This window comes from Thamnophis elegans, chromosome 4 (assembly GCF_009769535.1).
Source record: "Thamnophis elegans isolate rThaEle1 chromosome 4, rThaEle1.pri, whole genome shotgun sequence".
Taxonomy (NCBI): domain Eukaryota; kingdom Metazoa; phylum Chordata; class Lepidosauria; order Squamata; family Colubridae; genus Thamnophis; species Thamnophis elegans.
In genome coordinates, this window is record NC_045544.1 from 40,503,223 (window position 1) to 40,564,170 (window position 60,948).

Sequence of the window (60,948 nt, forward strand, 5' to 3'; positions counted from 1 at the left end):
TAGATAGATGATAGATAGATATAGAGACACATACGCATATTACATATATACATATACATATACATATACATATACATATACATATACAAGAGGGCAAGTTCGTTTTCTTCTTTTAAACATATTGACCTGTATTATTCAAGTGTAACATAAAGAGGGTGAGATATAAAGAAAAAAAGCAAATAAGATCTAAAATAATAATAATTTTGAAAAGATAAAAACAAAGATAGCATCAGAGTCATCCTCAACTAATGGCCAGGGACCAGAAAATTTATTGTTAAGTGGTATTAAGTGGTTAAAATCTCACTTGTTAATCTAAATGTCAGAACTTTGCAAATATGTTAACCCCCCCCCTCCCCCCCCAAAAAAACCAAGAGGAAATTGTGTTCTTTCTGATGGCTCTCCAGCAACATTTTATCCCTAACATCCTCCTTTCCCATTATTCACCTGAGCCACACCCCAATCTCAGCACTGCTATTTCCCCAAGATACTAGTATTTCTGCTGTTTATTTTATTTTTTTTCAGCTCTTTGAGTGATTGTGGGGTTTATCCGTTACTGAGAAAAACATCTTTCAAGCCAGCTGGATTTCAACTTCATTGTTGAATGATTATGATTACATGGCTTTACATTACAGGGACAGAACAGAGTACAGGTTGAAAAAACAGCACCCCCCTCTGAATGAAATTGTGCCTGAGGGGAAATAAAAAATTAAAACACCAAAAATACTGATTGGTAATCATTGCTAGCAAAATAAAATTTGTAAATAGTAAGATTCCTTCCTTCCTTCCTTCTTTCCTTCCTTCTTTCCTTCCTTCCTCCTTCCCTCCCTCCCTTCCATTCTTCCTTCCTTTCTCCATTTCTCCTTCCCCCTTCCTCTCTCTCTCTTTCCTTCCTCTCCCTCCCTCCCTCTTTCTTTCTCTCTCTCTCTCTCTCTCTCTCTCTCTCTCTCTCTCTCTCTCTTTTTCTTTCTTTCTCTTGATTGGATGAACAGAGCAAAATCATTATTTTAAAAGCTTATTAATGAGCACAATCATAGACAAATATTATGTTTGTAAACATTATGGGACCAACCCACGATCTTTCTATCACTTTCCACTTTTCACAGAAATGTGACACTTTAATGTGTGTTTCACCCTCACATATTAAACTCAGCAGAGTTTGCCCAGCCAGCAGGAACTGCATTGCTGAAAAATGCCATCTCTGCAATGCCTCATACAGAAGAGGCTCTAGTGTAAAGATCATCTGGGATAAAGAGTAAGTGGGACAATTACATATTGTCTGCTGAGGGCCTATTTGCCAGCTGTCACTCACATCAAATGCAGATATGCTCTCCTTTTTTAATTTCTGAGAGGCAAAGGAACAATAACATGACTTGTTGTTGTTTCATTTTTTAAAGGTTTTTATGGAAATTCTATGTAAAATTGCAGAATACATAATGGTTCATTTATAACATGAGAAAAATACGAATGGTTAAAAAAAAGAATAAAATGTGATTTCTCTAGGTCTGAGCAAGGGCCCTCATGGATACAGGAGCGTTCAGAAAATGGCTGCCATTTGAATGTCCTAAATATCCATTTCCCAAAAGGCAAATTGGTATGATTGTTCACCGGTCTCCCCAGGATGCTTCCTATCATATCAGTTTACATTTGTTTTTGATGTCAAACAAAACACTGCTGCAGCTTAGCATTATTTCTATTTTTAAAACATGATCTTGGAGCCATTTGGGATCTAGCTTCATCTCCTGATATAATAAAATGATGGTTGGAGTTGACAATTTGTTTTGTGGCATATTAACTTCTCTCTTTAAACAAATCAATCTCAAGGGGGAGAAAACAGAAAAGAGAGGGAAAGGAAATATTAGCGAGTTCACTGGTGCATATGGGTATCATGTTGGGTCAAGGACCAGTTGTTCTCCAGGCTAGTGCCTCAAATGTTTCAGGACTATAATTCCTCAAATTTCTAGGTAACCAGGCTTTTCTCCAATGTCTTCTGAATCCACTTATTCAAAGGTATCCACAGAAGAGAGTGTGTTAAAAACAAATCAAGATGGGGCACGTTGTTGCACATTTAAAGAAGAGGCAGGACGCTGATCACATAGTTATGGCCTTTACCTTGATTTTTTTGACCTTTCCCTTGTGGATATCCCTCTTCTTATAATAGCTAGATCGTGTATGAAGCATATATGAAGTTTCAACTTACAGAAGGTAAATAAGTCACCAGTGTGAAACCAGTCAGAAATCACTACTACTATTTCATTCATTAAAGCAACATACCTATCCATTCAAATGATTTACTAACAATGAAAGAAAGGACACATTAACCATAGAACCATTTCATTTAGATGGGTTCAATGTATGCACCCCTATAAGCAAAGTTTCTCTTCTTATCTGTCAAAAAATATAATAATAATAATGGGTATGTCTGCCACTGTTTTGTTATAAAATCCCAGAATCAAAGAATCGGAAAGTAGCTTAAAGGATATTTAGCCCAACCCAATGGTCATATAAAATCTACTACAATATAGCATTTTTGATAGATAACCATACAGCTTTTGTATGAAGGCCTTTGTAAAATAGAACATTATGAATTCCAGTTGTAACATCTTATGTCAACTGTGACTCTTAAAACCAAAGCAGATATAATATAAATATATATCAAGAAGCTATATCCATAGTTTGCTCCAGTTAATAAAGGGAACATAGTAAAATGTGAGGGAAGAGATAATAAATTAACTCTTCTTAGGAATGCCTCACACAGCAAAAAGAAACATATGTATCTCCATTGCATTAACTAAATCCTTTTACAGTCACCCCTTTGAGATTAAAACACAGACAAAAAAATAACATTTCTGATAAGAATTCCTGCTCCCTTTCACTTGTGAAGTAATTAAAATATAATCACACATGTAGCTAACTACTACATATTTATAAAGCATCTAGCCCTTAGTCATTACTAAACCAATTTAGACTCATAGCTTTTTACCATATCTATTACAAGCACCACTTAAATTAAATCCACAATTTAAATAAGGTAACTTAATTTGAGCCAAAGCCCTGCTGAAAAAAAAACAAAACCTAAACAACACATGGTTAGTATCACTTGAGTCCGCAACACTTTGTCAAACGGGGACAGTCCCAGAGTTAAGTATGCTTAATTTGCAAAAGTACTGCAACCAATAGCCATAAATCCAGATTCAAAGGATATTGTGCTATAATACAGCAATGAATACACTGTGCATGAAATCTCTTACATAAATGCCTGGAGGAAAAGACACAAGCTCTAATCAAGCCAGACTTTTCCATAAAGGCCTATATATACTGCGTTAACAAACTGTGTTTTTTTAACATATTCATTTTAGTGTCTTCAGTTCCTTCTTTGTAATCCTTTCCATGCCTTGCTAAATAATATATCAATTTCAGATGGCCCATTAAATTTGTTATGTGGAAATTATTGGTGCTTTTTAGAATTAGAATTATAAACACACATATATTCCTCAATGGGTAATGTGACAAGAAAAATTGAGAATGCTGTTGATTTCACTTTACATACCCCATTAATAACACCCAGCATCTTTGACGGTAATATATGGTAAGATTACTTCTTCCAAACTGGGCTCACTTCCTTGGGCACAAAGACAAATGGCCAGTTTAGATAATGCTGTTTATATTCCCAGCAACACAAACTGGACTTGGGGAGTGACTGAGATTGGAATATGTGCATACCAATGTTTTAATCTGATGATTTAAGATCCCAACAAAGTCATGCAAAAGAGCCCCAAAAATCTAAGCCACAATAGGCTAGTCATGGGAATTATTTTAGGTATATTTTTTATACTCTTTCATCAGTCCCCAGGAAGATTAAGACCACTTCACAAGCTCACCAGGGAGGCTTCATTCACTTCATGACCCCTAAGAATTTTAAGAATTGGCACATTCCAACAATCCTCTGCTTACTCACTTAAGGAATTTATTCAGATTCCTCCTAACCAAACTTTCTCAAACTGAAGAAGTTACTTGGATAAGCAGTGAAATGTTTCAAACTAACAAGAAAATAAGTCCAGTTGCAATAACTCAACTTTGAGATAATTCTACCTGGATGAACTGAGAATCTTCATCAACATACTTAAATCCAGGACCTGATTTTAACTTCACTTTGCAAAAATAGATTACTCTTTAAAATAAACCTTGCAAAGGATTATGATAATCCTAGCAATCTGTCTCCCTTGTTTTTTAATCTCCCCTGCCCTTGCTGGAAGAAATGTTCATCCGGGTTCAGTTCCAAGTGGGAAAAAAGACATTGGATTCATGGAAGTTGCTTGGAAAGAAAGTTTATTAATGAACAGTATCACATGCCTTGAAGATCTTGGGCGAAGAAAAAGGGAAGATATGCTGAGAGTGCCTGGTTTGATGCCCTCTCTGGGCTTTTGAATTTGAGCTTATATTCTGATTGGTTGCCAGACTCCCATGGGATCATGCAGGTCTAACTTTGTAGGTTGTGTTTTGAGTCCCAAACTTGGTTGAGCCTTGCTGGGGGATGCAATCTTCTCAAGTGCCATGTGCTGAATTCTGTTGTTAGATGGGTAAAGGGCTAATCCTACTTTTATTGGATCTTGGGTGAGGGTATTTGCCTATGAATAGACCTACCTATCTCTTTATCTCTTAAATGCGGACATCTTCTGTGGGCTATTGAGGAGGATAGGGGCTATTAAGAGTAAGTCTGCTTTCTGCAAAAAACATGTTTCTCCATTTTTCATCCAGGGAAATATAATATTCTGTCTTTTTAATATTTCCTAGAATATTTCATTTTTTAAGGAGGGGGTGGGTGCTAACTTCCTACACCCTAAATGCTACCATCTGATGAGCTCCAAGCTACCCACAAAACTCGCAGCTCTGTCTCACTTGGCTCATTTTCCAAGGTATTGGTGGTGGTAGAGAAGAAGAAGTGCCAGTGCTTTGCCAAGAAATTTTTCAAAGTAAATAAAAGCTAGTGGTTTTCTCCCACTCCCATACACAATCTGTTTGCTGTAAATTCAACAGAAGGCCTTAAACCTAGAGCAATCTGGCTGCTGGGAGTCCGGAGAGAGGGCATGGACTTTGGAATTTATGTTTTACAACTAAGCTTTAAAGGAGCGAAGTTATGGTGAAGAGCAGCAAGAATCCTCTTTTAGAAAATCACTATGCCATCCAGACTGCTAAATTAGTGCTTTGGAGAATAGAAATGAAAGCGAGAGCTTGCAATGAGTTGGAGAAAATCTGGTAGTTTAGGAAGAGCATCAGTTTACTAGAACTGGACTGTGCAAGAGAGAAGCAAACGTATGAATTGGTTCCTGAAAAAACCCGGGTACAGAAAAGAAATTTAGTGATGTCTTAATTACAGGTTATGGCATGGTTTAGAGCAGGGATATCAAACTCAATTTCATTGAAGGCCACATCAGGATTGTGTTTGACCTCAGGGGGCTAGGGTGGGTGTGGCCAGGGTGGGTGTGGCCAGCTTGACGTCACTTGTGTCAGGGACGCCTGTGGTGAGCTGACTGCTCTGCCAATGAAAACAGGCTCCAAATCGCTGTTTTTGGCTGGAACAGCCTCCTGCAACCCTCTGCCAGCGAAAACGGAGCTAGGGAGAGCTGCATGTCAGGATAGCTGATTGGGTGACTTTGGGCTAATTGCCAGGAGACTGTGAATTCGTATCCCGTCTTAGACATGAAAGCCAATTGGATGACTTTGGGCCAATCACCCCTAAGACAGAGAATTATAGTTCCATTTTAGTCATGACATCTGGTTAGGTGATTTTGGGCCAATGACCCTGGGACAGAGAATTCTAGTCCCACCTTAGTCATGAAAGCCAACTGGATGACTTTGGGCCAATCACAAGGAGACTGAGTTCTAGTCCCACCTTAGAGCTCTGTTTTTGCTGGTAGAGGATTGCAGGAGGCTGTCCCAGCAAAAAAACAGAGCTTGTGAACCCGTTTTCACTGGCAGAGGCACTATAGGCCGATCCTTTGCTCTTTTCAGGGTGATTACCCGGGCCGGATCTAAGCACCCCAGAGGCCAGATCTGGCCTTGAGTTTGACACCCCTGGTTTAGAGTTTTATAATGTGACTGGCATGCAAATTTATAGTTAATCAAGTACATTCTGCTGCAATGCTCTTAAGTTGGAAAGGTTCTCGACAGGGGTGAGTTCCTGCCAGTTCCAACCTCTTCTATAGAAGAGGTTCCACAAATCTACAGTGCCGTTTAAAATCAGTTCCAGCTCCCTCCCCCCGCATGTCCACACATCATCAAGATGAAGAGCGAGAGGAGGAATTCTGGGAGTTGAAGTCCACAAGTCTTAAAGCTGTCAAGTTTGAACACCCCTGGGTTTTTTTTCTAAAGGGTTAGGGGGTACAAGGGTCTTGTAACTTGACATCTTTAAGACTTGTGTGCTTCAAATGCCAACATTTGACCCAACATTTTGGTTGCTAAGCAAGAGCGTTGTTAAGTGAGTTGCACCACATTTTACAAGTTAGCCATGCCCACCCAGTCACATGGCTACTAAGCCACTCCCATCCAGTCACATGGCCGGCAAGCCACTCCCACAAAGCAGGGCACACCTACAGAAGAAGTTCTAAAAAATTTGAAACCCACCACTGGTTCTCAGTCACAGAGCATTCCAAGTTTCTGAAAACAAATGTTTTCACAATTAGTTTGACATAACTTTGCTCCTACAATTTAGCATCTTTTTTTCACAATCATCTCTATTCAGAAGGGAAAATAGTTTTTTCCTCCTCCTGTAAGCAGAGCATTATGTGAAACCTTTTGTTTCTCGCATGGTATTGATTTTATTTTACATTCATGGAATTGCAAGGCTGGAAATAAAAATTATTACAGAAACCATCAGTCTCTTTTTTAAGTGATATTGACTGTATACTATGGTCAAATAATCAGACTACCATCCTGCAATCATGATTTTGTGGCATAACAAAAAGATTACACAGCTGTTTTTTTCATATAATGTATCTTTTATTCTTCTCTTTTTACAGAACCAGTTAAGCATTTTCCTAAAAAAATGCAATTCCTTTGTAGTATTCAAACATATGTAACTTCAATCTTCATACTTCCCTTCTGCATTTCTGGTAGGTTGATGTCTTTTATTTAAAAAATACCCCACAATGATGGTCTTTTATATCTAGTTTTTAAAGAAAAATTAATTGTATATACAGCTAGACCTGGCTTAACGACAGCCAGAACAGGAATTCCCATTACTAAGTAATGTGGTCATAAAAGTGAAAAATCACACCATCACAACACTTAGCAATAGCAATCGTCCTCCAATCCTCATTGCCATCATTAAATGACCATAATCGGTCATTAAGTGAGGACCACATGTGACTACAGGGAATGACATCCTGTCGGCTTCCAACACACACACACACACACACACACACACACACACACACACACACCTGTGGTTTAGTGAATTTATTAATGTTCCCCAGCAATTCCCTTCACCAAGACTCAGAACTGTTCCAATTAAGACCAGCCACAAGCAGGCTAAGAGTAGCCCACAAAGTAATTGAAAGTTGCTCACACAAATAACTCCACCAAACAAACTTAAATACATTCACAAGAGAGCTCATGAAACAAGAAAATTCCAGAATCTGCAAGGCAAGAATTAATTCCAAACACCATGTCCATCCAGAGTGAAGCGGGAAAAATGACCAACAAAAACCCACAGGTAGAAAACAAACATTGTTCCCAACAACACCTCCCTCTGTCTGTTGCAAGAGGTTGGACAAAATGACCCGCAAGAACCCTTCCAACTCTGTTAATCTGTTATCTGTAATCAATTGCCAGCTTTCCAGAGCAGGGCCTTCTCCTCTCAAGTAGTCTGGCTGACCTCTGTTGCCCCTGCCTTTTCTCTGCCCTATGGTTTTGCAGATCAGATACAGAAGGCAATTCTTCCTCCTCTTCACTGTCAGTCTGCCACTGCAAGGTTTCCCCAGACAAAGCTTCCTCCATTAATCAACTCAGTTCCTGACATGGCAGGAATCTGCTCATCCTCCCCTAAGTAACCTCTGAGGAGGAGGAATCCAGGGAGTCATTCAAGGAAAACATCGCACCTGTTTACTTGATGTTTATAACATTTGATATTATTATTAATAGATTATAGATAAAACTGAACAGAGGGCAGTTTTCTAAACAAATAAAGCAAAACCCTCAACAAGATAAGTGAAGATGAAGATGAACAGGTATTGAGAATAATAGTCACAACTATTGTGTGTATAAGATTCATTGTCTGTATTCAACAGACTATAAAGATTGTACCCAGACAGTATTATGTTATACAATATAGAAATTGTATAAATAACCAAGAAAACTGTACAATAAATAATAATAATAACACACAAAAAAAGAAAGTTGAGATATTGAAAATGGGGTGGAACACACTTGACATCTATAATATCAAAATGTTAAGAGTTAATAAGTATATAAAAGACTATAGTACAATTATAATGAGCACATTAAGGCTTGAAGTTAAAAGATAAAAATTTTGTATATGTAATTATATTATTACTGTGAACACTGTGTAGAAAATATGTTAATCCAGACATTACACTGTCAACAAAAAATGTTGGTTATTAAAGAAAAACTGCAAATAAAACTTATACAACAAAAAGGGGAAGATATCACACCATCAATCAATACCCATAGTCTTGAATTCCCGGTCTGTGGACTATCTCAATCTTGCAAGTCTGAAAATGCTTCTGCCTCTATGCCTTTACCTTTCAGAGAACTAGGAAAAGTCCATTCAAATTACATTACCTGCATTGGGCTCAGATTTCTCTTATCCAACCATTACATCTTCCTCATCTCTGGCTCTCCCTCATCTCTATCTTGGTTATTCCCATTACAAAAAGAAACCCATAGTATACTGTGGAATTCTCTGCCATTAGGTGTGGTAAATGGTTTATCATCAATGTCTAATCTTAATCTTAATGTGTTGCAGTGACGTGCGGTGAGGTTTATGGCTGGTGAGGCAAGCGGACAAAAGCCGCCCTATATCGGACACAGCGGCAGGGCGTTCGGACGCCCTGGTGCTGTGTCCGCCATCCCGCTCTATGTATAAATGATCATAAAGATAGACTAAATGACACACATGGTTCTCTCACCTCCTCCTGCAGAGGGCACTCTTTTAAGAGGCTCTTTTAAACAGTTAAGCACTAAGCAGAGTCATCCACTGTGACTCTGGCAGCAACTACCTCAGCCTTTTTCCTTTTTTTTTCTTTTCATGATGACAGTGGTGAGGGCCTGCCTCCCCTGCCTCCCCTGACTGCATGTCACTGATGTGTTGCTATTAATTTTTTAAATCTCAGAAGAATCCTAAAGGATTCAATGTTATTGAACCCAACTGGAAGAGGAGATCAGTCTCTTGTTAGTGCTGGTAAGTATCTAATTAGCCAAATCTACAGTATGCTGGACTAGATTCAATCTTACATTCTCATAATAGGAACCTATGTAAGGAATGTAACGCTACAGCATCTTCTGAGAATAAAATGATTCAGCAACTTTGCTGAAGAACTGGGCCCTTGAAAGAAAGAAAGACTGAATGGCTTCTTTAGCTGGTTCTTTTGAGTCTTAACATAATTATCATGCTCATGGGACAGCAAATAAGATGTGTCATTTGCAGCGGTATTAAATAACCCAAGCCATTTTGGAATTAAAGACAAAAAGTATATGACAAGTAATGCCATGATGGATGAAAAATCTTGATTAAAAAAATAACAGTATGTTTGCTGTTATATTCCCTTGAATACAGTCACTTCTACCAATTCTAATTGTTCTATTAAGTAACCAAGTATGTTGAGTTGCCTTGTGAATGTGTGGCTATGTACATTTAATAATACATGCATTTATAAAGTTGGATTTTTTAAAAAAAAGAATCTGTTGTAGTACAAAAGTGGTGACTTGACAGCCAGTTACCCAGAACAGGAATATATTCCTGAGAGAAATATGACTTAACCAATGACAGGAGTGTTTGTGAAGTTTTTAAATAAATGTAATTTAGCAAAGGCAGGACAGACTATATTAAATGGGATGCCAGCATGAGAGACTTGCCTGTATAAAATCAAAGAGATATTTCCTTTAGGGAATTAAGAACAGATGTAAAAAGATCTGATAATAAAATGAATGTGACTGAAACTGGCTTAAATGAACATTCAGATAAAGTTAACTGATATAGCTATAGGCCTCAAGACATTTGACAAATGAGAGTTAGCTTGCATTGTAAAATTAAAAAGATGCCCGGAAGGGATACAGAAAAGTATTATTGGTAAAAACATAAAAAAAGAAGAGAAGAAAGCTTTTTTTGAAAAAGAAGCTGTGTATTTCTATATAGCAATTAAGCAATAGTTGATGCTTATCTATAACCAGGTATAGAATTTTGCTTCAGGGAGGCCCAGCTATGTTAATATAAAGATTTAAAAGAGGGAAAGAGAGAGATTACATTATTATTTTTACAAATAAAGAACAGAATACAACTAATAAATTTTTATGAGGACATGCTTAGGTTTATCAAACACATTCCTTATTTTTATCTTATTTCAGGTACACATAACAGTAAAATTATTATTACATTACTGAGCATTTTATTACTGTATACACCTCACTAACCAGGAAGCTGCCACCCATCACAAACAGAAGGGCTGACAAAAACTGAAGGGAGTCCAAAGCTGCTAAGGTAAGGTGACCAGACATCCCGCTTTTGCACAATATGTCCTGCGTCCCGCGGCGTTCTTAAAAAGTCCCGATTTTTTTAAAAAAAATTTATCATTACCAATGTAAAGAGGCTGCAAGGCCATGGAAGATACAGGCCACCAGCGGGTCTTACTGATTTTCTAGGATAGATACAAGTTGCCCACTATGTCCTCCATATTCGGGGAGAGACACTCGCTCCCACGCAGCATGATCACACTGCAGGTTTTCAAAGCCACACTCTTGATTGGCTCGCAAACGGCCAGACGGTATTTTGTCCCTTCTGTCTTCCCGTTGCTCAGAAAAACAACTTCGGGAAGGTCCTTTGCTAGCAGGCAGGTTCTAGGACGCCTCCCGCCACCAAAGGACTTTCCCGGAGTTGCTTTTCTGAGCAACGGGGAGACAGAAGGGACAAAGTACCATCCGTTTTCCCCATGCCACGAGGGCAGCAGGAAGACTAGGACAGGGATCTCCTCTCAGATCCAGCCTGGGAGAGAAGCAGCAGAGAAAGGTAAACCAGCATTTTATATTTTATTTGCTTTATTTGCTTTCGGCCCGAGCGGGGCAGGGAAGACACCTTGCCAGAGGCTGCTGGAGAACTCTTTCCAAAGAGACGGTTTGGGAACTGGGCGGGCGAGATTGGAGCAGGCAGGCAGGGAACGCACTTGCTCCCCTTTCCCATGGCCTGCTTTTCCCCATGGAGACTGTGGACGTGGCTGCTGGCTGTGCAGGTGGCCTGGAGAGAAGCCCCGAAACTCATGGCGTGGACCTGGCGTTGGAGATCCGCGTTTCCAAAGCGTAGCATTATTTCACTCCTCTTCCGTTTTCTGGGGGGGGGAGCTACGAGAAGCAGGTGGTGACCACTTGGAGATCTGCTCTTCCCTGCCCCTTACCTCTGAAGGGGAAGCCAGGCGTGGGAGAGAGTGCTAATGATAATGACCGATGGTTTCTGTAATAATTTTTATTTCCCTGTTTCTGCGGGTTTGGGGGGGGGGGAGAGAAGGTAATTGCAGAACCTGGACTGAAGTTAGGAGGCTGACTCGCTACCATAAGTGGTGACCATTATTTGGAGGAAGAAAAGGCGTAGCCATGTGACGGAGATTTGCTCTTTCAAAACCTGCATCATCTTTTTTTCCCAAATTAAAAAAAAGCCTTTTAAACATTCTTATTCCTAAAGGCAAAAAAACCCCATGAGGCTTGTTGGAGAATGGAGCGGAGGTGACGTGCGAGGGGGAGGTGGTGTGCCGTGGTGGGGGGAGATGTTGCTGAAATAATTCGATCTGTCAGGAACTCGAAGGTGGGGTGGGGAGGTCAGTGGGAAGCCTGGCCCGATGCCAGCCGTAGTTCTGAAGTTGCTTTCCTTTCTACTGAAGCAACAGATGTTTCCCTTGCTTAACATCTCGGCGTTTTTCGCATCGGGGCGGGCTGCAAGAGGGAGTGAGTGAAGACCTTTTCTGGATTGCTGGTGGTGGAGGTGTTGGCCCGTCACCCCCGCTCAGCAAAGCAAGTCCGGGGAAGTCCTTTGCGCCAGCTAGAAAAGGTCTTCACTCACTCCCTCTTGCAGCACGCCCCGATGCAAAAAATGCCGATATTGGTGCACTTGGGGCTGCTGCTGTTGCGATGTCCAGGGAGGCTCCGCTGGTCTGGAACCCATCTGTGGGAGGAGGGATCCCCCTCATGTTACTCGTCTTCCCGGATGGGCTGGTAAGGGGATAGAAAAGGTTTTTCTCCAGTCCCAGGTGTCAGCTTCTTGGCTTCAGTATCTCTTTCCAGCTTCTTTTGTTGAGCCTGTAATTAAGGTTCTTTTTTATGTCTTAGGAAAGATCACCTGGTTAAAAAGAAGGAAGAGGCTCCGCTGGTCCGGAGCCCATCTGCAGGTTGGGAGGGAGGGAGAGACAGACAGAAAGATAGACAGACAGAGGGAGGGAGAGACACACACACACAGAGTGAGTGATTAAGTGAGTGAGTGAGTGAGAGACAGACAGACACACACACACACACATACACACAGAGTTACAGAGAGAGAGGAAGGGAGGGGAAAGAGATAGAGAGAGGGAGGGAGACACACAGAGAGAGACACACAGAGAGTGAGTGATTAAGTGAGTGAGTGAGTGAGAGACAGACAGACACACACACACACACATACACACAGAGTGACAGAGAGAGAGGAAGGGAGGGGAGAGAGATAGAGAGGGAGGGAGGGAGAGAGCTTTCAATTTGTAGGGATGTAACCTGGCTGTTTTTGCCTGCTCTCAGAAAGATGAGCAGGGTTGAACCTGGCTTATAATTGGAGGGGAACCCACCTGGGAATCTCAGTACTGTATATTTAATAGGAAAATATTAAAAATTGTCCAAAAGCGACAATGACAATTTCCATTCTACTGCTAAGAAAATTATGACACATCAATAAAATTATAGGAGCTGAATTTAACTCAAGAGAAGCTTTTCTAAAGGTGGACAGTTATATAACAATTCCACAATTCTGAAAGAACAAGCTTGTTCTATATGAAATTTAATGCTACAGCACTTCAACACTGAAGATAAGTGCAGGTAGTCCTTAATGCACGACCACAATTGAGCCCAAAATTTATGTTGTTAAGTGAGAAATTTATTGAGTTTTGCCCCATTTTACAATTTTTCTTGTCACATTTGTTAAGTGAATTATTGCAGTTAAATTAGTAACATGGTTGTTGAGTGAATCTGCTTTCCCCATTCTTTGCTTTTCAGAGGGTCGCGAAAGGGAATCACATGACTCCAGAAAACTGCAACTGTCATAAATCTGTGTCAGTTGCCAAGCATCCGAATGTAAATCTTGTGACCATGGGGATGCTGGAATGGTCATAAGTGTGAAAAACAGTAGAAGTCCTTTTTCTGTGCCGTTGTAACTTTGAACTGTCACTAAATGAACTGTTGTATATTGAGGACTGCCTACATTACATTAAATTTTTTAAAAATAGCCAATAATTTATATCCTTGAATAAGACTGCATTTAATTAATATAATTATATTTTATGACTATTTACATAGAGATAAATCTTACTAATTATTATGCTTATAAACCAAGGCAGAGGAACTTGTACTATACTCCCTTTCACAGCAACATTCCCTTGGAAGTATATTAACTTGGGACCTAATGAGGTAAAGGCATCTGGAGTGAGTTGGTAGTTAAATGACTACATTTTATTTCTTCATAGCTTCACTATCATGGCAAACAGGTCAGGCAGGAGGGTGGGAAAGGTGATAATTCTGAGGGAAAAAATGCCTGGGTCAGCATTAATTTGAGAAGCAGCTATGATCCTGCCATGAGATGCTAGTACAGCATTTCTTTGGTGTTTTACACAATCCATGTTCAGCTGACACATGTCATTTGCCTGTTTGCCCACTTTGAGCCATCCACTAACACACTGGTAAACTCCACACAACACTGATCCAAGATTGCATAGTGTGAGAACAGAGCGCACTGCTATTTATACAAAGCAGGTTCACTGGTTTAGTGCACATATAACACCCATATGGATGTTTATATGCCTACAAGCAGTGTTTAATACAGCATCACTCTATTTCAAGTGTTTGAAAAGCAATTTTTTAAATTATCAGCCCCACTCCAAGCTGCTGTTCAGTTATATATAGAATTGTCAGTCACATGCTTCCGTTTGAAGGAGACATCTTCATCCTCCTCTTCCTCAGTCAGCACCTCTAGTCTAAGGTGACCAGACATCCCGCTTTTGGCAGGACAGTCCCGATTTTGAACAATTTGTCCCGCGTCCCGCGGCATTTTAAAAAAGTCTGATTTTTTTAAAAAAAATTTAATCAAATGCCCCCTCCCCGGTCAATGGTGTCCCTCTTTACTAATGTTAAAATCTGGTCACCTTATGCTAAGGGCCTGTTGATAGGAAATTACCAGTGTTATGGCATCTAAAACAAAAATAAATATAGACTATACTATTCTTCATTTTACGATGTCCTTTTCAGGACTTGATATGTAATAGAATAGTCAAGTTTAAACAGTTTTCCAAAAGGCCAATTGGGTTGAGGCTACTGTAATCTTATGTGGTATGCCCCAGAGGACAGAAAATGTGCCAAATAAAATGCACACTTCCTGAGTCCCACAGGATTATCTAATAGATGGAACCTGGAGCTTGTGGTTCCAGCCAGATCTGATAGGTCAACTCCACAGGACCTCCAAGAAAGCTAAAATCCAAGGTGAATTGAATCCAGGTGATTTTATCATCCAAATGCCTAGAATTCCTCATAGAAACATTGTAAATGAGTCTCTGCCCCATCTCTACTTCCCGAGAAGAGGCCTGGCACAAAAAATCAGGAAGATGATACTGAGAAAATAGGCAAGAACTATAAGCAAAGAGGACTGAACTATTCCTTAAGTCATTGTATAAGATACAAGATAAAGGAATCCTACCTGATTCATAAGGATAGCTGTGTGTGTGTGTGTGTGTGTGTGTGTGTGTGTGTGTTGGTAGTGGGGGAACATAAAGCACAATCAGTTTTGGAAGATTTTTTTTTCAGTAGAGTCCTATTTTTCCTGTGAAGTCAGTTTCCTAATCTGGTCTGTATACAAGATGATACTGTTTACTCAAAACTGGTCTGATGGACAACTATTTGGCCATGCAATAAGAATGGAGAAGTAATGCCATTTTACAGGCACAAGGTATTAATAGCAACTCTACCTCATGCTTGATCAGTTTCATTCCTCCAATGGTGCTCTAGAAATCTCTTCTCTTGTTTCATCGTCCTAAGCATCTTCATAAACTGAATGAGCTCCAGAATCAGTGGTGAAATTCATTTTTTTTACTACTGGTTCTGTGGGTGTGGCTTGGTGGGCATGGCAGGGGAAGGATACTGCAAAATCTCCATTCCCACCCCACTCTGGGGCCAGCCAGACGTGGTATTTGCCAGTTCTCCGAACTATTCAAAATTTCCTCTACCGGTTCTCCAGAACCTGTTGAATTTCACCCCTGCCCAGAATGCATTTGTGTGAGAGTCTCTCAGCCTCCTTCCCTCTCTCCCTCCCCCCCTCTCTCTGTGTTTGTGTGTATGTGTGTGTGTGTGTGTGTGTGTGTGAGAGAGAGAGAGAGAGAGAGAGAGAGAGCGCAAGCGAGAGAGTGACCTATATAGGCTCAATCTGATATAAAGCCCTAGCCACCCTTTGTTTCAAATGTACTACAAGTATTATACACATGGTTCTGTTCAATTAAACAATACCATCTAAATCTTGAAAATAAATAAAAACAAAGAAATAAATTATTCTTTTTCTCACGCTAAAGTTTAATAGATATAAAAAGTGGAAGTTTGAGTCCCTTGCTTGTTTTCTTTCTGACTACATACTTACCGGATATACTAAAAATAGCTCCTGTTATCTACCTGTATTGAGAATCTAATAATAAAGATTGTTGAATATGTATAGACATTCAATAATACTTGTAAAGAAACTCTGGAGCCTTTTTCAAAATCATGAATAGGCCAGACTAAATTTTGTTATTTCTACTCAATGAAATCAGCTTTCATTTGCCTTTAAAAACACTTGAAACTTCCTCACTTTCGCAGTGCTGTTTTTATGCAGATGCCAAGATACCAAGACCAGTTCCAGTGACTCTAATATGGACTTGCCAACAAGGTCCATATTCACAAGCTGTACTGAATGTCTATAGCTTAGGGGAACTAGGATCCTTGCCCACACATAAACTTATTCAGATTAATTGGATATCTCATGGTATGTTTTAATTGGATATCTCATGGAATTATTGAGTCTGTCATCTGCATCTCTATAAGTGTCTGGTTTGGCTCTGAAACCAAACAAGACAGACACAGACTTCAACAGATAATTAGAACTGCAGAAAAAACAATTGCTACTAACTTGTCTTCCATTGAGAACCTGTATACTGCATGAGTCAAAAAGAGGAAAATATCTACCGTACTGACCCCCTTATATCTACTGAGGGCGTTTTTTTAGAGGCTTTTTTAAACAGTTAAGCAGAGTCATCCATTGGGGACTCTGGCAGCAGCTAACCCAGCCTGACCTCAGCAGAAAAAGGCTCTTGCCTTTTTCCTTTTACATTTTTACATTTTCATCACGGCAGACAAGAGGAGAGTTGAAATCCTCTGTGAAACAGCTGGAAAAGGTATGTGGGTCAGAGGGAGGGAGAGGAATTCAAAATTAATGTAATTTGTAAGTAATTGTATTATTGTAAGTAATTTGTGTGTGTGTGTGTGTGTGTGCCTGTGTGTGTTATCCGCCTCTGCTGGCCCGCGGGCTGGCACTTTTTTTTATGTCGGACATAGCGGCAGGGCTTTTGTATATAGCAGCAGGGCTTTTGTACATAGCGGCAGGGCTTTTGGACGCCCCGGCGCTGTGTCCGCCATAGAGATGGGACGCCTCTAAGTCGGACATAGTGGCAGGGCGGCTTTTGCCTCTAGCGCCAGGGCAGCTGGGCGGCTTTTGCTACATGCGTCCGAAAGCCCTGCCACTGTGTCCGATATAGAGGTGTCCCACCTCTATGGCGGAAACAGCGCCGGGGCGTCCAAAACCCTGCTGCTGTGTCCGACATAGGGTGGCTTTTGCCCGCTTGCCTCACCAGCCATAAACCTCACCACACGTCACTGACTATATCCATGTTACTTGTATCTTTAAAAGTTATACTGTTGTATTTGTTTCCTAGTATATTTGATTGCTTATTAGTAACTTATGACTATCACTAAATGTTGTATCTTATGATTCTTGATGAATGCATTCTATTTTATTTATCTTTATGTACACTGAGAGCATATGGACCAAAGACAAATTCCTTGTATGTCAAATAACACTTAGCCAATAAAGAATTTTATTCTAAAAAGAATAAGGGGTTTCCTGTTTTTAGACATCAGTGACAGTGAATCCAAGGGATAGGGGAGAAACTAATAGCAAGGAAAGACATAAGATGTCTGACTTAATTGGAGGCTTGAGATCAAACATTTAACTTTTGGCAATTTATGTTAATTCAGATGTATCTTCCATTTAATGTCACCTGTTTCATTTGAAAAGTTGCTTGTGACAGTAAGTTCTTTCTTTAATGATGAGAGAAGAGAAGCTAAAGAATAAAATGTAAAATTAAAATTGATTAAGAATGAAACTCAGAAATCTGTGGCTGAAAGTAAACTAACAATTAATGTTGAAATGGTTTTGTAATCTGGAGTCACAAATAATAAATCTTATTCATCATGGATTCAACACTGCATCCTGTTAATTTATAAACTTTCTTGTCAATCCAAACACTCATTATAATTGGATCAGTCTTCTGAGATAGGAGTTTCATTGATTGTATAGACTCAAGAATGTCAGCCTTTGAAAAGAAAAATGTCAGCCTGTATGGAAAGATTGCATTATATACTTAAATATATTTCTTGAAAGACACTGTACCCTTTTCCCAGATGTAATTGATTGCTTGCACATTCCCAATTAAAACTGTTAATATTGAACGATTCATAACAAAGGAATAAAGCATTAAAAAGGAGCATTAAAAATATTCCAGCTTTCTTGAGTTCAGGTATATTTGATTGCGTTACATATTGATTCCATGTCCCTGATTTAAAGTTTTAAAGCATCTATTATTGGATGATACATAATGGATGCCTCCAATTTTGCTACATTTAAAAAAGAGGACTATAGCTGTGTCTCTGGTACAGTAGCCTTCCTGAACCTTTCCTGCTCATAATTATTGGATCACAAGTGCTAGCATCCCCAGGCTTTTATTATGAAAGTAACTCCTAAAAGTTGCAGAAAAATAACATTTATTTTTGATAGTGCTTCATTCAGATTCAAGACGAAGGAGCCTGTGCATTAAAAAAGAATCAGCTCTAGTATACTTTAAGACTAACAAATATATGACACCAGAAGATTTCATGAGCACAGTACAGCTATCTGAGCAAAAGCTCTCCTCAGAATGAAACTACCCTGTTTTTCCAAAAATAAGATCTCCCTGGATAATAAGCCCAATCGGGATTTTGAGTGCAAGCCCTCCCCCCAAAATAAGCCCTCCCCTAAAATATTTAAACACATGTGCAGCTGATCCCCGCCATTTCCTGGGGGGAAGGGGGAGAACATGCCCCACGCATCCCACATGTACCTGCCATCCACACAGAACGGCCTTGCGGAAGCCACTCCAGGAAACCTTAGCTACCGCCCTGCTGCTCTCAGTTGTGGCCACAAAAGAAGCAGGCCGAGTTAAGGGGCCTCTTGCACTTCAAAAATAATAAGATCTCCCCGAAAATAAGGCCAAATGCTTATTTCGGGGGTCAAAAGAGACCATGTCTTATTTTCAGGGAAACATGGGATGCACCAGATGTAGTAGGAAAAAAGTCATAATGGTGCTTTCTTTCACCCACAGAAGCAGCCATGCAGAGATTTTTGCTTTGTAACAGCACATATTGAAAAATGTGTAGCAGCCATTGTCAGCAAGCTAGATGAGTGCCATCAAGTTTCATCAAGAGGGAATGATGCACCTCTATGGAGATATCAGTCATCCAGGATATGGTGGTCCCAAAGGTGCTGCTTCAAGCAGCAACTGGACTGTCTGGTTTTTTTGGAAGACGTTTAGCTTCTCATCCAAGAAGCTTCTTTAGTTCTGATGGCATGGTGTGAATGGAAGCATTTATACTCCTTGCAGACGGCTGGTCATTTGCATTCTTTTAGAGAGTTGATGAGGCTACCTGGAGGTTTATCTGTGTCATCAGGGACACCTGAGTAGTGCAAATGGGTGTGACGCCTTCTTGGACCTATAAATTCCCTTCCCATTCCCAATCTGGCAGCACATTTTCAAAATAATACATTTTATTAAAAGGCTTCAGAAAGTTGCCCACCTGCCTCCTGACTGAGGTCCATGCAACTCTTGCTACTGTGTTTCCCTGAAAATAAGACCAGGTCTTATATTGTTTTTTGCTCCAAAAGATGCATTAGGGCTTGTTTTGGGGAAAATAAGAAACTGAAATGTGTCTTTCTGGCTGACAATCTTAACTGGGGCTTAACTGGGATAGGGCTTATATTATAAGCATTCTGAAAAATCATGCTAAGGCTTATTTTTTGGTTGTGTCTTATTTTCAGGGAAACACGGTATTTAATAAATTTATTTCTTGTTTCTTCTTTGACAGAAAGGCTCACTGGTGACTTGCTATGAATTACTAAAGAGGAACAAGACTAGAGAAAAACAAGGTAGTGTGTGAATCAAGGGAACAATGCACATCTATACAAAAAAGGCCACAAGTATTTGTGGCCCTTGTTGTGGTATTGTTTTAGCTAAATCAAAGACATGCAAATTGTGCATACCTCAAGGGAATGGCATAAGAGTAAGGGGCTTTAACAGTTTGTCTTGGCCTGAGGAAGAAGACTCCTAAAGTATAGAAATTAGATAAAGGGTAAAGATTATAAAGATAAAAGAGTAAAGATAAATTGAGGGAAACTGAAATCTAAGAAGGGAAACTTAATGCTCTACAGTACATAATAGGCTTATAGAAGCTGTGCATATAATGCAACTGTTGAATAATGATCTGTGTTGTTAAATAATGATGAGTATTCTGTAGTGCTATAAAAAACCTATTTTTCTGCATCTCCTCCTGTAAAGCTTAGTCTAGGAAGAGCACCTCTTGTACAAGTCTTCAAAATGAGATTATTCCATTACATCTGGTTCATTGATGTATACAGCTAGGAACAAATTCCTTCTGCAAGTAGAGATTTCCACAATAATTTTAATGTGACTTCCAACCAATTTGTCCTTCAGGTTTCTCCACCCATTACTTAAAACCATAGGAATAGTCCTACGGCTCATAGAAAAAAAAATGACTGAAATACTGGAAACTATATAATAGGAATTTAATTATCAGATCAATTATGCTGATCTCTCGCAGCTTCTGTAGATGATTAGTCAGAACAACTGAAATTCAGAAAGTTTTCTTTGTAAGAGTGTTGCAGTTTGAAAATAAACACAAAGTGTTCTGTGTAACATAACACTGGACAATAGGAAAATAAATGAAGAATGTATGATCAAATCCAAACATTTGTTGATTTATTTGTTAAATGTATATAACATATTTTCATTTAAGAACTCAAAGTGGCATATGTAGATGTTCCCCTTCTTCATTTTACCCATAAGAACAACTCCCAAAGGTGCTTTTTCAAAAGGCAACTGGACTTTCTTTGTTCTTGAAGATGCTTTGCTTCTCATCCAAGTTGTGTTGGATGAGTTAGATAAGAAGCAAAATGTTTTTAAGAAACAAAGAAATTCTAGTTGCCTTTTGAAAAAGTACCTATGGTACAACCAAGATCTGGATGACTGAGATTCTCCATAGACATAAGAACACCTCTATCAGGTGGGTTGAGGCCCAAGGTCAGTCAAGGAGTTCCATGGCTGAGGATGAATTTCCCATTCTTACTGACACCTTAAGCCAGGAGTGTCAAACTCGATCTCATTGAGTGGATTGTATTTTACCTTGGGGAGCTGGGGTGGGTGTGGCCAGGATGGGTGTCACTCGTGTTGGGTCACCCTGTGGTGGCCCGAGCACTCTGCCATCAAAAACGGGCTTGTGAGCTCCATTTTTGGCTGCAACAGCCTCCTGCAACACTCCGCCAGTGAAAATGGAGTTGGGAGTGTCGCCTGCAGCCCTCGTGAGCTCCATTTTTTGCTGCGATGGCCTCCTGCAACCCTTTGCCAGCGAAAATTGAGCTCAGGAGGGCCACATACAGCCCTCCGAAGCTTCATTTTCTCTGGCAGAGGTACTGCAGGCCGCTTCTTCGCTGTTTCCAGGGTGGCCTCATGGGCCTGATCTAAGACCCTGCAGGCCAGTTCTGGCTCCTGGGCCTTGAGTTTGACACCCCTGCCTTAAGCACTGTACCATTCTATCCTTGTGGTAACTGAATGCCTTCAACCCTTTATTTTTCAGTCCATGTTCTTGGAATTGCTCAAAGGATTGAGCAATGCTATTATTTATTTTGTTGTCTTTATGCAAGATTACCAATGTAGTAATGTCCTCATCATTTCAGCAAACATCTTGGATATGAACTTTGTGTTGTCTACTTAGTGGGCCTCACTCTGTCATATTTTATCTATGCAAAATTCATGAAACAATTATTAAATGGCAGCACTCTTTCAGCATCTTGATGACTGCTTTGTTAGCGACTGGCATTCAGTTATATTCAATTGCACCTACAGGGTGTGATTTCAACAGTTTCTACAGGGCCTGTTTAGACTTTAGATTTAGCTCCATGGGGACAGTTGCCATAAGGCACAAGCACCACATCATTCCCACATAGGTTCTCAAAATAACTCTTGAGAATCTGTCCTCTCTTCTGTGTGCAGGTTTAACTCTTGCTTTGGCTAATACATGTTGAGTGTGTACTTCAAAGTAAAAATAGCATCATAGCATTTGATAATCCAATCTCCTTTAAGATTAACAGGGAAGAGGGAGGGAAAGAGAGAGAGAAAGAGACAGAGAAGAGAAAATAAGGCTCTGCTGAATCTTTGAAGTGTTTAGAATGATAGAATGATGTTTCAAAGTCTCTGAAGCTAAATTCTTCTTTTGCCTATTAACTCATTTCCCCCCATAAGGTTAAAAAAGGAAAATGATGAAATGATGCCAACTTTTTATGTGTGGGGATGAGGGGAATCATCAAAGTACAACACAAAAGAACAATCTTCCTTAATGCATGTTCATTCCAAGCCCAAAAACCTATGGGCAGTTTTATTTACTTTTGTTGAAAAGAGCTTGATAGCTTCATCTTTTTCTGCAACTTCATTTGTGTGGTGTGAGCAGAGGTGTGCATGAGAATAACTGTGTTGGCTCCTAAGATCATATCCAGTCTAGCACCCTTTTTTCCTACAGGGACCAACCATAAGCGGCCACGCTACCTCTTTTACTAGGAATAACATACAGCTATCCTAACCAATAATTGTTGTTATGGTTAAACTTCATAGATTTGTTGTCCCTTTTCAAAGCTATCCTCCAGATGGTCTGACTGAATTCTATAAGGTTGATCTCATTGCAAAAATGCCTCCCATCTTTTTTATGTGGATGGTGAAAAAGCAGAGCCTCTGAATATAGAATAACGCGATGGAGCTGGATATCGGCTTAGGAAAGAAATGCTTGGGGGAAGCAAGGGCATCTGGGTGGTGGTGGATGGGGCAAGCTCCATGGTGGAGTGCTGCACTGCAATGGAGAAACTGGAAACAGAGCAGCTGACATGAGGGAAGGAAGCCACTTTCCCTCTTCCTTCTCTCTGCTCCTCCTCCTTCCATCATGCTCTCTTGCAGTGCAATGGCCAGGATCCACTTTGATGGGGGGGGGGGTGTCATTTAACAATGGTTCACCCAGGGTCAGGTTGGCCATTGCAGGAGGCTCATCCTGCATGTGGTGGAGCTGGAGGATGGGGATGGGCCATGCCTCTCACAATGGCCAACATGACTCTGGGTGAACTGGTTGTTAAATTATTTTAATCCCACCACTGCACATAGGGTGAGTAACAGGGGTGGGTTCTGGCTGCCATTACTACTGGTTCAGCCCCCGAAAGCTTTTGCGCACGCATGTGTGCACGCTTTGTTCATGCACACACCAGACATGCGCTCTGTGCACAGGCACATTTGCATTTAAAACGATCTGCAGATGCGCACATTAGAAAAGGAATAAAAATTACATTTTTCAATGAAGATTGTTCTGTGCATGTGCAGAACAGAAAATCAAGATGGCACCACTGAGGATAGAACCAGTACAGTCATGTGTCTGCTGGAGTAACTACCTATTCGGCCGAACCGGACCAAATTGATAGGAACCCACCTCTGGTGAGTAAGATACTAACCTAGCCTTGTGCTGTTACTAGCACTGCATGGAAGAGAATAAATTCAGGATTAATGCTGTTCTGAAGATTTTCTTCAGAGGCATGGAATAAGATTAAGCACTAAACATAATTATATTTTACTTGTAGAAGATTGCATGTAGATACTGGAGTTCAAATGAAAAAATAATATTTCATTTGGTTTTTTGTTTTGTTTTGGGGAATGATTACAAACTTCAATATTAACCAATTAAAGCTCTTTGGGATCCAGACACCCACTAGAAAATATATTGTGTTAGGACTAGGTAGATAATTAAGAAAGGGATTTACAGAGCACTCATCTTCACTTCTGGTAAATATATTGACTTCCAAAATAATGTCACTGTCAGTGAACTCCTTTGTTGTGTCAAGGCAAACTTTAATTGCCTCATTTACACCCAGAGGAAACCTTTTACTTCTGCTGAGCTTTTGATTTATCTCTGTTGAAAGACTGCATACTAATCATACTGGATGAAAATCAATACAAATTTCACTTGAATATAAAAGAGTCAAGTGATGATCACTGTTTTTGGTTCTGTTTGGTGTATTGATAAATATGGCACAAGGCTACATGGACCAAAGTTTGGGGAAAGTGGAGTATATACCTATACCAAACCAAAAAACCCTCAATAACCCAGTGCATGTATCATTCATTCATTCATTCATTCATTCATTCATTCATTCATTCATTCATTCATTCTTTTCCTCCTTCCTCCCTTCCTTCCTCCCTCCCTCCCTCCTTCCCTCCCTCCCTTCCTTCCCATAGGACCTATATGACTATCTCCCATATAATGACTCTAGACTGTTTACCATATAATGACATACATATGTATTCATCACAAGGTGAGCATTACATAATATCTGTACTCTCTCCCCCTCCCCATCTGTCTATATCATCTCTATCTATCATCCATCTATCTACTAGCTATCTGTCATCTATCATATATCTATATCATCATCACCATCTTTCTCTCTCCTATATATCTCTTTGTTATTGTTAGTTGCAAAGTCGTGTCCAACTCCCCGCGATCCCATGGACAATGTTTCTTTAGGCCTTCCTGTCCTCTACCATCCTCTGGAGTCCATTTAAGCTCACACCTACTGCTTATCCCAATACTTTGCATTATATTTCCATAAGTTACTCTCATTGTAAACCATTCTTGCTTTTACCTGATTGATACTTTTTCCCCATGAATTTCATTAGGAGTTCATCGCCTGGTTTCTAGGGTTTTGATGATTTTGGACTCTGATTAGCTGCTACTTAATGTTATATCAACCTGCAATAAACCTCACTTTCTCCACCATTGAGGATGAGAGGGCTAACCTAGTCTGTATCACCAAGACCTGAAGGGTGTATGGAGGTTGCCCTCTATAAAACTACCTTCCTGGGCTTCAAGGATAGCATCAGAACAACTCCAGGACAAGATGAAGATGTGGCTTTTGTTATTCATGAGTCCAGAGGCCTCGAGTGGCCCTGCCCAGACATCACTGGATATGATAACCTTTTTGGTGCTGTAGGAATCAGAACAAATTGCTATTCATGTACTTTCTTCTCTGATGGGCAGAGAAGACCTATATGTCCTACCTATATTCCTAGATTCTGTGTTGGGGTTGTTGATGGAGTTCCCAGGCTTATGATTCAAGACATAAGGTACATATTGGTACATTTTTTCCATCACACTGAAGGTAGGTAGTAAGGCAAAGGTTGATGTCCATGATTCTGGGTATTATAATCTTAATGTATTTGACCAGGGTGAATCCTGTATGTAGATAGCATGGACCTGATATGTACAAGAAATCATTGTTATAATAAAAAGGGATCAACTAGAAATGACACATGCAACCAACAACATTTTTAAAGGAACAGCATTCAGAAGGGAAGAACAAACAACAAGACATTTCCCCTTCCTGAATAACCTCATCTGTAGAGGAAATGATGGCAGTTAGAAATATAAGTCTATCAAAAAACAATCCACACTAAGTGCTCCTTTATCATTACCATAACAATCCATCATCCCATCAGAAGCTGGGTAAGAATTTTAATTTTTGGAAAACAACAAAAGGGGAGCTACAATGTGGACTTTGGAAAATTAAGGGGCTAGACAAACCCGAAGGAACATTTTAGAAAAAAAGATATGAAGATTTTGAAATTAACTATTAGAAATCCTCCCATGGGAAAGTTTTATTTAAAAAAAAAAAAAAAATGTAAGAGGAGTCTTTAAAGATTGAATAAATTGCTATTAGAAAGAACAGGAAGTTCCTGTTCGTATTGTATTGTGTAAATGTGGTGTATGTCTAGGTTTTGTGTGTGTGTATTTTACATGTTTGTTAATAATTTTTTTTAAAAAAAACATTAAAAATTGACTAAAGGGAACTAGAGAGAACTAAAGATTGCAATTAAAGGTGAAATACAATAGAGCAGTGATCGTGAACCTTTTCAGCACCAAGTACGGAAAAGGGAGTACACAACTCATCTGGGACACAACCAGGAAGAGGAGCTGTCCAAGGGACATGCCTGTGCTGGAAAAGGAGCACCTGGTTTCCAGCGCTCAAGTCTTCTGGTTACTGGGTTTCCAGCACTGCTGCATGCATAAGGGCCAGCTGATCATTACGTCCACATGTGCACCAGAAACCCAGAAGAGGAAGAAAAATCCTGGCAATATGGCTCTGTGTACCACTTCAGGCATAGGTCATAGGTTTGTCATCACAGCAGTAGAGCGATACTGTGATTCTTACTTACTGTGAAGAAATTAAGGCTGTTTGGAAACAGTTACTCAAAAATTATTTGTGAGATTGTCTGATACTATAAAAGTGGATATAACAGGATTTAAAAGAAGAACTGATTTTTACTGGATAAAACAGTAACGGAGACTGGTTTGAAAGTGGATTTGGATTTGTTTGTTTTTAAAGAAATCCCATGCTACAAGAGTAATATTGAAAAGATGTGGATTAGAAAATGGATTTAAAATGGCAGACTACAAAAGTAAAATGGATAAGTATGCCACAATAGATTTACGTTTGAAACTGCCTGATGTTTTAATAACTAAAGGGGGTGAATAAAAATAAATAAATCAGACAAATTATTTGGAAAGCTTTTTTATTTTAGATTTACAAAAGGGCTGTATTACTACTAAAATTCTTCCTAAAAGGAGACAAAAAGAAAACAAGAGTTTTCTTTTTAGTTTAGTTTGGGGGTTATTATTTGATGGGATTAAAGATCAACCTTTTTAAACACAAGGAATGTATGGTGAACATTTTTGACCACTTATTTGAGATATAGTTTCTGGTAACTATTAATGGAATTTCATTTTGATCAGAACTGAGTAACAAGGTTTCAAATATCTGTTAATAAATGAAAATAGATTTCTTTTGCTATATTTCATAGAAAAGTGATGAGTTGGAATACAAAATTGATTTCTTTGATTCAGGTTAAAATAAGTAAGTTACAATTTTTGGTTCTTAATTGACTTTTGTTGATTAGAACTGCGTTATGAGTTTTTACAATCTGATTATTAATAAGGAATGTGATATGGGAAGAAGAATTTTTTAAACATTGTAATACTAAAGAAGGTGTTAAATTATTGAAGTTTACATTGATAAAGACGGAAGGGGAATGATCTTTTATATATCTTTTTCCTTATTTTTTATTTTCTTTTTTCACTCTCTTTGTACTTCTTTTTTTCTCAATTCAGTTTATATTGTTTTTCAATTTGTGTTACTCTTTTACTTTTGTATTGCAAACCTTAATAAAATTATTTCAAAATAGGAAAAGAAGTGAATATATTATTCTCATACTTTTAAAACTAACATAGTGGATACATCATGAAAGGATTGGAAGAGATATCAGTGTGAATCAAAATTAGATTAACAAAATCAGATATGCAGGAACCCTAACTTTGTTAGCTGAAAGTATAGAAGATTTTGAAGAACTCTGTTGTGTCCTCCCAGTGCAGCTGACAGCTGAAGCCAGAGCTGGAAGAAGAGCTGATTGGCTCTGGCATGGCTGCCGGCCGGCGGGAGAATTGCTGTTCCCTGATTGGTTCCAAGCCTGACAGCTGTCAAGTATAAATAGCTGTCAGGCGGGCGCTGGTTCTTGTTCTTGTTCTGAAGTGTTCTGTGTTACAATAAAAGCCTGTTTGAAAGAACCCTCTCCTCAGTGCCTGAGTATTTAAAACTGGCGACGAGGATGTGTGACACGGACCCTGTTCACGTCCCAGCCATTGCTGCCACTTCTGTCTTCGCCGTGTTCCGTCCTGAGGTGGAATCGTGGGATGCGTTCCTTGAACGCTTTGAGGTCTTCTTACAGGCTCACGATCTCACGGACTTGTCTGAGGGGAGGAAGAGAGGCGTCTTCCTCCATTATTGCGGCCCGGAGATGTTCGCCACTGCACGGGCTCTGTCTACTCCTATGCCCGTGCATACTATGCCTTTGGAACTGTTAATGGCCAGGCTCAAGCTACACTACGAGCCTACTCCTTTGTGTTACGCCTGCCATCAGTTCTTCAGGTGGTGCATCCAGGCTGAGGGCCAATCCATCAGCCAGTATGTTGCCGCTCTGAGGGCCACTGCAATCCACTGTGAGTTCGTGGATTTGGATGACGCCCTCCTTGAACAATTTATTTATGGCCTCCTCGACATCAACCTCCACTGCTGCATTCTTTTACGATCTGAGCTGACCCTGAAGATCACGGTGGATGAAGCCCACGCCTATGAAATGGCCGGGAAGTCCACTCCTGACCTCCGCCGTTTCCCTCTGTCAGCCTTGGCTTCGCTGCCTCACTCCTCCGTCCATTGCCAGCTCAGGCCCAATGATTCCCGGTCTGAGCTCGATCTCTCCATTGACCGCCTCAAGACTGTGTTTCTTTGGGATGGCAGTGTCTGCCTCAGCTGTGGCGGCTGCCACTTCAGGTCCTCCTGCCGCTTCTGCTTGTCCCTTTGCCGCAAGTGCGGAAAGAAGGGCCACATTGCGGCCATCTGCCACTCGACTCCTACCAGCCGCCGGCCCGCTTCTGCTCCTTCCTCTGCCCACCACGTGTGTTATGCCGTTTCTGACCCAGAGGGCCCACTTCCTGACTGGATGCTTGACTCTGTCTCCTCTTCTCTGGGGGGCTGGGGTAAGATGCATCTCCGCGTCTTCATTGATGGCCGCTCCTGCCCCATGGAGTTGGACATGTGCTCGGCCCGCTCAATCATTTCCTGGGACACGCTTAAGGCCCTGCTGCCGCATCTCCATCGGAGCCATCTCTCTCCAACTTCCTGTCATTTGTGGGACTACCAGGGCAACCCTATTCTCATTTTGGGCTACGGCACCTCATCCAATATGGACAGTTTAAGGGCCCTCTGCCCCTGATCGTTGTCCGCAACCCTCTAGCTTCCCTACTAGGGCTCATCTGGTTCCGAGCCTTCGGTCTCTCCATTATAGGCATCAATTCCCTGTGCCTGGCTTCCTCCCTCGATTCCCTCCTGTCTGAATTTTCTGATGTCTTCGATAATTCCTTGGGTTGTTATTGGGGCACCCCCATCTCTCTAAATTTGGACCCCATGGTGGTGCCCATCCTTAAGGCCAGGCAAGTGCCTTTTGCACTTTGGGCACGGGTTGAACCTAAGTTGGACAAACTGATCGCACAGGGCATCTTGGAGCCCGTGAATCACTCCCCTTGCTGCCTATTAAGTCTGATGGATCCATGAGGATCTGTGCGGACTATAAGACAACTGTCAACAAGGCGTTGCAGGCCCACCCCTATCCTGTGCCGGTCATGCAACATGTGTTGCACTCCTTGTGCCAGGGCAAAATCTTTGCTAAATTGGACCTGGCCCAAGCGTACCAGCAACTGCCCATAGACGAAGCAACCACTGTGGCGCAAACTATCGTGACACACCATGGTGCCTTTAAGTGCTGCCGACCAATTAGGTGTCAGTGTTGCCCCCGGCATTTTCCAGGGATTGATGGAGCACTTGCTCCATGGGATCTCTGGAGTCACGCCGTATTTTGACGACGTCCTGATTGCCGCTGCCAATCAATCGGGACTCGTCAAAATACTGCGGGTGGTGCTGACAAGATTTATAGCTGCTGGCCTCCGCTTGAAGTGCTCTAAATGTCAGCTGGGCATCCCTTCAGTCGAATTTTTGGGCTACCTCATAGATTCTCGAGGTATCCACCCCACTCCCGCCAAGATTGATGCAACAAACTCCTTATGAAATAAATAATGTAAAGTGAAAAATAATCCAATTTAATGTTAAATATTAAGAAGTGTTAACATATGCTTAGTAAACTTATATTTGACAATGAAATATAGATAGTTTTGTTGTCTTCGGCTTTAGAATAGATAAAGATGGGAGTGTGCGGGAGAAATAAATAGCACATTAATCTTTGGGAATAAAGTAATGACAATTTTAGGTAAGAGCAGGAAGGATAAAGAATTTTCAGTGACAAAAGCATCAGAATAATTAAAGCCATAGTCTTCCAGCGGTAATATACAACTGCGAAAGCTGGACCCTGAGAAAGAGCAGGAGAAAGAAGATGGATGCCTCCAGTTACAGTCTTGGAGATATTTACTCATGAAGTGCAAGAACCAGCAGTAATCAATTTTGTATCAAATAAAGGTTAGCTGCTCAATTAAAGCCGTGATAAGCAAGCAGAAATCTCCCTACTTACACTAGGTGAGAAGATACAGCCTCGGGGAAAAATGTTTGCTCTTGGCAGGAATTAGAAAAAGTGGAAGAAAAGGCAGGCAATGAATAATGTGAAAAATCAAATAGATTACTGGAATGTTATTACCAAAGACAGGGCAAAAAGATGAGCATTGACCACAAAATCCAACCTGCTTTATGACAACTAACCAACTAATTAACTTACTAACTTAACTATTTTTTGAAGCTGATGGAAACAATTATTTGTACCTTCTTCCGGAAATTACTATGCATCATTTATGACAAAGAGAAATTAAGTATATTACATATATTCTTCCATTGGGGACTTACTACATATTACAAATTATGTGATACATCTATTCTTGGACTCTGCCATTTTGGGTGCCAGAAGCACTGTGAACCAGTCCTTTGCTATTTCCAGGCCAGCCCCACAGACCAGATTTAAGCAACCTGTGAGCCAGATCCAGCCCACAGGCCTTGAGTTTGACATTCCTGATCCAGCAGTTCGATCCTAATACTGCAGGGCAAGGTGAACTCCCATCACTTGCTTCAGATACTGCCCACCTAGCTGTTTGAAAGCATGCTATATAAAAAAACTTTCCTGAGGAAACAAGTTTCATGTGGATGCTTAGAATCCTGCTGGTGCTGGACCTTCCCTGTTGCAATGCCTGTTTGTGAGGGGGTTTTCTGTAGAGAGAGGGCCCAGATGTTATTGCAGGGAATTTTCTTGTTTTTCTTTCTGGTACAGAGCTAGATTTCCCTATCTGACACACTTGGAAAGTCTGCAAGCATGAACTAACAGGGTTAGTAGTCCTAGGCAGCCAAACTACTCTTCAGTATTAGCATTGTAGTTTCCTGGCTAATGTAACATTGCCATATGATAAATAAAAATAACAACACATCAACCCAGTGGAGAAACCAAGATGACTTATTGACAACAAGAGTTTTGTAATTGCAGCATATAAATGCAATAAATAAATACAACAAATTAAAATCTAAAGGAATTAAGGTGTGATGAAAACCAACAGTCCCACACAAACGTGGAACTAAATGGTTTTTGGAATAATTTTGGAACAACTAGACATGTAATGAAATGAGAAGCTGGGTTTCTGTTTTATAACTAGTATCTTTCTATGTGTCTTCTATCTTGTCATCTTCTGGTGTATCAAACAGATGGTGAACTGGAACAACGGGAAAAGATTATTTGGATTCTTCTACAAGGTGTACTTTAGGAGGTCTGGGTGGCGGAATTGTGGCTTGATTTTTATATTTTCTCATCATATAGTACTGGTCTTCGGTAATCTCTTCTACAATTGATTTTATTTGGGGATGCACACTATCGTCTGGATATTCTCTCAGCAATTGGAAGGACATATTTAAACAGTGCACAGAAACTTCCCAAATCTCTGTGGGATTATTGAGATTGCTGATTAACAAGTAAGAATCGTTGATTTTCTCTTCAAGCTGCAGATAGGGAATGCCAACCAAAATATCTTCCTGAGTGGAAAGATCCCTTATGCCAACTGTGACATTTAACGGAAGGTGGGAATTGTTGCAAAGCTCCGAAAGATCATATTGATTCCTATCATGCACAACTTCATTAAAGCCTCCTTCCATGAACATCGGAAGAAGGACGGTCTTATTGACTTTATTTGGCAAGATAATTTGTTCACAAGGTAATGCAGTCTCCACACACTTCCTTCCATATTCAACAACTTGGCTTTTCTGGTACTTGGGAATCAAAAAATTATCCCCAACAGAAACAGAGCACATGTCTTCATGCGGACAGTCAAAAGCTTTTGTAGCTACAACATGAAGCTTTTCCTTCATGTCCCTTGCTATTTCCAGGTCATAGGCAGTTGGGAATTCACGAGGTTGTCTCTTGAATTTCCCTTTGTAGCTCTCAGGAATTAAAAAGTATCTTTTAGAGGAATTATTCTTGATTTCAGAAGCTAAGATTCTTCCAGCCTGAAACTTTTTGTAAATTACTATTTCTCTGCCAGGACACAGGAAATTATAAGAATGCTTGTTTCCAATGGAGTCTTCAATTATAGCAACAACAAAAGGGGATCCATTCTCTGCCTTTTCTAATATATCTTTCACTGATAATTGCTGGAGAAAAGTATTAATATTGTAATGGTCAGTGACATCTTCAACTTCAATATCTAAATCAGAATGGAAATGAACGATCTCTTTTTGAACTGGAAAAGAAAGATAGAAACAAAATTTTGGTCAGTTTTCAATGGTATAATGGTGCTAAATACCCAAAAGCCCGTTATATAAACATTAACAGATTTGGATATCTTTAAGAAAACTTCCTCTCTCTGTTGTTTTTTTCCTTGTTTTTTGTAGGTTAGGTAGTAAGGTGCTTTCAGACAGAAAGTTGCTATAAACTATATCACATTGCATTACTATAAAGCAGACTATGCAGTATTGCTTTGTCAGAAAAGCTGTGAGAATATTGAGGCAAATGTTCAATGAAAGGTGCAATCAGTTGAACCTTTCACCTCCATGAAATTCATCAGAAGAAGCAGGCAGCAATACAATAGGAGTTTCATTTTGGGCAATTCCACACTTCAGTCTAAGTTGCTAGTTCCCCTTGCAGTTCCTGGGTGTTTCTGAAACCAACTTCAGAAATCCCAGTTAGTAATTAGCCCATGCTGGAACTCAGTCTAGATTATGGCCAACACAAGCCCTAAGTCAGGGGTGTCAAACTGGCAGACCATGAGTCACATCCATCACATGCAGGCCACACTCACCCCAGCTCCGCAAAGGCAAAAACCCCATCTTGATACGTCTTGTGACATCAACCTGACACAGCCAGTTTGACACCCGTAAGTGGTCGTTCCCCGTTTCCTGCCTTTCCAGTCCCCTTGCCTTTCCTAGATGTTTGCATACATGGAAGTCTTCATATACCCCTTCCCATATATTTCCTTTGATACAAAGGCAAGTCCTTCCTTTGTTTTCTTTCCCTCCCCTTGTGGCACCATCATTGCTTTGAGGTGACAGTAGTCACAACAATGGGGAAGAAGTTGTTCTTTCTCTCCTACTTCCTTCTGTTGGAAGAACCATTGGAAATAGCAAGGAAGAATAGCTTAGCTTAATAGAAACAAAGTTGTAATATAAATATATTTTTGAACCATGGTGGCACAGTGGTTAGAGTGCAGTACTACAGGCTACTTCTGCTGACTACAATTTGGCAGATCGAATCTCACCAGGCTCAAGGTTGACTCAGCCTTCCATCCTTCCGAGGGTGGTAAAATAAGAACCTAGATTGTTGGGGACCATAGGCTGACTCTGTAAACCTCTTAGAGAGTGCTGTAAATCACTCTAAAGTGGTATATAAGTCTAAGTGCTATTGCTATTTTTAAGAATAAAGAAAAGGGGATAAAATCTCTATAGCAGTAGAATGAAGGGATAGAAAAGCAAGGGGAAAATGCCTCACTTGTCCAGAAACTATAAAGAATGTGACCATTGGGAGAGAAAAGACGTGAGGGATATATAAGCTTCTGGGGCTGGGGTTCATTGTTAATAGACTTAATGGGCTATTATTGAATCAAGTAAAAGATTATTGGGGAGGGGTATGAGCAACTGCTGATCAATAAATAACACAACAGCCCAGCAATCCAGGATTAATTAGCTGCCTAGGGCAATGACCAGCCACTATAAGGGGGAGGCTATTCCAGGGACTGCAGCCAATCAGAGCTGAAGATGCTAGCAGGGTTGACAAAGACCTGTAGGCCATCTATTTTGAAGGGCTTAAGATATCTTGGGTCAGAAAACAGCAGTTTTCAATGGAAGCTGGAAAATCCATCCATCCATCCATCCATCCATCCATCCATCCATCCATCCATCCATCCATCCATCCATCCATTTATTTTAGTTTGTCACTCATGTATAAGATAATAGGAAAGAATGAACATGAATAAGAACACAGAAAATGGGTACAAATAAATGGGGACAGTAGGACAGGGACATTAGGCATGCCCCTACAATGGGGCACATTCACAATGGACTGGGTTTGGGGATAAAATGACATCATCAGTTTGTGTACTCAGGAAACCATGAGTTACTGGCAATGGACCAGGCAAAAAATCTGGATCAGCTGATAGAATTATTTCTTGTTGGAATTAAGTTTCTTGTCTATTAAGAATGTCACTATTTCTTAGATTTAACAGGGAGGACAGTTCTTCTGAAAACAAGCTACACAAAGATTCACTATCACAGGGGAATAATGGAGTAATAAACAGTCCTGAAAAACCTATAGATAATTCCAAGTCATCTATCTCATCTCACATATTCTGTATGCATAGCCTAACAGAAAATAGTTGGATGTAGGCACGTAATTGAAATCGACCTTTGCTTATGAAACTTGCTATTTTGCGAGGATGAAAGCACCTTTCATGTATTTCTGGCTTCATGTTCACAGCGACTGCATAATCAAGGTTAATGATGGTGATGGTGATGCTTCTCTTGCTTCTGGCCTTCCATGTAAAATCTACAGCTACCTCTGGTGATATAATATTTTTAGAACAATCACTTCAGCAGCCCTCTCTCCTCTGAAACTCACTGCTAAAGATATGACCATGAGAGGAGAAATTGCAATGAGGAACACAAAACCTGTAAAGGGACAAGCACCAGGAAAAATTGGTGCTAAGATCTGGCCCATGGGGCCGATTTGGAAACAGCGAAGGACCAGTCTGTGGTGCCTCTGCCAGTGAAAATGGAGCTCGGGAGGGCCATGTGCAGCACTCCTGAGCTCCATTTTCACTGACAGAGGGTTGCAGGAGGCTATCACAGCTGAAAACAAAGCCTGGGAGTCTATTTTCACTGGCAGAGCACTCAGGCCACCACAAGTGCACCTGACACGAGTGACGTTGAGCTGCCCATGGCCACCCTGGCCATGATCCTCCCGGCCCCCTGAGGTAAAACACAACCCTGATGTGGCCCTCAATGAAATCAAGTTTGACACCCCTGCCCTAATCTACTCTACCCTACCCTATTCTAACTTGTTATTTATCACAGAAGCATACTCTGCTGTTCTCAGTTTGTCAGAAAGAAAGCTAAACTAGTGTCCCTCTCATTGAAGCTTTTTGATTTTGGTTTTAATTAGGAGCATTAATTTATGTCACTATCACCACCACTGCTACACTACTATGAGACCTCTCCCCCTTCCTCCACCACCATCTGCAGCCTGAATTAAAGTTGTCCAAAAATCAGATTACTACCTCATTGGTGTGCAATAGAAGTATTTATCAAATTTTATTTTTAGCTTTGGCATATTAGTTCTCGATGAGAGAATAAAGTGGTTTTTTTTAGTCCATTAGCCCTTGTAGTCAAGCCCTATTTTCATTTGAAAATAGCCTTTTAGGTCCTCAAGTCCAATCCCTTACTGAACACCAAAATCATAATTAAAGCTTTCTTCAACACATCCAAGGGATAACAGTGAGTAATTTGTTTAACTGCTGAACTGCTCTTAATATTAGGATGGTCTTTGCTAACCTTCAGTAAAAATGTTCTTTCTTGTCTGCATTAGCTTTGTTTGGAGGATTTCAGACAAAAACTTGAAATAATTCCAGTTGGAATTTTGCAGTTCATTCACTGGGTCTTTGTATTTAGTAAAGCGTATGTTTGTAAGCAGGACATACCCCAATGCATATATCTAGTGAAAGATGCTTAGGATCCAAAGGGACAAGTACCATTTAAATAAACTGCATGGTACTATAAATTGATGTGTCAGATGCTGCTTCATTCAATAATCAGGAAAGAAAACCACTCAACTCTATTTGTTTGAAATTAAGTGTACTTTTACTAATTACAAACGAATAGTAGCAAAGCACAACTGAGTCTGGTTAATTGGGCGCGAAAGCAATGAATATCATGTATAGGTCAATCCCCTCCCCTTGGCACCCCAGCCCATAGTCCAATAATAATTCACCCAACTGTCAAGTGGGAGATATCTTCAAAAAACCTCATCAGGATGGAATGCTGGACAGTTAACCTTGGCGGGAAACTCCCTTCCTCCACATGTGCAATGAGAAGGTCAGGACAGCTTCTAGAATATTCCTCCAGCACATAATGATTCCCCTCCCAAATACCATGCCCCCCTCCCTGTTTCAATGGCAGCTGAAGCAGCAGCAAGACAGAGGCTGATATCCGGCCCTCCTCCAGAAAAGGGAGGTCAAACCTGCAGAAATGAAAGAACACAGACAAACAGACAGACAACATGACACAGAAGAGACATACGGGAAGGGGGAAAAAAAGGAAAATTAGCAGTCCATCCAAGAATCAGGGCTTGTCAGGGTAGGCAGAGTAGAACTTGTGGAGCAGACGAGGAGCCCGAACATGGGACTTATCAACCCATTCAGTGTGAGATGGGGGAAAATGCTTCCAAACCACAAGGTATTGGACACGGTTCCTTCGTTTATGAGAGTCCAAAATCTCACGGACCTCAGTCCGTTTTCTATCAGCATGCTTCTTATGAGAGCGGGGTGCAACATCTAGAGCCCAAATTGTCAAAGGCCACACCTCCTGAAGGCGGTCACTCCACTCAGATAGTGAGGACACTTGCGGCTGCTCGCGAGGAATCTCTGGAATGGGCATAAAATCTTGCCCGTACACCACACGGAAAGGGGTAAAGCCAGTGCTACTGTGCATGGAATTGTTGTAAGCCACTTCAGCATGAGGCAATAATTCCACCCAATCATCTTGCTGCTATTTGATGAAACAACGTAGATATTGTTCAAGCACAGAATTAGTCCTCTCGCAGGCCCCATTAGTCTGAGGATGGTGGGAGGAGCTTAAGCCCTGAGCGGAGCCAATCCATTTTAGGAATTCCTTCCAGAATAGGGAGGTGAACTGAACACCCCTAATCCGAAATGATGGGGTCGGTTACCCCATGTAAGTGATATATATGTGAAATGAACATCTTAGCGAGAGACTTAGCGGAAGGGATCTTGGAGTAAGGAATGAAATGAACTTGCTTGGAGAATAAGTCAGTAACAACCCAGATAACTGTGTTTCCCTGACTTTCTGGAAGTTCAACAATGAAATCCATAGAGATCTCCTTCCACGGGGCTTCTGGGTGAGCCACCGCCTGGAGCAATCCCTGGGGTTTTCCCGGAGGACGTTTTGCCACGGCACAAATGGGACAACTAGCCACATAAGCCTCAATGTCCTTTTTCAATGAAGGCCACCAAAATTGCCTCTTCACGAGATATAGGGTCTTGACGAACCCAAAGTGTCCAGCCATGCGAGAGTCATGCGCCCGTTGGAGTACAATGGTCCTAATGGACACAGGGACGTACAATTTCGCACCAATCCAAGCCAATCTATCTTTCATGGTGCATTCATCCATGTGTTGCTGGAACCAGTCATCTTTTGCAAGGGCTTCCTTTAGGTCAGAGATAAAGTCTTTTGTGACCTCCAATTTAGAAGTTGTTTGACTTCTAGTGACAACAGGAGCAGCCAGGCTTTTTGTGGGAATGACAGGTTGGACAACACTGAGCTTTGAACAGTTGTACTGTGGAAGTCTGGACAAAGCATCAGCCATAAAAATTTTCCCTCCCGGAATGTATTTCAAAGTAAAATTGAATCTATTGAAATGTTGAGCCCAGCGCATCTGTTTAGGAGAAAGTTTTCTGGGGGTTCTCAAGGCCTCCAAATTTTTATGGTCAGTCCACACCTCAAAAGGGTGTTTGGCGCCCTCTAGAAAATGGCACCAGGTTGATAAAGCCCAATGAACAGCAAAAGCTTCCTTCTCCCAAATAGCCCAATGTCTTTCCGTGTCGGTCAGTTTGTGAGAGGTGTAAGCGCAGGGTTGTAATTTACCTTGGCTATTTGCTTGAAGCAGTACCGCCCCCATTGCGAAATCACTGGCGTCAACCTGGACCACAAAAGGCGTGTCCATGTCTGGGTGCTTCAGGACCGGTTCCTCTGCAAAGAGGCATTTCAGCTTTTTGAAAGCAGCTTGACACTCCATAGTCCAGTCCAATGGTTTGCTAGGTTTGGGCTTAGCTCCTCCTTTTCATTTAAGGAGGTTAGTTATAGGGAGAGCTATCTTAGTGAACGAGGGAATAAACTGATGATAGAAGTTAGCAAACCCCAAAAACCTCTGTAATTACTTACAGGTACGTGGGGCCTCCCATTCGGTGACAGCCTTGACCTTAGCGGGGTCCATTTCTATTCCCTTGTGGGAGATTCGATAGCCGAGGTAATCAACCCTTTCCTGATGAAATTTGCACTTGGACAATTTGGCATACAGTTCTGCAGCCTGGAGTTTTTTCAGAACCGCTCAAACAAGCTTCACGTGTTCTTCACATGTCTCCGTGTAAATAAGGATATCATCTAAATAGACCATTACGCCTTTGTAAAGATGATCATGCAAAACCTCATTAATCAGTTGCATGAAGACTGCTGGCACCCCCTGGAGGACAAATAGCATGACTCGAAATTGGAAGCAACCAAGGGGGCAGTTGAAAGCAGTTTTCCATTCATCTCCCTCCTTAATTCTGACCCGATAGTATGCTTTCCGTAGATCCAATTTAGTGAAAATCCTCCCCTTTCCTAGTTGGGCAGCATGCCCTTCATCAGTGGTAAAGGGTAGAGGTTCTGGGCAGATATGCAGTTTAAATTTTTGAAATTAACACATAATCTGAAGGAGCCATCTTTCTTTTCTCTGAACAATACTGGTGCAGCTACCTTGGGCCTTGCTGGTTCAATGAAGCCCCGTTCCAAGTTTTTATTAATGAATTTCCTCATTTCCTCCATCTCTCTAGGGGTCATTGAATATATTTGGGGTTTTGGGAGCTTCACCCCAGGTAAAATATCAATGGTGCAATCTGTGGCTCTATGAGGGGGTAATTTATCAGAAAACTTCTCACTAAAAACATCTTTGAGGTCCCAATATTCCTTTGGAATTCTTTCCTCCCCTTCAATTTTCTCCTGGCCCCTGGCCGCCAGTGTGGGGACAGTATTAGCAGACTCTGGAGCTTCTATTTTCCCCTCAGGGGGTGTGGCAGTCTGGATCCGTAACCATCCTTTCCTCCAGTTAATGTGTGGGTTCCACCTACGGAGCCAGGGGAGTCCTAAAATAAGGGGCCGGTCCATCCCTGGGCCACAATAAAAGTTATTGGTGGGTTCCCATCCACATCTCGATGGGCTCAGTAGAAAAATAAGCAGGACCGCCCCCCGCAATAGAACCATCTATTTGGCAAAAAGCAATAGGGATTTTCAAAGCTTTCAGTTTCAAGCCCATTTTCTCAACTATTTCAGGGCTTATCATGCAACATGAGCAACCAGAATCTAAAAGAGCTAGAGGTTTCTCTTTTGCGCCAGAAGAGGGCACTCTAAGCTCAACTGGGATAAGCATGGGGCCTGAGCGGGAACTTACCCAGTGGTCAGCATCTTCATAGTCACTATCGTCAGATGAGCTGGGACTTCCGTTTCCCCCCTCCTCTGGCTTGAAGCGTTGAGAAGTCTCCTCCCCACCCAAAGTGGTTTCTTTTCTCTTGCCGAGAGTCTTCTCAGGTTTCCTCTTCCTCTGGAGGGGCGGAGCGGAGTGGGTCAGCTTGACTTGGCAATTCACAGCATGGTGCCCCTCCTTCCCACAGCGGAAACAAGTGGAGGGCTTGGGCTTGCCTGTGAAACCTCCTCTACCCCCTTTTTCACCCTTTGGGAGGGGGGTTTTAGGGGGGGGAGAGGAATCCTCAACTTCTCCCTCTTCTTTGCAATGAAGTCTAGTCAAATCAAGCTCAATATCTGCAGCGTTCTCATACCAAGGCTCCAAGCGGTGGGGAATGCGTCTGTTTGCGCACTGCTGGTAAACATCTCTATTCAAGCCATCTGCGAATCAATCCAACAACGCTTCTTCAGACCATCCCATCATATAAGCCGATAACTCTTGGAATTCCTGCACCTATTCAGGCACAGTCTTTTTCCCCTGTCTGAGGGTCGTAAATTTTAACCTAGCTCAGCGCTCAGTGAGGGAGGTCGTTAAAACGTCTCCTCATTGCTGCCATAAGGTCATCAAAATTCCTCAGGAGAGGGGAGTTTCTATTATGTAATCCGACCATCCAGTCAGCTGCTTTCTTCTCTAGGGCCATTAACACTATTCTTACTTTAGATTCATCAGAGTCCAAATCAGGCCCATATATTTGCATATAATTCCAGACCTGAATAATAAACAGCCCCAAACTGCTAGGTTCTCCATCATACTTTATGCTTAAGGGTGGGACCTTAGCCATCCAGTGTCGCATGGGCCCCCTGCTCTCGGAATGTGTCTAGCCGCAGGGGGAGAGGTTGGTGCTGGGATTTCTTGTGCACACCCCACTTCGGGCCCTCCAGTCTCCCTTAAGCTAAGCAACGGGTACCTTTTCACTAGTTCCTCTGCTGGGTCCCTTTCCACAACATTCTCTCGAGCCCGGCATTCGCTCCATGCCTCTTCGAGGAGCTTCATGGCTTGGGACATTTTGTAGTCTTCCTCCCTAGAGCCACGCCAGTCAGCAGCTGGTTTTTTGGGTCTCCTCCTCGTGATTCTAGTTAGTAGTTCCTCAGGTTCCTCTTTCTGTCCCACTCCCCAAGTCCACCTGGGTCAAACAGCAGGTTCCTCCACCCTCAGATCGGCCAGCATTTATGTTAAAGATGGTGCTGCCATTGCACCCATTTCTTCTTCCTGGTCGCTTTCATGTAAAGACATTTTTCCTTCTTTGAGGGCACCCCCCTTGGAAGGTGTTCGCTCCAGGTTGGGTGTGAGGTGAGACTCAGCTTATTGTCAGATGCTGTTTCATTCAATAATCAGGAAAGAAAACCACTAAACTCCATTTGTTTGAAATTAAGTGTACTTTTACTAATTACAAACGAATAGTAGCAAAGCACAGTTGAGTCTGGTTAATTGGGCACGAAAGCAATGAATATCATGTATAGGTCAATCCCCTCCCCTTGGCACCCCAGTCCATAGTCCAATAATAATTCACCCAACTGTCAGGTGGGAGATATCTTCAAAAAACATCATCAGGGTGGAATGCTGGACAGTTAACCTTGGCGGGAAACTCCCTTCCTCCACATGCACAATGAGATGGTCAGGACAGCTTCTAGAATATTCCTCCAGCACATAATGATTTCCCTCCCAAATACCATGCCCCCCCTCCCCGTTTCAATGGCAGCTGAAGCAGCAACAAGACAGAGGCTGACATGATGGATCATTGAACAAGTTAACCCAGAGTCCTCATTTGAGGCACAAATGACAATGTTCACATTTGGCACGTCGGCAGGATTATGCAAAGTCCTAACATATTTGGAAAAGGCTCTAATGCTGGAAAGGGTGGAAGAAAAGAGAAGAAGAGGATGACCGGTCATCCTCTTCTGTAAGATACAGTATACCATTAGAAGAAAAATCAAGTTACAGTTTATCATTTGAAAAACCCTATCAATGTGGTTGCTAAGAGTTGACACTGACTTGATGGCACATAATCAACCAATCCATCAAATAGTACCATAGGTATGATTATTTAATTCTATCAAAAGGCATTCCCAAAACTACAGCCACTTCACTTTATACTTGCTGCTTTTCAGATTTATTACATTGCTGATATTTTAGTTCTCTGTGTTAGCAGAATGTGGATATAACCAAGCTATAAGCATTCACACATAACTGAGATAAAGTAAAAGACAATTCAGGCCTGGGAAGGGGAGGTAGAGGGGCCTATGATAATTTGCCGTGGTCAACCCGCTGGGTCCAACTTGCTGCAGCCAACTTGCAATGGCCAACTCCCAGTGGGGACAATTCACCACAGCCAACTTGTTATGGGATAACTTGCTGAGGGACAAGAGTTCCATCAATAGCAAAGAAATGGTGGAATAGAATCATTAAAGAAAGGATGAAAAAGGAGGGACAGAATGAAATGTGAATCACAAACATGAAAATTATTTTAAATAATTTTAAAATAATTGAATTGTTACATTGTCCTGCAGCAATTAAAATTATTTCAAATAATTTTAACAATAATTGAATTGTTAAATTGTCCTGCAGCAATTGTCCTGTGGTATATTGTTCCATGGCGAATTAGACGTGATGAGTTGGCTGTGGTGAGTTGTCCCCTTCCAGGGACAGAAAGAAAGAGCTCAAAATATACCCTGGGGAAGCTGACAGGTTTTCCAGACTTTGTTATTCTGCCTTCCATCAATAAAATAGAATTCCTGTGATGTCCTGGCATACCTTGAAGGGCTTATGCTCTGGAACTGAAGAACTGTCTCCAGTTACTGTCATCATCATCATAACTATAGAACATCAAAAGCTGTGTCAGTATGACATCTTCCACATTCAATAATATGACTATTATTCTATTATTAAGGTTCCAGTCCTTCCTCTATTCCTAAATTAAAAGGTTCAGAAAAGGATCAAAGCCTCCTACCTAGGCATCCTGTACAGGTGTTCGCTTGGAGCTCTTATTATTTCCATTCAGTCAAGAATCAGGGAATCAGAGTCACAGCTCAGTTAGAGAAAGCCAGGTTAAAATATGCATAGGACAGACAATTGATTGGATTTCTTTGGAATCAACCAGCAACATTAGCATAACTTTTTTTATAGTTGCATCTGCAGGTATTGAGCAGAGACCAATATGTGTCGTCTCCCCCACCCCGTACATGTCTAGCAATGGTGCAATTCTATTTCCAGATGCACACTTTTTTCAGTTGATCAGGCCAAAGCTAGCTTTATTACTAAATATAATACAACATTTTGAACTTGTATAATGACTCTTCTACAGGTCAGTTCCTGAATTTTAGTGCATCTGATCCTTATTTGCTATATGTCCATATGCTCCTAAGGCAATCCTTGTAGAAGGAAGGCTCCAACAGTAGATATGCATGACCTGGAACAGGCTCCAATGCTGGGAAGAAAGTTCAGTGGCAATGAGTTCCCCCCTGGAAGAACTAAAATAACAAGCATGGGAGGAGCCGTGGTGGCGCAGTGGTTAGAGTGCAGTACTTCAGGCTACTTCCGCTGACTGCAATTTGGCAGTTTGAATCTCACCAGGCTCAGGGTTGGCTCAGCCTTCCATCCTTCTGAGGTCCATAAAATAAGAACCCAGATTGTTGGGGGCAATAGGCTGACTCTGTAAACCGCTTAGAGAGGGCTGTAAAGCACTGTAAAGTGGTATATAAGTCTAAGTGCTAGTGCTAGTGCTATAGATAGGCAGATCAAGTCAATGGGATCACTTGGAGTTAGAAACAGGTGGATGGCACATAATGATCAATTGATCACATGTTATTATGGAAAGGTTTTTGTCCTCATGGTGGGAGAAAAGTAGATCAAGTTAGGGGAGAGAGAAAACACATTCCTTCTGAAGAAAGGATGCTGAAGGGGAAAACTAAGAATCCTCCAATCCAAAGAAAGCAAAATAAAGAGGAAGAAAAAAACAGAGAGGAAGAGCCTTGCTTTATCTCTTCTTAAAGCGATAAAAAAGATTTACCAAAGTGGATGCATCTCTGTTCATTCAAGCAGAAAATTACATCTCGAGAATAATAGGAACTTTTAAACTGTACCTGTCTCATTTCCACTCTGTCCTAAATGTGGGGATAAAAAGCATCTGCTATGCACATTCACATATATTGTGGCCCATAATATCAATGGCCAAAAAAAAAGGATATTTCACATCTCAGGATACAATATGACATTACAGATTGACTAGAACTAAATTATTTATTCTTCAGCTTTATTAACCTGTTCAAATTATTGATTTTCTATTTTTTTTAAAAAAACTTTGGTGTTTCTGAGTTATTAACTTACATTTCATCACAGCATGGACTTCATATATAGCTTCTAGAATTCCACAGCTTCCAAAATTCTTAGGCAGCAGCTCAAGAGAGAATCCAGCATCATCACTAGTATTAAGGAACAGGACTTTCCTTGTGCGGCTCTTTGGGATTTTCCATTCAGCAATCTCTTCCATGGTGTATATTTGGTCATCTTGACATTCATAGAATTCTCCTTCTTGAGAACATGGCAAAAGAAAGGTGTGTATCTGGTCATTCCTCTTGATTTCACAATTCACAGTCAGAGTCTCATTGCGATCTTCTACAGACTTAAATACAATTTTCTCCCCCTGTTTGATGATCAGGTTTTCTACATGGATATCATTAGAGCAACAGAACCATGGTTGTTCCTGCTGTGTTGGCCCAATCCAAACTTTGCTCACAATTTCTTCAACGTTGACGTAGGGGGTTTTATCAGCCACTACCTTGCAAAGTCCTTCAAAGGCAATTTTCAAATTGGGAAAAAAATGTTAAACATTATGCAAACGTCAAATATTACTGAACATTCATTTTATATTTATGCAGGGATGAAATCAACTTATCAACAGTATCAATTGATACTGGTTGGCAAATGTAAGCATGCTCATGCACAGAACCACCTCTGCGCATGTGCAGGACCAGAGGTGGATTGCTGCGGGTACAGCCTGGTAAGGCCATACCAGTAGTGGCTGGGAGCAGCGGAGAGCGTACCAGTATGGTGGCTTGTTTGGATCACCCGCCTACTTGCACTCTATAGCTGTTTTTATGGGAATCAGTAGAGTGCGCATGCAGTGCCTGCGCGAGCCCCACCAAGCAACTGGTTGTTGCAGGGGCAGTGAATTGCACATGCATGTGCAGTGCATCAGGAGCATACACAGCGCACATCTGGATGTGCATGAACAGACCACGATCAGCATACTAGTAGCGACGGTAAGAGCAACCCACCACTGTGCAGGACCTTCCGTGCATGCACAGAGCATAAAAAATGGGATCTGATGATGTCTGGGTGAGTGGGCGGAGCCTCCCACCACCACCACTACTGGTTCACCTGAACCAGATAGAACTGGCTGAATTGCACCACTGTATTTATGGTTGCATGAGTTCAGGAAATTTATATTAAACTAAAAAAGATGGCTATATTTTTGTAAAATAAAGGAAATGTACATACAGGTAGATTTATATGTCTGTGTGTGCGCATTTGGGCATGCTATGAGGATACCTATTATGATGACATTTGCTCATTTTCATTTGCCAAATTAATAATTGAAATGTTATCCCCCAAGTATTTAAGCTATTTCATTTTCAGAATATTGTGCCACATGAGTTTTAAACATGAATGTCTACAACAATTCATCTTTGATTTGGAGTCAAGGTTTCCCCTTTGCTTTTTTTCTAAGATTGAAGCAGTCTTGAGGCAGTGAATGCCATCTAGAGCTCCTTCCTCCTTCGAGTGTCACAACAACAACAAAATGACAACAACCCTGTTAAGTGAGTTGGGTGGAAAGAGAGGGACTGATATGAAGTCACTCTGCTACTTTTTTTTTATAACCAAGGCAAGACTACAACTAACATTCTTCTGCGTTCCAGGCTAGCTGCTTTATCAAACTGGCTCTTAAATAATTTCAAGAGATTGCATGCCAATTATAATGAGGTCTGAGGCCAGTTGTGAGTAGGGCTGAAGCTACAGACGCAACCCACAGTGGGTGGGACCACTTTTTCCATGCTGCTGTTTCTGAGTCATCTCGCCCTCTTTAGGACGATTTAAACATGGCCTAATAGAAAATGCAGGCATATAATACTATTAGATTGCCAGTGTTCAGCTGGCTTTATATTGTCATGGCTTAATTTTTGAGTAGCTGGAAAGAATATTTTTTACAGGAAGAAGTAAAGATCAGTGTTTCCTCTCTCTGAGGATAGAAATAGCAGCATGAGTGAAATCAACTTACCTTTGCTACCAGTTCAGTAGCAAGGTGAGTGTGTGCTCGCACGCGCCACCTTCACGCATGTACAGGACCTTACGTGCATGCGCAGAGCATCAAAAATGACATCTGGATGGGTGGGTGGAGCCTGCAAAACAGTGGTGGGTTCTGGATCCCATTCCAACTGGTACGGTTGGAATGGGCCCGGCGGCATCCCCATGCATTCTAGCTGCTCAGTGGAGCATCGCTCAGGTGTTGTATGCACCATGCGCATGCAGGGAAGTGCAGAAGCCTTGAAAGACAGATAAAGAGCTCGGATGGGTGGGTGGGCCCTCCGGAGCACCGTACCAGAACGGTATCCAGTGCTCCGGCCAGTACCGGCGAGTACTACCTGCAACCCATCCCTGCTGCAAAGGTAAGCGAACAGCAAGCGGGGAGGGAAAACCACTGTGCCACGTGATTTACATTAATATAATATGTGTGTCACAGCTGATCATACCAGTTCACCTGAAGTGGTAGCATTTTTACTAGTTCGGGTGAACCGGTCTGAACTGGTAACATTTCATCCCTGGATAGCAGGAAGTCTTTGTGGAGCTATTGATCAGGACTCTGGAACAAGATTCTACTGATAGTCATTGTGGTTGTAAATTGAATTATCATGTGACAGGATTCAAACTTACAAAGTTTTGTATGATGGTCCTAAGCAAATCCATTTTCCCCAATTGGCCTAGCTGCTCTTTGTCTCTGCTTACCAGCTTTCATATCAAAGGAGAAAAATATTGTACTGTACCTGGAAAATTTAGAGGTAGTTCTGCTGTAGTGGACTGTATGCTTACATCTTCATTTCCTAGATTGTTTGCAAGGATTTTTTTAATTTCTAATGCAACAACTTTAATCACATCACCTGTGGATAAGCAACATTCATGGCCAAGCTTTTCATACATCGAACCTAAGAGATAATGTGAAGATAAAAGAAGTTTTACTGATTTTATTAGCAGCATTAAAATACAGTTCTATACATTCTACTGTTTCATTTTTAATGCACAGGTTAGATACTATCTATTAGTATGGGTGTAAATATCAAGTGAGAACCATGACAATTATTTTAAGACTTGCTAACTTAAACCTTCATTTGCTTTTAAAAGGGCATGGAAGCTTCGGAAAGAAGCTAATCTTCTCTTCCACAATTTGTCCAGAATCTATTTGTTTAATTTGTTGCCAGAACTTTGTATGTAATTTTGTGAATCAACAGCGCTGCTGGCATCTAATATTTTCAAATTGTTTATGGCTAATTGAAAAAACCTTTAGCAGTTACCCTAACATAGGTGTGTCAAACTGATGGCCATAGGCTGGATGCGTCATACGCAGGCCATGCCCACCCCAGCTCTGCAAAAGAGGAAAATGCCACAATACATCATATGATGGCAATGTTGCATAATAGTTAAGTCACCTGGCTAGAAACTGGGAGATGCGAGTTCTAGTCTTCCCTTAGGCATGAACCCAGCTGAGTGATCTTGGGCCAGTCACTCCCTTTCAGCCCCAGAAAGGAGGCAATGGCAATCCACATCTGAAAATGCTACCAAGAAAACTGTAGGCCCTTGTGCAGGCAGTTGCCAGGCGTCAACACTGACTTGAAAGCAGCAAAAACTATAGGCCACTTTAAAAGAAGAACCCAAATAAGAGGATAATTTTAGAAACAACCAAATAACAAGCGTGACCCGTCAAAAGCGCGAACGTCATAAGCGCGCCGACAACACCGCGGCGCTAAAACCACGATTTCAAAAGCGCGCCGACAACAGCACGTCGACAACAGCGCGCCGACAGAAGCGCGATTTCATTTAAGGTAAGATTTACAGTTAGGTTTAGGGTTAGGTTTAGGGTTAGGTTTAGGGTTAGGTTTAGGGTTAGGTTTAGGTTTAGGGTTAGGTTTAGGGTTAGGTTTAGGGTTAGGTTTAGGGTTAGGTTTAGGGTTAGGTTTAGGGTTAGGTTTAGGGTTAGGTTGAGGGTTACGTTACAGCGCGCTTCCGTTGGTGCGCTTTTGTCGGCGCGCTTTAGGGCTAATTAGTCGCTAATTAGTCGCACGGTTTTGTCACTGTGCTTTAGACACCGCGGTTTAGTCAGGCGCGCTTTTGTTGTGCGCGCATTTGTGGTGGAACCAATAACGAGTGGTTGTTATTGAAACAGGTCTAATACTGCTTACAAATGGGAGTTTCAGTTGATTTCAAGATTGCTTTCTCCTCATCTTAAATAACATAGAACTTTTCTGTCTCACTTTTTTTTTGTTTATACATATTAGAGATCTTGGGATTTAAATCTGAATATATAGTTCTTGACAGATCCACATTTCTCAGGGAAAACATGCCCCTTGTTTAACAACCTTAAGTAAGCAGAAAATTCAATTGTCAATAAAATTGTTACTTTATATATTTTTAAAAGGAATGCCTTTATAAGGTAGGGAATACAAATTCATTTCCTTGAAATCAATTGGCATATAACATCCTTAGCTTATTCAATATCAACATATATTTTATTCCTCAGAGGAGAGTTTCAGTAAATTAGATACATTTTAAAGGACTTTTTGTTCTTTAAAATTATATTTATGCTTAAATGAATCACCTTATTTATTCATTTCTTCAGTATTGATGATAAAATAATTACCAAGGGAGAGAACAATGAGAAATTTTTTTTGTTTATTTCTAATTGGAATTTATTTCTAATTCCAGTTGCCTCCTGAAAGATTTGTTGTACAGCTTTAAATTTGCTCATGGTTTGATGGAACAAAACCTGTAATTGAACTAGGGTATTTGAACGAATCAGTCCCTGAAATTGTATCGGGTGTTTTGGCTATGAGAAACAGTGAGAAAATCAGAACAAGCTTCTTGGGATGCAAAAATATGCAATGGCAGCAAAATAGTACAAAATGAACAACATTCTTCCAGGCTTCCTGTCCTCTACCATTCTCTGGAGTCCATTTAAGGCCACCTACTGCTTCAGTGACTCCATCCAGCCATATAATTTTTTGTCATCCCATTCTTCTTTTGTCCTCAATTTTTCCCAGGATTAGGCTCTGCTCCAGTGAGTCCTTCCTTCTCATTAAGTGGCCAAAGTATTTAAGTTTCACCTTCAGGATCTAAAGAGCAGTCAGGGTTGATTTTCTTTAGGACTGACCAGTTTGATCGCCTTGCAGTCCGAGGGACTCACAGGAGTCTTCTCCAGCACCAGCACCTACTATATTGGTAGTCTAGATCTTTGCAAGTTAATTATGGCAGCTTTAGCCTTAGCCTTTTGGATTACATTTTTTTAAAGCTATGGAAACTACAGCTATCCCTCATTTAGTGCCAGAAGGGGTACTGGTTGATAATTCAGTTGATTCAGTTATTAAACAAAGCAGTCACTAAGTAGAAAAAATCATACGAGGTTAAAACATGTGGTTAAAAATCTTAACCACAACTATGCATAAGATTTTACTGGGTAAAAGGAAAAATCTTACAGCTATTTTTCACCACTTCCTTGTTCTTTAGAATTCTCACCCGAAACCGAGATAATTAGCAAACATGTTTATATTTACATTCATTGGAGAGGAAGAGATGACAAGAGAGTAAGCAAGCACACAATGGGGAATATATATCAAAAGGAATGCGCTAGGCCAGCTGTTTGCCTAGCATCCTTATAGCTCCAAGCCTGCCAGAGGATTCTAATCAACTCATTAAGGTCACAAAACTGAGCATGTTAACTTGCAGTTAATACTTTTTAGGGAAGTGTTGCACTGTGGAGAAAAGCAACTTAGGAAGAGACAGCTTGTATAGGCAAGAAGTTGGCTCTGAGAGGGGGAGAAGAAAAAATGGGTCAGGAATAGGATAAATGTGTACTAACAGACTGTAATGGCAAGTATGTGACACAGAGAATGAAAGAGAGAGAAGCTACAAAGGTTATAAATGTGGGCCCTGGTTGCAAAGTTATTTCTTCATCCCCATCACAATTACTAATGGTCACTGACTGAGGCAGTTGCTAAATGAGGAGTCTAATACAGGGGTGTCAAACTCAAGGCCTGTGGGCTGGATCCAGCCCACAAGGTGATTATATCTGGCATGTGGGGTCACCTGGAAACAGCGAAGGACCAGCATATGGTGCCTCTGCCAGTAAAAACAGAGCACAAAAGGGCCACGTTCAGTCTTCCTGAGCTTCAATTTCGCTGGCAGAGTGCTCAGACCACCACAAACACCCCCGGCATGAATGACATCAAGCTGGCCTAACCATGCCTGCCTGGCCTCCCAAGGTCAAGCACCACCCTGATGTGGCCCTCAATGAAATTGATTTTGATACCACTGCTCAAATAGGTTGATTGGGGGAGGGGGTTTGATGTCACATATAGAACACAACCCTTTCAATTAATCAATCATCTCTTTTAGAGCAGAAGGACTTCCTGCTAGAAAAAATTATATTCCAATTGTAGCATGAAAGAGGGAGGAGAGTTGCAAGCCGCTTAACAGAATATAGCCATTTATTTTACAAAGCCCGGAATGAGATTTGAGTAAGGTGACTGGACGTCCCGATTTTGGCGGTACAGTCGCGATTTCTAACAATTTGTCCCATATCCCGTGGCGTTTTTTAAAAGTCCTGATTTTGCCTTCATGTTGAAAGCGCAGTGGATTTGCTTAAGAAATCCTAACCGGGGCAAGACAAAAGACACTCTGTCTAAACCCTCTCTATGTCTCAGTACTTTCATTGAAGATATTAAAACATTAAAGCAAGAAAATGGAACCTCCCCCCCCGCCCCTTTTACTTCCTTTTATAAGAAAAGATGACCCAGTACCATAGAGCTCCAGGAAATACTTTGGCTAGAGAAGTAGCGACTGTTCCTTCCTGGATTTCCCAGAGGGGAGGGGCACGGAGGTTGGAAGTCGGCTCTTGTGGGAAAAATGGTGGCAAGGTTTCTTTGAAAAATATTTCTCTGGGATTAATTTCACCATTTTAATTTGCTCAGTTCTTTGTATTAACATCTACATCATTCTGGATTGACTTGGAGTGCCTGCCGCTGGCTTGCCGATGCCGGCTCGAGAACGCCGCGGCTTGAGAACGCCGCGGCTCAGATGTTACAAGACTCTGCGGCCGAGCTGCTAGGGGAGCCCTGATCTTCCCCCGACTATTGCTGGCTGCCGCAACCACCGCTGTCTGTTGGCTCGCTGGCCCGCTGGCTGTGAGAACGCCGCGGCTTAGCGGCTTGGAAGACCGTACGGCCCAGCTGCTTTTGGGGGGAGCCTGACTTAGCTACGACTACCGCCCCGACTATCATAACCATCATTATGTCGCTGCTGGCCCGATGACTTTCTGGTTTGCTGGTTTGCTGGTTTGCTGGTTTGCTGGTTTGCTGGTTTGCTGGTTTGCTGGTTTGCTGAGGCCCCTTTGAGAACGCCGGGGCCCAGCTGCTGAATGGGGCACCCCCCCTCCTTCCACCTTGGACGAAGCTTTTTCAACCTTGGGCTTAGACTACTAAGGGGGCTGGTACGATTGGTACGACTCTTGTTGTGAACTGACTTTTGCATATTGGGCCTCTGACCATCATGATTGGCCTTCCGGCTCTCGCTGCTGCTGCTGATATTCAGACCTACTTTGCCTTCCGACCGCCCTCCCCTTCGGACTGCATTGAACTGTTCCAGAGAGGGGGTGGTTGGCCTGGCAGGACACTTGATGAGATCTGGCAGCTGGTTTGTTGCCACCGCGACATATCTGGGTGCCCCCCCCCTCCGTCCCATCTAACTCGGCCTTCCTCACGGTGCGGCCTCTCCTCTGTTGGGTGTGTCCCGGAATTTGGAGAAAGGGAGAGGGACGGAACACCCCTCTTGGACCATATACTTTTTACTATACTTTTGACTGGACTCTCTACTGGACTTGGCAGAGGATATAAGCCTTGTACGGACTTCGCGCGATTGCGCAATTTTTAACTGGTATGGTGAGTGTATGGGACTGCATGTGATTGAGTGAATGATCCCACTTTTTATTACTCCATTATTATTGTATTTTATGTGTTTTAATTATTACGTGGGGACTGCCTGGGTGAACAAATGAGTGTGTTTTATTCGGAGGGCCTGTCGAGGAACGCGGGAGCCATAGGGGTGGTTGAGGGAACCACGGACACGGGAGTGGGCCGGAGCATTACGGTCGTAACAGGGAGGGGCAGATACGGCGGGGACTTTAGGGCTGGCCATTACCGGGGAAGGAGGGCTCGCTACGTCACAGATATCCCTCCTTCCGGCCCTATGAGTCCCACTCCAAGGCCAGATGGCGCGAGTAATCAGGACCCTGGTCTCAGGCTGTTGTCGCTAAATGCCAGGTCTGTAGTTCACAAGGCTCCCCTCATCCGGGACTTAATTTTAGACGAGGGGGCAGACCTGGCATGTATTACTGAAACCTGGCTGGGCCCGGAGGGAGGAGTCCCCCTCGTAGAGATGTGCCCAGAAGGCTTTCAGGTGCTCCATCAGCCGAGAGCCCAGGGAAGGGGTGGAGGTGTGGCTATTGTTATCCGAGAGTCTCTAGTACCTCGTAGGATCCCTGCTCCAGAGCTTGTCGGGTGTGAGTCCCTGCTGGTGAAGTTGGACCTCAAGGGTCAAGTGGGTTTGCTGTTAACGTACCTGCCTCCCAACAGCATTGCAGCAGCCCTCCCCTCACTCCTCGAGTCGGTAGCCGAGCTGGCAATTGAGTTCCCCAGGCTTATGGTTCTGGGGGATTTCAATTTGCCTTCGCTCGGTGAACACTCTGATGGAGCGCAGGAGTTCATGGCTTCCATGACAGCCATGGGCTTGACCCAGGTAATTTGGGGCCCAACCCACTCAGCGGGTCACATGCTCGACCTCGTATTTCTCTCGGAGCAGTGGACTTGTGATCTTGGTCTGAGGGGTAATGAGATCATACCCCTGTCATGGTCAGACCACTGCCTACTGAGGCTTGACTTTCGGAGACCAAACCTCCACTGTAGGGAGGAGGAACCGACCAGGTGGTTCCGCCCCAGGCGACTTATGGACCCCTTGAGGTTCCAGACGGAGCTTGGGGTTATTCCTGATACTCTCGCCCACAGTCCGGTGGAGACTCTGGTTGCTGCCTGGAACTCGGCAGCGTCGGAGTCTCTTGACCGGATTGCACCACTACGGCCGCTCCGAGGCAGTGGATCCAGGAGGCCTCCTTGGTTTACCGAGGAACTCCGGGAGAGGAAGCGCCGGAAGAGACGCCTAGAGCACCTATGGAGGTCCAACAAACCCGAATCGAGCCGAGCACTTCTAACATCGTGCATCAAGGAATACATCAGGGCAATTAGGACGGCAAAAAGAGCTTATATTGCCATCTTGATCGCCTCCGCTGAGTCGCGCCCAGCCGCCCTGTTTAGGATAACCCGTTCCCTCCTAAATAGGAGGGATACGGGGGATCCCCTGCAGGGTAGGGCTGAGGACTACTTCCAGTTCTTAGCGGACAAAGTTGCTCAGTTTCGGTCGGAGTTGGACTCCGATTCTGCAGATCCAGCCGAGGCACAGGGGGATAATCTGGTAGACCACCCCTGGGTTGAGTTTCAGGATGTTGCCCCTGAGGACGTGGACAAGGCCATGAGAGCTGTGAGTGCCTCCACATGTGTACTGGACCCGTGCCCCTCCTGGTTGGTTGCTAACAGCAGGGAGGTGACACGGGGCTGGATCCAGGCGGTTGTTACCGCCTCCCTTCGGGAGGGGGTCTTTCCCCCCGCACTTAAAGCGGCGGTGGTGAGACCCCTCCTGAAGAAACCATCTTTGGATCCAGCCGTTCTTAACAATTATCGTCCAGTCTCCAACCTCCCCTTTGTGGGGAAGGTTGTTGAGAAGGTGGTGGCCTTTCAGCTCCAGCGGTCCTTGGAGGAAGCTAGCTATCTTGACCCATTCCAGTCTGGCTTCAGGCCTGGCTACAGCACAGAAACCGCTTTGGTCGCATTGACCGATGACCTCTGGAGAGCCAGGGACGGAGGCTACGCCTCCATCCTGGTTCTCCTTGACCTCTCAGCGGCTTTCGATACCATCGACCATGGTATCCTTCTGCGACGACTGCGGGAGGTAGGGGTGGGAGGCACTGTTTTGCGGTGGTTCTCCTCTTACCTCTCGGACAGGTCGCAGTCGGTGTTAGTTGGAGGGCAGAGATTGACCCCTAGGCCCCTAACATATGGGGTGCTGCAGGGTTCGGTCCTGTCCCCCCTACAATTCAACATCTACATGAAACCGCTGGGTGAGATCATTCGGCGGCACGGGATAAAATACCACCAGTATGCGGACGATACCCAGTTGTATCTGTCCACCCCGTGCCAACTCAATGAAGCGGTGGAAGTGATGAACCAGGGACTTGAAGCTGTTAGGGACTGGATGAGGGCTAACAAACTCGTGCTCAACCCAGATAAGACCGAGTGGCTGTTGTGTTTCCCTCCCACCAATTTGGCAAGTATTCCATCTCTCAGGCTGGGGGGGGTCAAACACTACACCCCTCAGATAGGGTCCGCAACTTGGGAGTCCTCCTGGACCCACAGCTGACTTTCGAACATCATTTGTCAGCTGTGACCAGGGGGGCATTTGCCCAGGTTCGCCTGGTGCACCAGTTGCGCCCCTACCTGAACCGGGAGGCTCTCACAACAGTCACTCGGGCCCTTGTGACCTCTAGGCTGGAATACTGCAATGTGCTCTACATGGGGCTGCCCTTGAAGAGTATTTGGCGACTTCAGCTAGTCCAGAATGCGGCCGCGCGAGCGATTGTGGGTGCACCTCGCTTCACCCACATAACACCTATCCTCCGCGAGCTGCACTGGCTACCTGTCGATCTCCGGGTACGCTTCAAGGTGCTACTTGTCACCCATAAAGCCCTTCATGGTAGTGGGTCTGGGTACTTGAGAGACCGCCTACTGCCAATTACCTCCACGCGACCTATTAGATCTCATTGATTGGGCCTCCTCCGAGTTCCATCTGCCGGTCAATGTCGACTGGCAACCACGCGGAGGAGAGCCTTCTCGGTGGCAGCTCTGACCCTGTGGAATGATCTCCCCGTGGAGATTCGTACCCTCACCACCCTCCAGACCTTCCGCACAGCCCTCAGAATCTGGCTATCCCGTCAGGCCTGGGGTTAAGACTGTAACCCGCCCGAATGGTATGAATGTTGTGTTTTAATTATGTATTGTCTTATATGTTAAAAGTTTGTCTCCCCCTCCCCTTTGGATTGTGAGCCGCCCTGATTCCCCCCAGGGAAAAGGGCGGCATATAAATAAACTTTAACCTAACCTAACCTAACCTGCCTGCTGGTAAGTGAGCTGGGTTTTTTCTTTTATTTTTTAATGTATTTTAAAATAATATTTTATTTATTGTGCATAGGATTTTTTGTGCATAGTTTTATTCTGTGTGGATTCTTTTTTTAAATTGTCTTAGACTATTTTAAAAAAGATTCTATCCAATATAAATTGAAATAAATAATTTTTAAAAATTCTATGCACAATACTTTGAAATAGCCTTAGCTTTCAAACAGTTCATTTAGTGACCAAAGTTACAATGGCATTGAAAAAAGTGACTGATGACCATTTTCACACTTAGCGATCATTGCAGCATCCTCATGGTCACGTGATCAAAATGTTGATGTTTGGCAACAGATTCGTATTTATGATGGTTTCAGTGTCCTGGGGTCATGTAATCGCCTTTTGACAAAGTCAAATCAGATTCACTTATGTTACTAACTTATCAGGTGCAGTTATTTACTTAAGAACTGTGGCAAGAAAGGTGGTATAATGGGTTTAGTGACCAAAGTTACAATGGCATTGAAAAAAGTGACTGATGACCATTTTTCACACTTAGCGACCATTTTCACACTTGACGACCGTTGCAGCATCCTCATGGTCACATGATCAAAATTTTGATGTTTGGCAACAGTTACAATTTATATTTGTAAATTGTAGTTATGTTGAAATAAAAAAATATTACAATACTATTTTTGCGTTGTGTGAAAAATTTTGTTGCTCCATATAAAATTTTTAATCAAGCCCCCCCCCCCCAGGTCAAAGGTGTCCCTCTTTACCAGTCTGAAAATCTGGTCACCTTAGATTTGAGAGAACCTGCAGCACTTAAAACTCACTCTTGCTTTTCTTGGACAAGCCTAAAATAAGCCCTGTGTATAAGAAGTGTATTTTGTGGTTTCTCACTCAAGTAAACCTGAAACACCACTAAAACTCCTTCTAATTTGCCTGGAAACCCCTACAATAGGTTTGTGCAGGTGAAGTGGGGTGGCAAAGCTCCAAGCAACCTTTGAGAGATAACTAAACTCATAGGGCTAGTCATTGGTCAAAGATGTCGACTAAGCAATGGCATCTTATTTTTATTATTATTAGTTTGTTTTCTTTGTGAGAGGAGGAAATTGTATCCATTGAGCATTTTAAGGATTGGAGTGTTGCAACATTAGCAAAACTCTAAATTCTTTTTTTTTTTTAATGACTCAAAATAAATACCTTCTCAATCTGTGTCAGCTCCTTGTAGTAGTTCAGAAAGGAAATCGAACCCATAAATACTAAGACTACCTTTACTATAAGATTACAGTAACAGAATCTTGAAAGTGTGACTTCTCCCTTCCTCTGCTTTTCCTTTCCAGAGAGTTATGGAGGGTCCCTTGTGAGATGTTTTCCATGCTGCTGTTCCTTCAGGGACTCAGATGCCTTTTGTCTGACCATTATCTAGGCTGTGGCTCTCCTTCTTATCTCCCAAGGTTACTCTTACAGCCTATTAAAATCTATCCCATCTATACATAAACCCCATTTTGCAGACAATTATGGAACAACTCTCGTCAGTCCAGTAGATATAGCCAATCAGAGTTGGGACTAGTACTAGAGTAGAACAAAGTGCTAGAAACTTTCTATCTTTTTGTTTCATCCTAAAGTCAATCAAATTTGCAATCCAGATAAGGAAAACCCATAGGAGATAGAACTAATCATTCCAAAAAACTTTGGGGCAAAAGGACAAGGATACAAATCTGGTATCTATCCATCTCCCTATCCCCCTAACCTGCCTATCTCTCTATCCATCCATTCATTCAAATTTATTAGCTAACTCCAACCTCTCTCCACAAAACAGGTCCTTGTTACTCAAAAGGTTGGAGGGAGGCACTGCTCTAACATAAGACTGGCCACAGCCATGCAAATTATATTCTATGCAGAATCATTCTGTATCTTTTCTACCCTGAGGACTTTAAAAAAAAACCTGCCAAATGAGCAAAAAGATTTTGGGACATACATACATACACACACATGCACATGCACATGCACATGCACACACACACACACACACACACACACACACACATAGAGCAAAAGTGCAACTCTTTGTAGACCGATCTTTTCATTAGGTCGCTTTCTAGTGAGTTCAATCTGATATTGAACTCACTCAGTACTCACTCAGTATATTATCATATAACATTTATTGTAAATATTTCTGGTAACCTGGGTTGAACTACTACAAGGAACTGGGAGATATAAGCACGAGTTTCCTAAAATTATTGAGGATGAGAAAATAAATTAGGCATTATGATTTCTGAGCACTTTATTTTTGTGTGGTTTTGTAGAATTCCAAGCAGAATACTTGGTACAATATCATGGGCAGCAATGGTTATATATTAAAAGGAACCAAATGAAAACAGCAAGTATTTGGGTTGTGCTCATAGTAACAAACCAATGACACCAAGTAGAACAAGCAGAACTGGCAATGAAGTTATATTAAAATGATGGATAGCTTCTACCGTGTATAATAAACAGGCAAGCAGGTAAGAAAAGTATGCCACAGACAAACCCATGGTAGAGCAGACATAAAGATCTTGGAAAAGATATCTAGATGCTTTGATGTGTCTATACCTACAAAGATCAGAATGGTGTAGGTCATGGTACCCACTGTGACATTCTGTGCTGTGGCACTCTGTGGAAAGGAATGTTGGACTTTGAAGAAGCAGCATAGGAAGAATAGTGATGTTTTTGAAGTTTAGTATTAGAGAAGTCTCCTGGGGATAATATAGATAGCTAAACAAACAAACAAACAAACAAACAAACAGATCATTGAATAAATCAACCCAGAGTTCTCACTTGAGGTCCAAATAACCAGACACAAATTATTTTACTTCAGACAGCTTATGCAAAGATCTAACTCTCTGGAAAAGATTGTAATGCTCTGAAGGTGGAAGGAAAAAGAAGAAAAGGACAACCAGCAGCAAGGAGGTGATGTAACTCACCACAGTGGTGATGAGTATACAGTTAGGAGGCCTGAAAGACCAAGTTATGGACAGATCATCAGGGAGAAAATCTATCTATGTGATTGCTAAGAATCAACACTGATTTGATGGCATATAATCAACCATCAATCAATCAATCAAACAAACAAACAGCACCATTGAGATATACTTGTTTAATTTCATCCAAAAGCATCCCCAAGACTAGAGCTGTTTTATTTCACATCTGCTACTTTTCAGCTTTCTTGTGTTGCTGATCAGATGAGGTTTTGGCTCACTGCCTAGTGCAATGTAGATATATGTGATATAAGTAAGCAGACAACACTGAGGGAAAATAAATGATAACCCACTTCTGGGAAAAGGGAGGGAGGGAGGGAAAGAGAGAGACAGAGGGGGGAGGGAGGGAAAGAGAGAGGCGGACTGCAACCATCATAAATATGAACCAGTTTCCAAGCATCCAAATTCTGATCATGTCACCATGGGGATGCTGTGTGAAAAATGGTCATAAGTCACTTTGCAGGGGCATTGTAATTCTGAACAGTCATTAAACAAAAGGTTTTATGTTGAGGGCTACCTGTAAAGGAGTCTTCCTGTGATGATCTGGCATATCTTGAAAAGCTGAAGAACTTTCTCCAACATACTCTCTTCAACATAGCCATAGAATACATAACACTGTGGACTCCCAAATACTTCCCATCCAATAATATTACTGTGATTAAGGTTTCAGCCAGGGGTGGGCTGCTACATGTTCACTCGGGTTCAGGAGAACCCGTAGCTAACGTTATGGCCGGTTCAGAGAAACCTCTAAATCCCACCTCTGGCTGGCCCTGCCCACTCACCCCGCCCTTGCCAGAAGTCTCCACACAGCCCATTTTGGGTGTGAGGTAAGTGCAGGGCCCAAGGCTCAGAAATATGTATTAATAACAGATGCTAAAAAGTTAATGATAGTGTTGTTTTCATAAATGCATCTTCAGATATTAAATGGAGACCCAGGGATTCCCCCACCTCTACCTACAGTATGTATCAATGACACAAATCTATTCCCAGATTTTCACACTTTAGGTAGATTAGGCCAAAGCCAGATTTATTGCTAAATTTTATGCAAGGCTTTGATCATTTATTTATGACTTTTCTACATGTCATTTTCTGAATTATACCTCAACTAATTCTTATGTGCTACGTGTCCATATATACGCTCGTTAGGCAATCCTTGTAGAAAAAAGACTACAAATGCACAGTTATTTTATAACTATTTCATTGCACTTTCCTGAATATACTTTTTCCCCTCAAGGAAAAAGAAAAAATCAGAAACAAACACTGGAAGGTTATAAATGATAATTGACAAACAGCGTGAAGAAGTTGATTTATAGTTAAATTTAGATGCCACCCATCTCATGATCTAAAGTTGGTTGGATTGAGTAATAAATGTCATCTGGAAGCATCACGAAAGCATCCTCCTCAAACTTTATTCTTTTTATTTTGTTTTATTGAAAAATGTTTAATTTAATCAGGAGCAAGCCATCCTCATCTCTCTGTGTCTCATTCCATCATTTACTTCTCTTTCCTATCTAAGATACTGTCAGGCAACGCTGAAAAATAATACAATAGAAAATGGAACAGACACAAAATATGAATTATGATACCAAAAATACAGTAAAATATTCTGAGTTCACACTATTGGTATTACCGCTTTGGTCTGGATCAAACACTATCTGGACCCAGCACATTTCTGGTGTATTTCAAACACTTCCATTCCCTCCCCCCAGCCTCATATATGCCATCCATTTTGATGACACTTGAGTTAACATGTGTTCAGATTATCCTTCATGGTTCAGTGAAAATTTATACTAACTTTTCTGTACTTGAGGGTGGGAACTGTGCCTACTGTCATTAGTCAAGTGTCTCAACTGTGTTGAACAACCACAGTCTAGTCAGCTGGAGCCCAAATTTGGCATGGATTATTTCAATATATTCACTATCACCTATTGATATGAGGGTTCCCGCTAGTAATGACATAATGCTCTTCTTCCAATAAGTTCTTCCAACTTCTGATAAATGCAGAAACTGCATTATTATACAAAGATAGATAATTTGGATCAAACCTTACCTTCATCATAAAAGCCAGACTGGATTTGCAGAATCCGAGGTAGAGATTTGGGATCCAAAGAGTGGATGAAATTCTTCAGGCTAGAGGCCATGGTCTGCAGAGTAATAGAGAGATGTCGTACTTAAAGGGAAATACCTTTTAGGGGGCCTTCCGTTATCTCTTCTTGCATTTGAAACAAAGCCTGGGAAATTCTGAAGCACGCCTTCTCTAGTTGAGACAAATCTTCAACTGGAGACCACTTCCTCTCACTTCACTCTGGGTTGCAATCAAAAAGGAATAAGACGCTAAAAGTACTCTACTGCAGTGCCTACTTTTTATACCAATCTGGGTCACAGGAAACACAATTTATAAGCAGCTGTACTAACACAGAACTATTGACTCAATCTTTGATTGTTTGACAATGAACTTCTGGAACATTTAACTTTAAACAGAGAATTTTCTTCTTTTAAAAAAATTATTTTCTTTTTTTTCTCAACCCCCCCTCTTCTTCTCTTTTCTTTTTTTTTCTTTTTTTTGCAAAATGAAATTTTACTTGTTTTCACTCTTAAACATAGCAGGAAATCTTGCTTAGAAACCAAATAACTGAAAACTATTGAACATGTACGTCTCCAATTAAAGTGAGCCTTTCTTTGCTCTCTGCAAGGAAACAACAGTTCTGA

At 41.8% G+C, this 60,948-nt stretch overlaps 1 protein-coding gene across 1 annotated transcript; it reads right to left on the reverse strand.

The window, feature by feature from the left end:
• Positions 1-30,888: 30,888 nt before the first annotated feature.
• Positions 30,889-60,380, reverse strand: THEMIS (thymocyte selection associated). The gene is made up of 4 exons (XM_032215333.1): positions 60,290-60,380; positions 46,727-46,885; positions 44,013-44,474; positions 30,889-32,427 (listed from the first exon to the last, which is right to left on the reverse strand). The coding sequence occupies exons 1-4, from the start codon at positions 60,378-60,380 to the stop codon at positions 31,427-31,429; spliced, it is 1,713 nt and encodes a 570-aa protein (XP_032071224.1). The 3' UTR covers positions 30,889-31,426.
• Positions 60,381-60,948: the final 568 nt, after the last annotated feature.

What these genes read in the sequence shown, in the direction of transcription:
- THEMIS (XM_032215333.1), bottom strand. Translation starts at nt 60,380, where the DNA reads ATGGCCTCTAGCCTGAAGAATTTCATCCACTCTTTGGATCCCAAATCT. An exon ending in ACTACCTCTAAATTTTCCAG is followed by an intron (nt 44,475 to 46,726) that starts GTACAGTACAAT and finishes TTGCCTTTGAAG; the next exon opens with GACTTTGCAAGGTAGTGGCT. An exon ending in AGTCCATGCTGTGATGAAAT is followed by an intron (nt 32,428 to 44,012) that starts GTAAGTTAATAA and finishes TTTCTTTTCCAG; the next exon opens with TTCAAAAAGAGATCGTTCAT.